The sequence below is a fragment of the Homalodisca vitripennis genome, chromosome X (genome assembly GCF_021130785.1).
Source record: "Homalodisca vitripennis isolate AUS2020 chromosome X, UT_GWSS_2.1, whole genome shotgun sequence".
Classification (NCBI taxonomy): Eukaryota; Metazoa; Arthropoda; class Insecta; order Hemiptera; family Cicadellidae; genus Homalodisca; species Homalodisca vitripennis.
Window position 1 is genome coordinate 13905392 of NC_060215.1, and position 72089 is coordinate 13977480.

General features: G+C 34.2%; 4 protein-coding genes across 4 annotated transcripts in view; 3 read left to right on the plus strand and 1 right to left on the minus strand.

Moving 5' to 3' along the window:
- Positions 1–12520: 12520 nt before the first annotated feature.
- Positions 12521–23218, plus strand: LOC124369374 (coronin-1B-like). The gene is made up of 4 exons (XM_046827375.1): positions 12521–12624; positions 20028–20225; positions 21890–22044; positions 23161–23218. Exons 2-4 carry the CDS (start codon positions 20028–20030, stop codon positions 23216–23218), a joined length of 411 nt encoding a protein of 136 aa, XP_046683331.1. The 5' UTR covers positions 12521–12624.
- Positions 23219–28917: 5699 nt separating this feature from the next.
- LOC124368704 (G patch domain-containing protein 4) lies at positions 28918–32676 on the plus strand. Its single transcript, XM_046826006.1, has 3 exons — positions 28918–29102; positions 30739–30848; positions 32322–32676. Exons 1-3 carry the CDS (start codon positions 29016–29018, stop codon positions 32611–32613), a joined length of 489 nt encoding a protein of 162 aa, XP_046681962.1. The 5' UTR covers positions 28918–29015; the 3' UTR covers positions 32614–32676.
- An 8024-nt stretch (positions 32677–40700) lies between these two features.
- LOC124368705 (heme transporter hrg1-B-like) lies at positions 40701–58137 on the plus strand. Its single transcript, XM_046826007.1, has 4 exons — positions 40701–40782; positions 50726–50856; positions 54426–54599; positions 56057–58137. Exons 2-4 carry the CDS (start codon positions 50733–50735, stop codon positions 56239–56241), a joined length of 483 nt encoding a protein of 160 aa, XP_046681963.1. The 5' UTR covers positions 40701–40782; positions 50726–50732; the 3' UTR covers positions 56242–58137.
- Positions 58138–65603: 7466 nt separating this feature from the next.
- LOC124368706 (AP-3 complex subunit sigma-2) overlaps positions 65604–72089 on the minus strand; it is an 11549-nt gene continuing 5063 nt past the window's right edge. The window contains exons 3-5 of the mRNA XM_046826008.1: positions 69689–69872; positions 66867–66974; positions 65604–66145 (exon numbers count right to left, since the gene is read on the minus strand). Of these exons, the coding sequence (XP_046681964.1) occupies positions 66029–66145; positions 66867–66974; positions 69689–69872 (409 nt within the window). The 3' untranslated portion in view covers positions 65604–66028. The remainder of the gene's footprint in view (positions 66146–66866; positions 66975–69688; positions 69873–72089) is intronic.

A 72089-nucleotide genomic window follows, 5' to 3' on the forward strand; every position in this document is an offset into this window, starting at 1 on the left:
TAAAATAAATGCTTAAAAATTAACCAAAATATATACATACTATTTAATAATTAAAAATAAAATTTATCAGCTTAATATGTAGAAAAATTCAAACAAAGTTAAATTAAAACTTAAATTAACAGATTATTTTTTTAAAGAATTTCTCGTTATTATTATTATATAATATATAAGAGCCATGCTTCTTGCAGGGAAAGCAATTATGGTTAATCTTTGCATGGAACCAACCAATCCAACACATTAAGTTCATTACATCATCGTATTGATAAGTTACTAAAAAAGTCATTTTATTGACCTTTACAATACACAATAAGCTTATTCAGTGTTTGCCTCGTTGCTAACATAGTTGGCCATAAAACCAAAGTAACCAGACTGACTTTAAGATAGACATATATCAAGCCTCTCAATGGATCAGTGTTTACAGTTTTTCAATAGCGATGTGGTAGTTTTAGGTAGGGAGAGTTTTAAGTTGTCAGACAAATAAAAATATGGCTTATTTACTAAAACACAGTGGTCTACAGTGTTAAAGGCCTTGGACATATCAAAAGATCTAAAAACTACTTTTTCATGACGTTCCAAGCCTTTGTAACAATCACTAATCAAAGACGAGACTGCATTAACTCTGCTGTGTTTTGGTCGAAAACCAAGTTGACTTTTAGACAAGAGTCCATTTAATTCAAGGTAATCAGTTAATTGTATATGAATCAGGCGTTCAAAGACCTTTCACACTATAGGAATAATTGAAATAGGCCTATAATTAGCACAAATGTGTTTTGGACCTCTCTTATGAACAGGCACAACCATACTAATTTTTAAAATATCAGGAAATACCACTTGAGCAACACACATATTTAAAAGACAAGTTAAAACCTCACAAATATACACAGAACAAAGTTTTAAAATCATAGAATTTAAACCATAAAAATCAAGAGATGAACTACTGCTCAAATTGTTAATAGCTTTATACACTTCTTCTACTGAGAATTTTCTAATGGTAAAATTAGGCTTAGACAAAAAATAATTTATCTCACTTTTTAAGTTTAATCTATTTAAGTAAAACTTATAGTCGTTAGTACTTACAGTAACATTATTGCTCATCTCCTGCACAGATTCAATAAAATAATTATTAAAGTGTCAGGAGGATATTATGCTTGGCAGAGAAAGAGGCCTACTAATTGACCCTTTATTTTCATTTATAATTGACCAAGCAGCTTTGGTTTTATTATTTGAACTATTTACAAATTCATTGTTGAAAGTCAGCTTGGCTCTTTTAATTTCTAACCTGTACTGTTTTAGATGACTTATACAATTCTCTAATCATTCCATTTGGATCATTAGAGTTGTTAAGTAGATAAGAAAATTTATCAAGATCACATTTCATAGAGACCAGACCATCATGATACCATTTTGAATTAGGATTTCGTTGTTTTATACAGCTATGTTTAGGGGGATTGAACAAACTACAACCCACAACAAGTAATCAAAAAAAGCTTAAACTTATCATTAATACCTCAATTAGAATCATAAATTTCAATCCAGTTTATTTTGTGCAGATAGTAATGCAATCTTTTTGAGGTAGATTTAATTAAAGTACTGCTTAAATTACTTAATCTATTGGCCTAGGTTCTTTAGTAGTTAAAAGCTGAACATTAACTTTAAAAAGAATGGGATTATGATCTGATACTCCAGTATGTTGTACAGAAGCAGTCCATCTGTTTTGATGAAAATAGGTAACTACATTGTCTATACATATTCCACTAACACCCGTGCCAAGGTTAGGCCTTGTAACATCAAAAACTGTGGGCTGCAAGCCAAAACTAGAGAACAAGTTTATTAGTTCAGAAAGATTGTTAGTGGTTGATAAAAAAATCAATGTTGAAGTCTCCCGCAATAATGATATTTAAACTTACGCTCACTTCATATAGACTACAGCACACATCATGCAGTTTATCAAAGAAGGAGGATAGGTTACCTGAAGGTGCACGGTAAACAGAAACGATCACTGTCTTGTAGTCATGAAGAAAACTCGTGGACAGTTCCAATACCTGGTTCTCACTTACTACTAGTAATTTTTCATAGGCAATTTACTTTAAGCCTGCTTTTACAAGAATTATGGTTCCACCACGCTGTAATGTGGATCTGCAAAAGTGGGATGCGATCTCATAGCCCGGTATAGCTAAATTAATCACATCAACATCAGTTAACCAATGTTCACATATGGACATAACATCGCACTGATTTTGAACTGCAATAAATCTAAGAAATCAAATCAAATCAAATCACGTTTATTTCCACACACAAAAAGAAATGAAATACAAAAATAAACCTTTACATTGAAATGATAACAAATGTAGCATTTGTATATTATCTAATTCATTAAACATACAGAAGTATTTCTAGTAATACAATTAAAAAACTAAAATTAAATAATTAACGTTAAATAATATAAAAAAGACTTGTGTTACATAAATAAATCAATAATAATGAATAAAGAGATGATATAATAAAGATATATATATATATATATATATATATATATACATATACATGTACATACACATACATACATATCCACATACATACACGCATACCTAGTAAAAACAGCATTAAATTTGCTACATAATTTCTGGATAAATTCAAATAATGGGAAAAAGAGCCTACATGGGCCTCAATGGCCTGTGCGTAGACTCGAGTTGAAATTGTTACGATTCGAATTTTATCTCGAGCAGAGTGTAGATTAATTTTATAAAATTTGATAATTGAAAGAAGACATCTAAAGCAGAATAAACTACGGATATGACTAGAATTCCGATAATCAGCAATATAGAGGAGAAAGTAGACAAACAAATAAAAATATTGAGTGAACAAAAATTACAAAAAATAGGCTAATTACTTAAGTGATTGGATTTATTATATATAGTTTGAAGAGGAGAGGAGAGAGGACAGTGCCGTCAGTCAGTGTTAGACAGTCTAGGTCCGTCTGTAGTCAACAGAGATAAGTAACTGGGCACTCTCACTGCTTATGAGAATCAAAAAAACTCCTTGACATGTTTCTTAAAAACCTCAAGAGAGGGAGAGTCGAACAGCTTGAAATTTCTAAAACTATTAGAATAATTCCGATATAAAATGTGTGCTAGATAAAAAACTGTTTGTTGTCGCAAATGATTTTGTGTTGGTGAATAGTGTTAATTCCGACTATATTTGCATATCTTGTGTTATAAAAATGTGGGATTGTAGAAAAAAATTGAAACCGAAATGTTTGTAAATATGAATAAAATAAGACTTTAATAAAAATTTTTTTAATTGGCAGAATTCCTGTTTCTTGAAACAATAAATCAGAGGGGATATCGTCCACACTTCGCAAAACCGGCTTTCAGAATAGATTTCTGAACTATATCTAAACTTTTGATATGTGAAGGAAAAGCACCCCCCAAGCTAGAATGCCATACGAAAAAAGGGATTGCACATAAGCAAAATAAACGATTTTTAGTTTCATCAAAACTCAAAATGCTATTTAACTGCCTAAAAGCAAATATATACTTTCTTGCTTTATTTTTTTAAGAAATTAAATGTGATCTATCCATTTCATTCGAGAATCAAACAACACACCCAAATATTTGTATGACGACACTTTCTCGATTTTATTACATCCACAGGCATTGTTATAGTGATTATTACAATTATGAATAATTAAATCGTTGTAAGTTGTAATCTGAATTTGATGTAAGAGAAAGGGGCATAAATTTAGTTTTTTGAGATGTTAAGTGATAAAACATTTTGGTCCATCCATTTTTTAATTGTCATGAGGTCATTTAAAGATTTATTTTTGAACATCTGCCAAGATTTACCTTTGATAATAATTAGCGTGTCGTCAGCAAAAGAAATAGTTTACCATGAATCTGCAGTTTTGAAATGTTGTTAATGTATATCAAAAAATAATATAGGGCCCAGAGTGCTTCCTTGAACTACACCATAATCCCACAGGAAGCTCATCACCATTCACACCGCAGACAGACACATAACTGCCGTCTGGCCGCAAGGTAGCTCCTAAAAACCATGCGAGAGCATTACCCGTTACACCTATAGCTGATAATTTGTAAATTAATTTGTTTCTATCTACACTATCAAATGCTTTCTTTAGGTCAAGGAAAATTAAAAAGCTCCTCATACCATCTGACAAAGTATGATAAATTTCTTTGTTTACATCAAAGAGAACGTCTGAAATGTTTTTATCAGCCCTAAACCCGTATTGACACTCCGCTAAAATATGGTTGTGTTGAAGGTAATTTACAAACTGCTCTTTGACGATTCTCTCCAGCACCTTAGAGAACACACTTAACAAAGAAATGGGACGATAGTTATTTTTCTCCGTAAATGTGCTAGCCTTGTGAAGTGGGATTTACTTTAGCTAACTTTAAAACTATCAGGAAATATACCGTACGCCAAGCTAAGATTTAAAATATGTAGAAAAGGTTTAGAGAAAATATGAATATTATCTTTGAGTGCAGAAGCTGTGACGCCGTCATAACCAGGAGCGGACCCGCCACGTAGTGCAGTAATGTGTCTGAATAGGTCCAGTTCAGTGACAGTCCGAAGCGTGAACAGTGAGTCTCGCCCGTAATCTGCATCATCGATAATTAATGCACCCCCGGTGTTAATTGAACTTGCCAAGTTATGTCCAACGCTAAGCAAAAAACATGTTGAAATCGTTTAGCGACTTCTTTACATACACCGTGAGTAACACTTGGTACATTTGGCAGATACCTTTCTACCGGAAATAAACCCTTATTATTTTTTTTACCTGCCAATTCGTTAATTACAGTCCAAAACAATTTTGGATTATTTTGATATTCGTTTAATTTAGCCCTGTAGTAAATACGCTTAGACGTTTTGATAGAATTGGCAATAAATTGCCTTAATGTTCGATAATTATTTTTAAGAATTATATTAAAAGGCTGTTTTTTATTTTTTTTTGCTCAATTTATCTCTATCGCGAATTAATTTGATCAGATCATTTGTAATCCAAGGCTTTAAGCTCTTGAATCTAGATGACTTTTTAATTGGTTTTCTAGAATTATCGATCGCTTGGCCTACCATTTTACAAAATTCGTATGTAGAAACCGTTTACATTTTCGTTCTGAAAAATCGTCTTCCAGTCATATGAGCAAGATTACGGGACAAGAGTGCAGAGTCTATAATCGTCTGTGAAGCTGTATTTGTCATAACCGATGGTGCTGTAACGGGAAAAGTAATTGTAAGACCAGTGCTATAGTGATCAGTAATCTCAGTCTGTAACACAGCTGCCTGTACGTTGTTCATGTCGTTATATCGTATAATAAAGTGATCCAGGCATGACTTTCTAGATTTTGTTACCCTTGTTGGTTTATCTATACAATGAATGAGGACCAGCACCTACTATACAGTTCAAGTATCTGTCAGTATAAGGGAGTTTGTTTCAAGTAAGTCAAAGTTGAAATCTCCAGCTAAGATAATTATTTCGTCCTTATTCAAACTGTCAAGATAATGTTCTAAAGAATCCAAAAAAAGTTGAATGTCGCAGTCAAACGTACGGTAGTAGAGAGCCACGAGACAAAAAAGTTTTATGACAAAAATTAAAGTAGAGTTTTATGCCGTACGTGTCACCTATAGAAATCTGTGATGCAGCAACTGACAACCGGTTATTGAAGTAAACAACTACACCATCAGCCTTGTTACGCTGCTTTATCAGTAAGTACAAAGTCAAACCCGTCAATGGTCCACCCCTCCTCACCCCCCCTCAACCAACACTCTGTCAATATTATTTATATCTAGCGAAGGAAGATCATTTAAATAAATCAAAAGTTCGTCAAAGTTTTTTTGAAATACTTCTTATATTGCAATGGAATATTTTAAGTTTATCAACAGAATTACTACTAAAAAAAATCTTTGTATTCAAAATATGATTCCAGTTCTAAACAATCGTTGTGGAAAAACAAAGAGTTGTCATCATTCTCACCCATTTATGCCGTTCAAGCCCAATCACCCGCCCGGCCGGTCTAAATATTTGAAAGTAATAAAAGTATATTTTATAAAATGCGTATACGTACCCTGGCATACACAAAAGTTTAATTAGCACTTAAATATTGCATATAATATGTTACTTATTTTTACTTCAGTAAGTTGCATTTATATAAATCCATATTATTACAATGTAATTACATTAAAATGGCCAATTTCAGTAGACGATTAAAAAGATTGCATAATTATTACATTTTAAAGTCTTTCAAATTTAAAGATTGCAGTCTTACATAGACAAATTTAGAAGTTTGTGAATTCTGAACATTAAGTTTTATCATAAAATAGTTTCTGGTTAAATAATAAAGACATTAAATAGTGGAAAGACAGACTAAATAAAGACATCTGTGTACATAAATTTAAATAGTACTAAATGTATTTAACTATATAATATTAATCTTAATTTCTTACACCTAGGCCTATGATGCGTATACCATAATAAACATAATAAGTATAATAAAACAAGCGTATGCTTGTATAAGTTGTGACAATTTAATTACCAAAAACAGACAATGCAAATATAACAATACTAAAATAATTGAATTTATTTTTTCAATGTTTTACTCACTTAAAGAAAAAAAATATTGCAAATATGTAATTTAGAAAATATTTAATTGATTAGTAATAAATAGTTTAGTTATATTCTGAATTTATAATCCGAAAAATACTGATATTAAATTTTACATGAAAAGAAAATTGTATATAAAATTGGAGCCTCTCTTGCCTATTAGTAACTTGACTTTCTCATAGAAATTAAATACAAAACCATTACACCAAACTAATAATAACTAATTACATCAATCTCATTGTCATACTTAATTTATCATTTCCTGGTACAATAACCTATCGAGAAAAAAATGAAATATTATTTTCTCTAATAAAGAAAGTGTATTGTAAAATTATAAATGTAGTTTTAGATTATATAAATACCAATACAAATGAAAATTAAAAGTATCTTCTTTATGACATAAAAAGTGAATAAAACAAAAAGAAAAAGCCTGATTAATACTAACGAAAGAAAAACAATTTTACAGACGTATAAACTTACTTATGTAATGCGGGACCACAGAGGAAAGTTATCTCTTGTCAAACCTGTCGAGATCCTCCATCATGGTGACGCGAACAGCCTCAGCACCCTCAGCAGCCTTGATGACGACCTTTCCGTTGAAAAATCCGGCTAGGACGATCTTCCCCTCCGCTTAAGCCGGCGAGCCTTCCCCAGAAGCGCTTTATTGTGAGGTGTCAGGTGGTCGTTCACGTATACATTACTCCGTGTGAGAGATGGGTGGATGTCCGCGGCGTTTAAATTCTTCTTCGTCCTCGCTGCCCTCAGCCAGTCCTCCTTGACGCGTCTGGAGACGAACTGCACAATAATCGGCGGATGTACATGCCTTCTCGTGGAGTAAGCTCGCAGCCGATGAGCGATCGATATGTCCTCCATCCTGAAACTCAAGTCCCAAGCGACCCGGCAATGTGCTGGAGACAGTCGACAATATTTTCATTGTCAGTCTTTGGCAGACCGACTATCTCCACATTAGCAGATCGAGAGTGCTGCTCGGTATCGTGCAGTCGCTGTTGCAAGTCCCTCACCTCGCCAGCCAACGCGTCATTAGCATGCTCCAGCCTGCTGCAGCGCTCCTGTAGTTTTTCCTGTTCACCCTCCAGCTTAATCACACAATCGCGCATACCTTTTATTTCGTCTTGCACAGCACTAACTGATGACAACACTACATTAAATTTGCCTTCTATATCGATTTTTAGGGCCCGAATAGCTTCTAAAATAGAATTTTTGTCTTCGAGGTCCTCACTACTGCGAACTGAAAGCATTCGATTTAGATTCCTCAACACATGAATCACACTTCAAGGTTTTTATTTTTAGATTTAGTGAAACTTTGGGTCGATCCTGCACGCGTGCACGTGGCATGAAAACTATGCCTACAGTCGACGCACTTGGCTATACTATATCACTCTCGACAAAGACTTTGTTACACTTTTTACACTTTTTACAGTTATCGGCCATGATAACAAACTATTAAAATTAAAAAATATATATTTAAAATGTTGATATAATACAATAATAACTGTAACAGACAGGCCGTACAGTCAGACCGTACGGACAGGTAACGACAAGGTTCAGGCAATCAGCGGTCGGAGAGATAAGGACAACGACTGCTCTCATCGACGATCTGATAACAACTGAATATCAGTTTGTTGACTAAACCTTTCATATTCCATTGTAAAAGTGGCAATTTCTTGAATTTCGCATTAGGCTCATTAAAATTCTGAGAACCGGCATATCAACATAGGTTAGGATAGGCTTTGGATTCTTCTTCAACAAGTCAACGTACTTACCTAAGTACTCAGTTGCACATTGTGACTTTTTTCTAAAAAAGAACTATTCTCCTCACTAAGTTGTTTTCGTGAGAACCAGAATCGATTTACATACGTGGATTCACAACAAGGTCAGACAATAAAAATTGAATAAAAATATAAATAGATAAGGAGAAACAACATATAATTTTATTTATAAATCGATCTAGCAGTCATAGTGTGCGATCTGAGACATATGGACAACCTTAGTGCAAAAAAGTAATGTATCAATCTCCTGGGTGCTAACTTTCGATGCCTACCTTTTCAAAATGTTTATTTGTTACGAATGCCTGTTTGGGCCCAGGCGAGAAGGTATCCAAATTCCACATCTTTATTTCCATTCCTGAAGCTAATATTTTTTTAACTTTTCCTAAATCAACATTTTCTAACAACATTATAAAACATATATGTAATCTATAACACCTAAATAACATATCATGCCTGTTGAATGTTAACCTTGAAGAATTGCAAGACTCAGGATCGGCAACTACAATCTAAATAAATATTTAAACTATATATTTCAGTGTCATTAGAATACCGAAAGTGTATGACGTGGCTACATGGTTATCCCAAACCCAAAAAGATAAACGTATAAGTATCGACTGTACTGCTAGTTAAGTTCCTGTCCACCAGGTTACGGGCTGAATTAGTTTAAACTTGATCTGTTGGGGAGCGCTTGATTGTTGTTGGGTGTTTCTTCTGTAGATAATAATTATTGGTATTTAATTAAAATTATAAAATGTTTTTAAAATAAATCAAACGTGATTATACTTAAAAGTTTTTTTATGTTACATTGGAGTAATGGACTTGATTCTTCAGTAATACTATTATTTGGTAGCTGCAATCAGTCATTCTTACCTGAATGTTGATATGCAGCTCATTTGCTAATCTAGAATAATATTAAGTATACTTCTTTAAGGACTGTATAATATTTTGAGTAGGTAAAGGTTATTTATAGACACAGACGCAACAATATAAATAAATATTTAAACTGTATAATTCAGTGTTATTAGAATACCGTAATCACGTAGTAAAAATGTATATGTACGTTTTTCAATTAATCACAAAGACAAAAAAATAACAGTAGAGTTACACGGTATTCACCATAACAAAAGCTTTTAGGATTCCTATATACTCAAAGCTATAAGCAACATTAAACCTCGTATAAGCTAAAATAGCTCTCGAAATGATTTGAACCTAAGGAATTATGAATTGGCAGACCAACTTATATTGAAATCAAAACAACTATATGGACTTAACATTCGCTATATTATTGTTTTCACATGAATCCATAGATTCTGATGTGCAAATTTACCTAAATCCAAAATTATAATATGTTACATTATTTTTAAATCGACAACTAATCAAAACTTCTTTTAATGTCTAAATTGTTATTTCCATTAGGAAAGTGTTCTATCAGGTGTTTCTTCTTTTGTTTAGTTATTTTATTCAGTGCACGTTTATACATTGTACTTGAGAAAGTTACAATTACAACGAAATATTGTACAGTCAATATTTGCAGTTTTCTTTTGAAACCGCTCTAAGTGAACATATACGTACATACAAAGGGCTTGAGGGCTATGGTGTCTTGGGAACTATGCAGGCATGGTTCCGTAGCTATCTTACCGACCGCAAGCTGGTGGTTTGCTTTGCAAATCAGACTTCTGACGCCCTTTGTCCCATCTTCTGGTGTGCCCCTCAGGGCTCCCACCTTGGCCCGCTTTTATTTTCCATATTTATTAATGACATCAAGGAGGTCACCAAAGTTCCTTTCTTACTGTTTGCTGACGACATAAAACTTTTTCTTGAAGTATCCTCCAGCGGAGACTGCGAACATCTTCAGCAAGCTCTTAACTGTATATCGAAATGGTGTCAGCGCAACGGGATGTCCATTAATGCCAGCAAGACCAAGCTTATGACATTCAAGAGAACCACCTCCTCAATTGATTTCAACTACTCCCTTGATGACAAGCTTCTTGATCATTGTACATCCATCAAAGATCTTGGAATAGTTCTCGACTCCTCTTTTGGCTACGGTCTCCATGTTGACCAATTATGCTGCCGAGCGTCTGGTATGATAGGGCTGATTATGAGGACTGCTAGGCATGGCCTCGGCTCTAATGCTCTTGTACTCCTCTACAAGTCCCTTGTCCTCCAGCTGCTCGAGTACGCTTCAGTTGTTTGGTCTCCTTACCAAGTGGGCCTCATTGACAGACTGCAGTCCGTGCAAAATAAATTTTATTAAGGTATTTGCACTGGAGAGAGCCTGATAGGCCTCTGAACTTGCTTCGGCTACATCCACTGGTCGTTAGAAGGGAGGTTGCAGATGTTGTCTTTCTTTATAAGATTCTCAACTTTGTGGTAGTCTGCCCCCCTCTTTTGGAGCGAATTGCTTTTCGTCTCCCTTCTGGCACAAGATCGCACCGCCTCTTCGAGCTGAGCCACTTAAAACCGCAACTATCTCCAGTTCAGCTCTGTCCCAAGAATACTTCGGCTTGGCAACGAGGTGTGCAGTGAGGTAGACTTTTTCTGCAATCGACTGGGAGCTTTGAGACGTGCTGTGTTGACAGTGAGGCTGGAGACATTTGAGTCAGAGTGAGCTTGCCGAGTCCTGCACAGTATTACAGTATTACAATAGTTACTCCATTGTTATCTTTGCCGATTTAGTCTATTACTGTTATCATTATTGTTATTGTTGTATTATTATTATTTTTTATTACTTGTTATATCACTACTTGTTATTGTTATTGCAACTATTGTTATTGGTACCACTTTCGTTATGTTTCACATTGTATTAGTTTTATCTTGTTATATCTATTTATTTCACTATGTCGTAGGCATGGTCAATTGCTGAAATTGCTGAACTTGATTTTTTCAAACTATATACTTTTTTATGAGAATTTATTACTGTTATTACTAGTCATCTTAAGTATTGTAATTTTGCAAAATGGTTATACCGTGGGAATGTAAATAAATAAATACAAAATGATGGAAATAAAGATTTTTTCTTTCAACATAACCTAACTCTTTCACATATAAAGTCCTTTCTTCATTTTGGAAGCTGCAGTCAATCATTCTTACCCGATTGTTGATATGCAGCTCATATAAAATTATATATATATATATATATATATATATATATATATATATATATATATATATATATATATATATATATATATACATTCCTTCTTTAACTACTGTATAATATGTTGAGTACGTAAAGGGTATTTATAGACTATTGCACATCTAGCAATTGAATAAAATATTTTAAATTTATTAAAATTGTCAAAAGGTCGATATTTTACAATTAAACTTACCGTACTAGCAACAAATTTTCGCTATGAATTTTTTACCGCACAATATTATTATGTTGTTTATTCTAAAAACACAAGCCTTTATTAGCTTCGCTTTCACTATAAACCTTTGACGAAGATTTAAAAAGCTTGCACAAGTAGCCTAATTATGTAGTAGTAGATCTAGTTCGTTTATTAGCTCCGTTTACCGAACAGTAATGACATTTATTTACCATGTTTCGTTTACAATCATTTACACTGGATAGTACTGTCTCATCACTTACAGAGTTTTAAACACACTACTTCGTCTAGTAGGATTTGTTGGTCCTCCTCCCTAGACTATTGGATATAGTTTCGTTTCTCTAACTGAGATATCACAGATTCAAATTCAAGAAGATCCCAACCCCTTCCCCTAAACACGTGATGTACAATATACTTCGAAACCTACATAGTTGAGAACTTAGGATATGTAGTCACAAGATTTTACTATGGATAAAGATGTTACTTAGATATTTTTAAGACCAGACACGTCGAGCCTCATATTTCGAGGGCATACGTCGATTTTATTTATTGATGGCTAAGGTGACGTACAAACCTATGGAAAACTGTGTTTATTAGAAACGATTTTCTTCAGAGCAATGGACGAGTTTTTTTTTTTAAGAATTAAGATATATGCTCTAATATAAATAATGTCTTCTTTAGTGTCTTATGCACTCTTTAATATATGCATTCCTTTTTTGAAATGTATAGAATTTGTGGTGTGAGAATTCTAATTTGAGACGTTGGTACTCTATGCAATTCATTTTTATCATGCTTTTGCTAGCATTAGCAAAAGCCAAGTACAGTAATTTTAATCCATCAATTTCATTTGTATTTATTATATAGACTAAAATACGCTTTCTCGAATGTAAGGGTTTACAACGTACCATGCTATTAGATCTTAGATTGCTAAAATAACGCTTGAAAATTAGATTAAACCTAACACATGATATTTCCATAACATTACCAAATATGGGTGTATGAATTTTGAGGCGTTGGAACTTAACACCACCCATTTGTGCTAGGCGTGATTAAAATATTAAACTAGAACTATTAAATTTTAACAATTTCTTTTCATGTTTGTCTTACCGCAATATGTGATAAAGTGCTAAAAATATTGTTTGCCTTAAAATTCAGTGCCATTACATCCAACTTTTGTAGTTAGGTTATGTTGGTGTGTGGTCTTGAAAGTAACCGTCATTGTCATTCTTAATTGAATTGAAGGTAAGCATTTTGTATGTATGACAGTAGTGGTTTTATGCATTTATTAAAAACCTTTAACCTGAACGTTTATTTCAGCTGTCCCATTGTGATAGCAGCTTCTCTAGTGTTGCTAGGCCTGCTGATGTAGTTTTAAAGTTCATAGAACTAAGCTGAAGAGTACTTTACTGTATTTGGTAGTGTTTACTTAAGCACAAAACACACCAATATCAATATGACGATAGTGGATAGAAATTTTAAACATGCTTTATGGGGTTATTTTTAGGTTACAACATGACAATATTAACTTATTGCAGATGAGGTGATTATGAACTATTACTCTATCAATGTTAATTTTTTGCATACTTTGGTATGTTATGGAGGGAGGAAACCCTTGATTATGAAGCAGTAGCTGATAGAAGGTCAAAAGTCCAGCTAGTTTATAGTGGCTTATGCATGCCGATATAAAAGTAACTGTCTAATCTGTGGCTTGCTGTGCGGTCGGTATTCGGTTTCTTTATAATCCATCTCAAAATACAGTTATTGTAATTGTTGACTATGAAAAATCATAAATTGTCAAAGCTAAATTAAACCTAGTTCCATTTCCGACATTTGATTTATGTGATTTCCTCTTTTTACAACTTTAGTTTGGAACATATTGGAGTACTAGGAGAATTATGTTTTATATAGTGATTGTAAAGAATTACAGCCAATGACATTTATTGACATTGAAGTAGTGATCGTTGATTCCTAGTTATCCCCCTAGTCTAGTAACTGAAATTCTTAGATGACTTGTTATTTTTTCCGCATTTATTGGAGGAGAAATGCTAAGAAGTATAGCCTACAATTTTCATCACATTTTTGCACTATTTTTCAGAATCCATTCCCAGTAATAATTAATATAGGCACTGATGATATTACTAGAAACTGGAATGTATTAATTCATTACACTGAGTCAAAACACACAATGCGAGATATTCACTGACACACATTTTTCTGTTGTTGGTAATTCTAAGCAATATATGGGTCAACCTCGATTTTTCTCATATTACAATATAATGTTCCAATAGTCAATTAGAAAAGGAAATGACTAGAATTTCTTGCTGGAAAGCAGTTATAGGGAGCAGGCAACTGCAAGAATTACCTATTAGTGATCAGGGGCACTGACGTGATCTGGGCTTCAAATTTGGAACTACTGGAGTTAATTTTTTTTTCTAAAAGAGCAAGCAGCGCGAAGCGCTGCGCAGCGGGCAAGCATCGTGCGTGATCTTCGTCTATACTGAATTGATTCAGGCCAAAGGAATGACACAGATTACTTACGGAGATTTTGTATTGGGCGGATTATATTGGTTTACTTTGCTTTCCAGCATGTAATTATGTGTTTAAAATTGTTTTACATACATTACCTACATTATATTGTAATATGTAATAACAATTTATCAAAAATTTTTAATAAAAAAAAAAGGATCACGCACGATGCCCTGCCCGCTGCGCAGCGCTTCGCGCTGCTTGCTCTTTTAGAAAAAAAATTATCTCGAGTAGTTCCAAAATTTGAAGCCCAGATCACGTCAGTGCCCCATGATCACTAATAGGTAACTCTAAGCAATATATGACCGTCTGGCAGTTGCCTGCTCCCTATAACTGCTTTCCGGCAAGAAATTCTAGTCATTTCCTTCTCTAATTGACTATTGGAACAATATATTGTAATATGAGAAAAATCGAGGTTGACCCATATATTGCTTAGAATTACCCTGTTGTTAAATTATTTTTCTAGTTCATCCTCACGTTATACAAATTTATCAATTTTATAATAAACTTATAACAGAAAAACTTCCATGGGTTGTTATCACAGAGAGAAATATTTTGGTCCAAGGAATGTTGGAAAAAACTTTTAGTACATAAACTAGGCTAGCTGAGCTAAAAATCTACTACATTTTTGTTTAGTAAATTTTGGGCCATTAGGTCACAAAAACCGTCAATTCAGTAATGTTGAAAAAATTACAAAAATAAATAATATTACAATTACTCTAATGAATTGAAATTAGTGGTACTTTGAAAATATTAGAGGATTTATTAATCAATTGTTTTGTACTGAACCCTTAGTAAAATTAAGAAGTAATAGCTAGTTGTCTAATGAATTCAAACTCTCCTATCCTGAGTGAGCCATCAATTATTTTAAACTAAAAATATATTTATAGTGTAAAATAAATCTATTTTAATAAACTCTTACTTTAATGTTCTTATTTATTTAATACATCAAAGCAAATGAATATCAATTTTATCAGCAGACTGAAATAATGTAGCCGCGCCTGAGTTGGTGCTGTCAATCCTAAATTGAAGTGATTTTGACCAAAACGATGCAATAGTCTCAGAACTTACCTGCATTGACCATGTTTTATATATATTTAAGAACCTATTTTATTTATATTCAATTATAATAGAGAAAACAATAATTTATAAGAAATTTTAGAATTAACTGGTTATTTAAACAAATTTAAGCATAGTTTTCGCGTGAAAAATGAGAATAGTATTGTCTAAATGAACGTGTACTGAAAGATCCAATATCAGTAGAAGTGTAAGTTCAAATATTCAAATTATAGTTATAAAAATTCTTAAGCATCTGAAAAACACGTTATTTAATGATCATATCCCATTAAGGTGCACAGAATAGATGGTATATTTTAAACAACTGTAAAATAATAACATTATTGAATGAAATGGAATTAGTATATTTAACACCAACTTCAAATAATACTACTTTATAACACATTTCATTTTAAGATTATTGTTGCAATGAACAAAATTTAACTGCATATTTACCTTTTAACATGTATGACACACACAAAAATAGTCATAAATTGACACAATAAGCAGTGACACTAAGTTTCAGCTTTTTGTTTGTGTGCCATTAAAAATAAAGGTGCACTTACGGTTGTGCACTAATATATTTAATATGATCATTAAAATAAGTAAAATCATGAATAAAATAAAATTAACTTGCCACGTTATACTCAGTTACATTAGTAATTCACCAAGTGCAGGCAGGTATTTCCTCACACCTTTAATATTTTTCAACTTCAGAATTTCCATCTGCGATTTGGTTCTTTAATTCTATAATTAAATGTCTAATACGAGTTTCTTCTCTTTCTAATTTCATTTTAACTTCAAAATACAAAGCTTTGGAAATCAATAAAACAATGTAAATGTTTACAAAGAAGAAAGATGCACCACAATACGTACGGGTGGAAGAACGCTGATTAACAACAATTGAACGTCCATTTGTTGACCCTAAATGCGCAAGGTCAACTGAAATTCGAACAGTGATGAGCGTGAGGGGTAAAGGAGTGCTGCACTATCCAATTAAGTACCTATTCTGACACACTACTTGAATTAAAATCAAATCAAAATCATTTTTATTTGTACAAAATATATGATTGAACATACAGAAGTAAATAACTTACATAACAAGAAAAACTTAAGCATTTGGATATAAAATTGTGGTATAATAATTATGAACAATTAAAATGAAAAAAACTGAATTATTAACTTAACTATTAATGAAAAAAACAAACAAAACACATTTTTTTTTTTCTGGAAATCAGTTTGGATTTAGGTCAGGTTTAAGTACAGAGCTCGCTTTATACAATTTTATGGATTCAATCAATGAAGGTATAAATAAAGGAAATTGTGTGAGAGAACTTTTTCTAGATATAAAAAAAGCCTTCAATACGGTAAATCATGATTTACTACTTAGAAATTATATAATTATGGTATTAGAGGTGTAGCTTATAGTTGATTTAAAAGCTACTTGAATGGTTTAAAGTAAATGGTAAGATAAGTCAAATGGGTGAAATATGCTGTAGAGTCCCACAGGGATCAGTCCTTGGAGCAGTCCTGTTTATAATATTTATTAATGATTTATGTAATGGCAAATTTAAGGGTAAAGTAACAGCATTTGCTGATGACACTGCTGTTTGCTATGTTGAGGGGTCTTGGGACTCAATTAATTATAATATGAATAAGGATTTTAATTCATTAAACTGCTGGTTTTTAAATAACAAGTTAGTATTAAATACTGAAAACACTATGTACATAAATTTTTCATTAACAAAGAACGTCCAACTGCAACAATATTAATGTTTCAAGTGTATTGATTGTTTACGAAATTTAAAAATCCTGTATTCAATGTTCAAAAATTAACAAAACTTCAAATATGAAGTACAGGGGAATTATTTTTGACAGTGAGTTGAATTGGAAAACTCAAATAGGTAGATTAAAAAGCAAAGTAATTACCAGTGTACGTTTGTTTTATTTTTTGAAAGATATTTGTCAATTGACTGTTTTAAGATCACTATATTTTGCTTTGATTAATAGTAGGTTAGAGTACGGAATAATGTACTGGGGAAGAACTTATTTTACGAGCTTAAAAACCACTTGTTACATTGCAAAAACTATTTGTGAGATTGATTTTAAAGGACAAGTTTGATTCATATTTTCCATGTTTTCAACAGTTAAAGATTTTACCACTAAGATTTCTATTTCTATATAAAGTACTAAAATGTTTTTTATTAGTGGCAAATTCTTAGTTGAGGAAAATATTTACACAGTAAGATTAAGAAATGCAAATCAATTTCAAGTACTGAACCCTAATTCAACATTTTATACTAGAACGTTTAATTTTATAGTCTCTAGATTGTATAGCAAATTGCCAAACAACATAAGCAATAAGACAAATTGGGCAAAGTTTTTAAATTGCTGTTGAATTAAGACGTATTAAAGGAAAAAGAGTCTCCATGGGCCTTAATGGTCTGTGTTTAGATTGTTTTACATTTTTATACACTTAAATTTTATATATATATATATATATATATATATATATATATATATATATATATATATAATGTCATCCATCAAAATAAATGTTAATTTTAAACCGAAAGATTCCACATGCAAACTTGTTACTCTCGGTTTCCAAAGCATAATGTTTAACTTACTTGGTGATAATTTGAAGTAGGGCATATAATATATGTAATGTATAATATACAGTGCCTACAAAAAGTCTGAGAACAGCATATTACTTTTTGAACTATTGCATATAAAGCAAAGAAACTTTACACAGTTGCTAAAATAGTACTATAACTGAAAATCTGCTGTTTTAAGCAAATATAAATTTGTTCCCTCATAATTGAGATAGTTTATTAGGAGTCAGAAGAAAATCTTAAATGAGAGAGAATAGGTTGATTTGTATATTAAATGTCTCCATTAGGAGAACACAATGCCGCAAACCTGATGTCAAAAGGTTCACCTTAGCCAAAATGATGGCGGCTTAAAGTTACAAACTGTAGCTTGTTGAAAAAGCTTAGTTGTCATTAATTGTGTTACATAAAGTAATAAAACCCCAAAAAACTCACAGCATACGATAAACAATTTTTCTGAATTGTGAATGACTACACCACATTCAGAAACGGTCTTGGAGGAGGCCTTGTCACAAAATAATCAGCCTGTCACAAAATAATAAAACTTTCAGTAGTTTCAGATGAGGGTTCCAGATGATGTTATTGTTATAGTTTACCTTTTTTTTAAATACATGCTTAAATTGTTTTCCTTTGGCAGTTTGACAGTGAACAAGGCGGTTGTAGAAGGCATCCATAACATTTCGTAGCACAAACATGAGACTGGCACATTACCTATTTATGGGTGTCTCTGATTTCGAAATGATGTAAAGGTTATTTTGAGCTACTTCGACTTTCTTTGGATCTCTTCAGACGGACATGACTCCAGATTCGAGGAGTCAAGTATGAGACAGCTTCAGTTATAGACAATGCAATAAAAGGAAGGTGAACTGATCCTAAACTCAACATTCAAAATAAACACTATGTTTTGCGTAGTTCCATTTTCAATAAATATATTTATACATAATTGTTGGGCAAGTGAGACATCCTGGTTTGAGATATATATATACAGGGTGATTTCGGTTAGTGTTACCGGCACTTTCTGAGCTGATTTTACTATAAAAAATAAAGAAAAAAGTTCATATAAACATGGGTCCGGAAATGCTTCCTTACTGGGTTATGGCCAATTGAAGATTTCACCAAAAATTGTGTGCAGGAGGTCAAATGATGATTTGCCGCGTGTTTATGAAGAGATATTTATAGGCGAATGCAACTTTTTTCTAACGGATTTTTAGATGAGAAATTGAATAAAGTTCATCTCATAGCTGTATCTCATTTAGTTTTTTTTTGTTATACTACAAAAAACAGAAATAAAATAATTTTGAAAACACTTTTTTAAGGTTTAACGGACAATTATTTTGTTAAATAGGCATTGAAGACCCACATTTTTACAAAGAAACTTGCAGAAAATTTAATTCTGAATAAAATTATGTGCCACAACCGATATATATATATATATATATATGTATGAATATTAGAATTTGTGAGACAGGTATTTGTTTTTCTAATCACTTGTTTGATTATTTAAACACATGTGACAGAAACATCCAAATACAAAATAATTAAAGTAAGGGCCCTGGTAGCGTTCTTATGTAGCAAGTAAGAGTTTGGGTTTAAGTCACAGAAGAGAGAGAATCTTTTGTTCATCAACGTCTTTATCAACCATTAATTAACCATTAATATGGTTATTGGTTACAAATATGATTAATATATTGAGAATAAGATAAATATATTGAGATATTGGATTGATATTTGGGATGTCCAATCTTGATTTTGTAATATGATTTCGGACATTTGTCATTGTAATAAAAAATGTTTAACACAATGTTTCAATACACATAAAAAGGTAGAAAAGAAAAGGGGTTAAACAGTCCTTGAAACCCGTTATAAATTTTGTAACATATAACGATGGCAAATGTCCGAAATCGTATTAGCCTCTCAAACCTTCTACAGTCAATAAAAAACTTAAAAGAAAGATTGAATATATTGTTTTTATTTACTGGTATGTATATTTGTAAATAGCTAATCAGGTTATTGCTTATGTAATGATTGTTTAACCTGTTACTTAACAGGAGTTTTCTGTCTTAAAAAAATTATATGAATATTTATTTTATTTCAGATGTCTTTCAGGGTAGTTAGATCAAGCAAATTTCGTCACGTGTATGGAACAGCATTAAAAAGAGAACAGTGCTATGATAATATTCGAGTATCGAAGTCTTCATGGGACTCTACGTTTTGTGCAGTCAATCCGAAATTCCTGGCCATCATAGTGGAATCGGCAGGAGGAGGCGCTTTCATTGTCCTGCCTCACAATAAGGTAGTGTAGATATGATGATTGAAAATTCACAATTAGACATTTAGTGAAAGAAAAGTACAAATTTTAAACAAAGTCTTGTTACATAGTTCAATTAGTAGAGGTAAACAGTGTAATTTGTGTACTTATTCATTTTTTTAATAAATTTAATATTACAATTTGTTATCAAGACAAAATCAATGTATATTTTATGTTACAGTGTTACAGTGTTGTAAATAGTAAAGCTTAAACTGTTGACACAATCACTGGTAATCCAAACTCTTGGTAATTAGAATATTGAGTGGTATCAGAAATCTACTGATATTAAGGGAACCCTTTAAAATTTGTAAGAGTCACCTTTGGTCATCTAAATTTAAGACATAATTTCAAAAACTAGTAGTTTTAGTTAAAAAGAACTCGAAAACAGTACAAATATTTATTTAGGCTTGATATATTTGCATTAGTTACCTCCATCCAACTTTAAGATTGGCACAACTCCCTGACAGGTTTGGTGGAGAGGAGGTGGATGAGCTCATGTCGAATTTTGACATTTTTTTTCTTTTTTAAAAAAGAAGAAGCTGATCCCCTTTTATGCCTTATTCTGCCCGTCCTTATGGGCCACTGGCCTGTGCGAGGATCTTATCAAACAGAATAGGGAGAGAGTCAATACAGTGCAAGGTCGATGGTACTGATAAAAAGTGCAAGGGTCACAGACAGGATTCAAACCTTACACTAACACAACTCATTCAAACTATATCTAACACAGACTCAAAGTCCAACATCTTAGACCGCTCGGGCCATCGCATATTTATAAGTTATATCAGGGTGGTCTTGTTTAGAACCTCCCTTTCTTTTTATCATAAACATGTCTACAAACATAGAAATCTGTAGAAATAAAATTAGACATCAGTTTAAATCTGGAACTAGTGATTCATTGATTTAAATTTGAATTCGTTGATTCTTTGCATGCTTCATTGATATACCTTGCATGCTCAAAGTTTTTTATAAAGTCTTGGCCCTGGTTCAGAGAAATCACCAGAGGGAATCATTACTCATTAAGTAAATATTTCCCACACATTATCGTTAGTTCACATTATCCATCACAATTTACTTAAAATAAAATAAACTTGCTTTTTGAAATTTTGCTCAAAATTTTCTGAACGTTCTGTATATTTAACCACATGATATGAAAAAAGTGCTAAAATTTATTTAACCCCTCCCCCCACAGAAATATGTGTTGTTTATTCTGGAACCCCCAAAAGTCAAATTCTGGTTACACCTCTGAGACTGTTCTGTCAATCACCATCCTTACTCATGCTGCAAAGGAATTTTTACTACCTGATCAGAGGTGAAACTAGGACTAAGGCGATAAATCTGATTCAAGAGCACACCACATTGGGGGTATGAAATAGATCTAAATTTAAATAAATTAGATAGGCCTAATTCAAAATAAAATGTTTTACTGCTGTATTCCAAACAAGTTGGATTGCTGTCGTATGTATATCAATAAAAAATATGGAGCTTTTGGAGAGGGTGTGATCCCTATAGTTAAGCCACTGCACCCAACCGAGTTGTTAGGTGCTGTGTAATTATATTTCCATGAGTATAGATTGTTAAATCTCTGATTACTATTATTGTGATTATGACAGTAGCAGTAAGTTACAGCTGCCATTACTGAACTGATACAGGTGGGGAGAATAGCCGCAGACCACCCCCTGGTAGGTGGTCACAAGGGCCCAGTCCTAGACATCGCCTGGTGTCCTCACAACGACAACATCATAGCTTCAGGCTCCGAGGATTGTGTGGTTAAAGTTTGGCAGATCCCCGACAGCGGCATTTCTAGGTAAACATCAGGTCTTCATAAATAATGACTACATAAGTTGAAATGAAGTCTCAGGGTATCTTTGTAGTTTTCCTTCTAGTATTTTAAACTAAAGTCACACCCTGAAAATCGTCATAGAATCATATTAGTAACCACATTTTTATGTATCAATGATTTCATATGCTCTGAAGGGATAGTGTAAAAAACTTTTAAACTTGTGAAATAAAAAATGAGGTACAATTTTGAATAATTCTAGACCTAATAAGAATGTAGATAAATTAAATTGAACATGGTGGCGTCAGTGGCCGTTCGTTTTCTCCAAATAATATATACTAAATAAGATAACAGTTGGAATAGATTTAACACCTTGGCTACAGAGAGTTGAATATTTGATGCTCAAGGTCAGCTCCTACAGACTATTAGATCAAATATACGACATTACATTCAGTTAGGGCATAGTTCATAATTAGTGTGATGTTCACCACAGACCATGAAAATAATTTTATTTAGTTACGTTAACATGTAATTTATATATACAAGAGCAGTATTTTCAACCTCCGATCTCACGCCATGTAGTCGATCGCTCGTATTCTCAGCTATAACATTTGTCTATACATTTGTACTTCAACTGTCAAGTTGAAGTACATGAACATGACCGCCTCTACTGATTCTCTCGCCAAATGTGAATTGAGAAGTGTTATTCATTTCCTGCAAGCAGAAGGGAATAGTACAGTAGAAATCCATTGCAAAATGTGTCGTGTTTACGTAGAAAACATAATTAATGATGGTGTTGTACGTGAGTGGTGTAGAAAGCCAAAGATGTTTGACTGACACCCACAAAAATCTCCGAATGGTTTCAGCTTTGACATTTCTCGAATTGATCCTTGAATTTGACATTCGGCCATCTTTGAACTTTTGACACAATTCACGCACATCATACAATTCATAATGTTTTCTCTGTAAACACGGCACATTCTTCAATAAATTTCTGCTGCACTATTCCTTTCTGCTTGCAGGAAACGAATAACACTCCTCAATTTATATTTGGCAGGAGAATCAATGGAAGGGGCCATGTTTATGCGACTGCAGTTCAGCGCAAAGTCACTTCTTGAAACTCTACAGTAACAAATGTTGTAGCACAATCGACTACTGCACACACCGTGGACCTGCCACGTGTCTGGCCATCATGGCGTGAGATCGGAGGTTGAAAAAAAACTACCCTCATACTTGTTTTTCTTACGTTTTGTGCTTTGTTTTAAAATCACACACATTTGTGGCATTGAAAGTTTTTCATTTATGGTTTTTAAGGCAAATGTAATAAAAAGCAGTTTCAGTTTATAAATGTAAATTACATGTCAGCTGTAATTAATGTTAGCATGTGTAAAGCCAGTACAGCTACTAACACAGAAATTAAGACTAAACAAGAGTTTTTACGAACTGTGTTGTGACGTTATTAATAGTCAGATCCATAGACGAGGAGCTCACAGGCAGACAGCCCTATAGTATACAGTGTTTCGATGTTAACACTTTGAATCCCAAGCCCGAGCTCAGGCCGGGCTGTGTCAATATCGTCAATGACCCAAGCCCGAGCTCTGGCCGGGCAGTCTATTTTTAGTTCGTGGAGACTGGCAATTCGCATTACTGACGTTTTTAGAGGTTATGTTATGTTTAGCAAGTCATATTAGACTAATTTTATTAGTCTTTGGTTATTTTATAAACGGTTACAAGCAAAAAAAATATTATAACAGAAATTGTGTAACAAACAGCTGATACGACGCCGAGTCACCAACTACGCAGTTGTCAGCTGGTGCCGTGACGTCTGCACTGTTTTTACACTAGCTTTGTGTTTTACAGTGAATTATAAGTTATTTTTAGCTACAGTTGTTTACAAAATTAGTATTTGGATTGCTCAGTTATAGTTTTTATTATGTTATTTATCTTACATTAAGTCAAGAACTACGTATTTGTCTGCTAGTGCCGTGCCGTGGCGACTGTACTCTTTTGTACGTCTACTCGCTTTGTGTTTTACAGTGAAATAAAAGTTGTTTTAGTTATAGTTTATTTATACAATTAGGATTTTTGTGTTGCTCCAGTGTTGTTTTATTATGTTATTCAACTCACACGCCGTAAAATGAGTGAATTTTTGGATCCCAAAACAACGAAGCTTATCGTTGATACATTGTATCATACAGATTCTGACTTTTCTGACAGGCAGACATTTTCCCGAAAGAATTCCTCCGACTGGTAAGAAGGTCCATCCAACAAGAGTGGTTGTAAAGTTTGTTCAGAAGAAAATAAACAAACCACAAGCAAATCTGGAAGAAAAGAAAACTGTGTGGTTTTGCCCAGAGTGTGACACTGCCCTCTGCCTTCCTGAATATTTCAAATTATTTCAAACTAAAGCTAACTACTTGTAAATAGGACTACATTCTCTCTATTCAACTTTTCATCTGTGTTATTTACCTTGAATATAAATAAATATATTTGAAACCACAAACTTCTTGGCTTTATTTTGATGTGTAATATGTTTATGGTTAACTGAAAAGAATCATGAAGAAAAATGTATAAACAAACTTATGCTTTATGTTCCAATTTTTATTCTTCAATATTTTACAACACTTTTTTATGGACTCAACATTTTCATTGATTTAAAAAAAGTTGATATATTTACCTGGATATATATACATATATATTTGGACTACAACTTCTTGGCTTTATTTTGATGTGTAATCCCACCCCCCCCCCCCCCCACCCCCCCCCCCCCCCACCCCCCCCCCCCCCCACCCCCCCCCCCCCCCACCCCCCCCCCCCCCCACCCCCCCCCCCCCCCATCCCAGGGTTCAACTGTAAGACATCAACAAAACAATTCTAACGCACTATGAGAGATCAAGAAAAAATCATTAACCCAAATGCGTTTGCTCATTACCTCCCCTTCCAACCATCACTATTTGTTATTTTGCTCTGTCTCTGATCTTCTGTGGTTTGTGTAACAATTCACCAGTACAGTGCTATGGTTTGTTGTCATTCTGAGTGTACAGGTGGTACATACTAGGTATTTGTTACATACACTTTGGAGAGTTTCATCGCTATATTTTTCTTTAGTTTTGAATTTTGTTGTGCTAATTTTACCTTTTGTCTTAAGGTTTTTTGACACCTAAAGAAGAAAGGTAGTTATCAAATCCTTGAAACATAGAATTAGCGGTGTTTAGAGTGTACACTGCATATTTCTGTGGAATGGAACACTAACTGAGAGAGAGAGAGAGCTTTATTTCAAAATCACAAAGACCTGAAATGGCGTTACAAATTAATACAATTAATTACAACAATTTTCTTGCTTCACAAATCAATTTCGGTTTTTGAATCCATGATTAGTGATGAAGGTGTTGCCAGTTTCAAAAACTCAATTCACACTGTAGAAAGGGTTTTCAAGAAGCCACCTGGTGAGATGAAGCTTTAGCGTTCTGGGGTTCTCACTCCTTGATGACTTGAGGCAGGATGTTGTAGAATTTTGCCCCTGCATATGATGGTTTTTTTTTTCAAAAAGTGTCCGATGATGAGCAGGAAGGCTAAAGTTTTGGGCATTTCTGGTATTATACCCATGCAGGTCTTGCTGTCGAGTCTGCTGATTTGAGGTCGCCAGGAACGATGACTTCGTAGATGTAGAAACCCACAACTGTCATCAACTTCAGCTCCTTGAAATGTCCTCTGCAGCTGTCTCTCCATCCCAGCCCAGATAACAGCCTCACTGCTTTCCTTCTGAAGAACGAGCACACGTTCTAAGTTGTGTTGGGAAGACGCACCCCACGCCATTATACCATACCCTCATATTGCTCTCAAAAAGGGCATGGTAGGCAGTTAAAACTGCTTCAGGCGTGCTAACTGCTTGCGTTCTTCTGAGGGCGAATAGGGCACTGCTGAGTTTCCTGCAGAGAGAATCTATGTGGTCCTGCCAGTTCAGCGAGTCATCAATGATTACTCCCAAGATGTTTTGTCGCTCTTACCGGCCTGGAAGTCAGGCAAAGCTTGAGACATCTTGTTGTTTCTTGCTTCCAAAGATTGATTTGGGTAGTTCTTTGATTCATTGAAGACTAAGTCATTGCTCTGGCAGTATTCAATGGCAAGGTTTACAGCTATAAAAGAATTTACTTCAAGGGTTTTCTAAAGATTTGTTGCGCTGTTAACAAAACCGAATCGTCAGCATACATAACTGTGTGGCTTAAAGGCTCAACCGTAACTGAGGCAGGTCATTCGTATATAAAATGAAAAGAATCGGGCCAAGGACCGACCCTTGTGGAACACCTCTTTTCACTGGTAGGAGGCTAGACCTAATCTTAGTCTCAAGACCATTCACCATCTGTCTGATCTCCACAAGCTGCTCACGATCACAGGTAAACTCTTAAACCACCTCATTGGATCATCCCGAAATCCAAGAAATCTCAGTTTTATCAAGTATTAGGTCATGGCCGAGGACAATCAAAGGCCTTACTCAAGTCCATAAACATACCAATGACATTTTTGCCTTCATCCATGCTATCCACTATGTGTTCTACCATGTCAACAAGAGCTGTCTGAGTTGATTTTCTTGTGAAGGAAGCCATGTTGACTCGTTGTCAAGATATTGTTTGTTGTTAAGGTGCTCAAAGATTCTTATCAGGACAATTTTTTCTATAATCTTTTGAAAATGTTGAACATGAGCGATATCGGCCTATAATTTTCAACACTGTGTTTGCTTCCGTTCTTATGCAGTGGAATGACTTTGGCGAATTTCATTTTCTTGGGAAACTCTCCACTTTGTAGGGACAGATTGGTAACATGTACTAGTGGGAGAAGCAACTCACTTTTACAGACCTTTACAATGCTTGATGATATCTCATCTAAACCAGCAGATGGTTTTACTTTCAGGCTATTTAGGACATCGCTTAGTTCTTTTGGAGAAGTCGGCTTGAGTACTAAAAGTGGAGATTGGATGTAAAGAGGTGTGTTTTGAGTTGCGGGTGGATGGACCTCCAGGGGATCTCGAAGGACCTTTATTTAGTGTTTTTTCTGCTATGGTGGCAAAATGCTCATTAAAATAGTTAGATATTAAAGTCGGGTCTTCTACAATATTTCCAGAAATTTTTGAGATGATCCAGATTTCCTGCTGATTTTGTCTTTTTCAGGTGTCCTCTCATTGTTGATAGTGTTCCAAATGGCTTTGGATTTGTTTGTGGAGTTATTAATATGCTGAGCACTGAAGTTGCGTCTGATAGATTTCAGTTTGTTATCGTAGGTTCTTTTGTGCTGGGCAGCAGTTTGTTTGTCTTCTTCTTTTCCACTCATGATAAATTTTTCTTCAGCCTCAAGAAACTGTTGTTTGAGTGCTCTTGCTTCTGCATCACAGAGTGGTATAGTCTTAAAGTTGTTGTTTAATTCTCGATTTTTTTAGGGGACAAACCTTATCTAGAGCTGCTGTAATAATCGAAAGAAAATTATTGTAAGCTTCGTTGGCATCTTCTGTTTTGAATACAGTTGTCCCAATTTTCTTCCGCCAGGCAGTGTTTTAGGTTTGTTTGAGGCTACGATTATTGAGATGTTGTCTGACTGACGATGATGAAGTTTTCTTTCTAACTGGAAGGTTTAGTTTGCATAATTTGCCAGTATGGTCAGAAATGCCAGTGTTGAGAATCTCCACATCCATGTTCTGAATATTTCCACTGTCAACACATACGGCGTCAATTGAAGAGCGTGTATTCTGCGTGACTCTTGTTGGTGGTAGGGGTAACCTTTCCATGTTTGTATGAAAGTAAAAGCTCATTCAGCAGACTGCCTTCAGGAGTTTGCTTCAACAAGTCGATGTTAATATCACCAATCATCACCTTTATGCAGTTTTGAGATGGGAGTGTATCTAGCACATTCGTGATGACTTGAAGGGCTTGCGTGATAGCTTGGTTGCTGTTGGTGGGGGGTCTATATATTCCCAGTATGAATACACTGAATTTTTTTAGTAAGTTGGACTGTAACTGCAGACATTTCACATACCAAAGGGATGCTGTGATGTTCAATGTTTATTCCATGTATTTCGCTATCCAATATATATATATCGTATGGGGGACAAAGGCAGCCTTACAATTATTAAAAAGTACGTAAGAACAAAGTTCTTGAGTCATAAATTAAAAATAATATTAAAATCTCCCGTCACAAAGCTAAATCCAAATTACTGAGCCAGTTTAGAGGACCCATCCTCTAAACCACTCAGACCAGCCAGACCACCAGAAAACAATCGCAAAGGGCAGTTGTTTTTACAATGTGCTCAATTGTCCTGAGAGTTTGCGCCACAATCACACGCTATCCAATGTTTTGTGCTTAAAGATGGCTACTCAACCCTTTATATTGTCCTCCCTGCAAAAAGAAGAAACCAACTCATAGTTGATTAAACGAGTGTTACACATTTTGGTCAAAGTTTTGGCCGTGCTCTGTAATTACAACTACATGGGGATTCAGAGAATAGAGAAGGTGATTGAAGCGGTCTATTTTGTTACTTATTCGGTCAGCATTTTGGTGGAAGATGACCAAGGATTTTGTGGTTTGGGAGTCTGATCTGATCCCAACCTCACAGTTGTTATGATGATCCATTGTCCACTTGTTCTGCCCATTTCCGGAGTAGAAGACTTTGGTTGTTGGAATATCCCTGGAAGGATATGTCACTTTCTTCCGCCCCTTCTTCTTGTAACTCATTTCTAAAAAAGAAGTTTGGTCTGAACACCTGACTGCCTCCTCCCGTTGTTCTCGGCTGCAATTCAATTGTCCTTTGGCTAGTTTCCCCCTGTCCGATGGTCAAAACTGAATGGTCCCCTGTCATCTAACTGTCAAAAAGATGTAATTTAGATGGTCCTACTCAAGGAACAATATATTATGTTTAAAACTTTAAATTCATTTTAGGTGCGGGTCTTGGAAAAACTCAAAATGGTATTAAGAGTGCAATAAAACCAAAATTGAAGTTTGATAAGGCTGGAATGGGATATGACCACAGCATGGAATTTACTGATCATTGGTGGGAAAATATATACAACAATGCTTTGAGTGCCACAACCATACAAGACGTAAGTGTAATATCGCTCAGTAGTTGTAAGCTGTAAAGCTAGAACCAGTAATTGACTTTCTTGGGAGCTGCGAGTGTGGGGAGTGCCTGCATGTGTCAATCCCTACGCTTTTTGACAGCACCGACCACCCCTCAAGAGCCCCTAGAGTCTATAATAACATTAATTGACTAGCCATTTATTAAGTTTAGTTTTAAAACTGGTTGTATTGCCTAAGTTATTCAGGGACTGAGAGATCTTTTCAAAAAAACTTCCTATATATATATATACTGTATATATAAAACTTGTTTGGTTTCGTACAATTTTTTACAGAAAACGTATTTCTTTACTGAATGCTATAATTAATTATGTTGCGTGATATTTGATTCTAATAGACTATTGTTGAGATTATAAAAAATGGTTTTTTGATATATAAAATGATGGAACATGGAGGAGTTTGTTTAATCATAAAGCATTTCTGCATGATTCTCTATGCTTTAAATGTTCAATATACCTACTTGCTCTTTTTTGTGAAATGAGGATTCTTTGTAAATTTTTTTGAAGAGGAACCTCATAGTATGATTGAATATATAATGTGTGAATAGAAGAAAGCGTAATAACAATGTAATTTTTTGATAATTTTGTTGAAATTATCAACCTGTTTCTTCCAGTTCAGAAGAGAATCTACTTTAATACCCAGAAATGTAGTATCATTTACTTTTTCTTTTTCAGTATCACCCAGAATTATATTAAGTAAGAGATTTGTTTTTTTAACTTAAAATTTATATATTTGGTCTTTGAAGGATTTACTATCATATTAATATTTTAGAAATAACTAAAAATCTAATTGACCAAGATATATAGATATATATATATATATATATATATATATATATATATATATATATATGTATATCTCAATTTCTAACAATGAGGGAGACCTATTAATATTTATTATAGTTGTAGCATGTTTAGTAATGTCGTTAACAAAGACAAGGAACAAGAGAGGGCCCAGGAAGGAACCCTAAGGGACTCCAGCCTTTATATTGTCGATATCGGAATAAAACTCTGAGGTAACTTTTGTGATTTATCTGTACAAACTGACATCTGTTATGTGCATAATTTGCAAACCAATCCAAACACCATCTGTGTATACCAATTTTGAAAAGTTTTCTTTTTAAAATATCAAAATTAACAAGATTAAATGCTTTGCTAAGATAAAGAAACACGCAACAACTTTCTCTTAAAGTCTTAAGCATCAATTATATTTTCAACAAATTATATTAATGCTGATTAGTTGATTTATTAGGGCTGAAGCCAAATTGTTTGGGATTTAATTTTTTTAGTTTCTGAAATGTTTAAAGTTTGGTTGTAGACTACTCTTTCTATAATTTTTTAAAAAGAAGGCAAAATAGATATTGGGTGATATAGCTATCCATAAATATTTGCTTCCTGTAGGGAGCGGTTGGCAATGTGAGTAATAGGCTTTACAATTTCATCTGCACACTCCTTAACCACTAAAAGTAATTTTTTATTTGTCTACTTTTATGCACGCTGAACTTTAAGTTAGATTTGTACATAAAGAACAGATCACCAAGAGTGTGTCTTAATATTTTTGTTAGGCTACACTAATGATAGAAAATGTATACAAATCTTTCAGGGTGAAGAACAAAACTCTCCAGGAATACATCAGAGAAAGAAAACAGAAAAAAAGAAGAGGATTGGTTCAGACAACTTGTACGAGGCTTGTGAAGGCCGAACTGCTCACAAGTAAGCATAAATTTTTTGTGCTTTGTTACAAAACTTTTCAAGGTGTTTGTAAATATTATTATGCCCTTAAGTACATGTTTTTCAGTTAAAAGTATAGATAGCATATGTAACATACACAATGGAGTTGGATTTATACAAATGTTTATGCAACCAGCTCAAATATGGCTTCAATTATAGCATAAAAATAAGACCAAAACATTAGATGTACCCCTTTAGCTGGTCTGATCTGTGGCCAAGAAGTGATAGCAAAAAATATCAAACATTCTTACCACAGTTATCAACATTTGTGTTTAATGGCAAAATAGCTTTCATGTCTAATATATACAGGATTGGTTGAAAAAACTCCCTATTATTATTTGGTAATAAGTTTTTATTTTTTACATTTATCAGTCAAAAAAATATTTTTAATTATAGTATAAGTATTTTATAGTTTGACAGTTCACCAGTTTGTTTTACACTTATCGTAAACCTGTCAAAAGTTTGTGTAATAAAGATCATTTATCTGCAAAGTATTTATTGATAATTAACAATGAGAAGTTTCAGATAAATGAACAATCTCAAAATTCAATATTTAAGCGTTGTATTTTGTTACCAGTTTTACAAACTTCTTTAATATTTGCTATAAACTTCTACAAAGAGTCTTAACCTTTTGGCCATTGTAGACGAGTATACTCGCAAGCAGAGCACGTGCCTTCATCGCTGTCAAGTGTTCTCGCACCACGCTATTGGCGCTCTGGTGAAGTCACATGAGCTATTCACGCCAATCAGCTGTCTGGTGTGTGTTCTAATTGGCCAAGAGTCGGAGCGAGATCTTGTGTGGCGTGGATGGGGATTGGTGGTGGGGGGGTTAAGCGGGAAAAAATGAGACACGAATCCTGCTACATGTGTGAGAATAGCAACGTCGCTTTATATGGTGTTCCATGTATTTCAGAACACCGCGAACTAAAAATCTTCTGGTATTGTATTCTAAAATTGTCCTATAGTAAAACAACTGTGGGATAAACTGTTTTATTTGTATCCTAATCAAAATTAGCCGATACACTTTCAAAGTTTCTTTTTAAGAATGAAATCTAAATACACTGGAAAATAATTAACATAAGCAAGAAATAGTTTTCTACAACATGTACGGTTACCAAAGGTGAATGAAACGACTGCGGTGCCCTGGCTGACACCACACCGTCTAAGTTTAGTTGAGAAAAACTCAGCACAGCTGGCTCGCCCGGCTGTACAATCTACAGCGGTAAAAGGGTTAAGGTACATTCGACAATGTCTGGAAGTTTTTTGTGTAAATCAACATAGTTTTAAATAACCAATGAAAAAATGTATATATGTATGTTAGGTATTAATATTTTATGTACAATTTTACATAAAGCAAGCATACATAAAATAAACTTTTTAACATTACAGATTAAGCTATCTTTTCAATCTCAACCTTGGAATTTGCAAGAATTGATAATTCTTGGTGTTTTACAGGGGTGCGAGGCATGGTCTACAGCTTAGTGCCAAACTGCACAGGCTAGAACAACAAGAGAAAATGCTGCTTCAGAGAAATAACAATAGTTTTATGGAAGATTCTGCTTGTCAGGTTGTAGATAAATCTGAAGCTGAGAAAAGTGAAAAAGAATCGCATCTCTCTGAACAAAGTTTAAGTGAAGGCCATCTTTCTTCAGATAGAGGATATGACTATTCAAATGATGTTAAAACTAGAAAATCTGAACAGAAAACTAAAAAATGCAAAAAGAAGCGTTTCAAAGATTCTAAATGACATAGAATATCTTTACAATAAATTTGTATATACCGAAAATACAATAAATTGCATCAATATTAATACAGATTATCAATTATTTTTTGACCCAATTGCATAAGATGATCTAATTAAACACAAATGAATACAATACTTTCTGGATTCAAAATATTTCTTTTTAAATACGATATATCAGATTGGACCTCTTTTTTCATCCAACGATGCAATTTCTTGCAGAATTTCAGTCCAATAAATGAGTCTTTGGTTAAAGAATGAAAAATTTGTATGATTGCTGTCGTAGTGTAAAATATTCAACAGATTCTATGCTGTTTGTACATTCAGCACCAGTTGAGTACTAATTGTAAAGGATGGCCTGTGCAAGGAACAAAGTGAGCAAGTAAGCTATTAGTTCTGTCTTATAGCAACCTGACATGTTAACAGCATTATCATACTTTGTCCTCCACAGTCAATAATGTTTCAATCTAAAGTTACAAGAGTGGAAACCGCAACCTTTTCCATATCCTTGGTACCCACATTTTGTAATGTGTTTGTTAAGTGATCCATCAAACTCACCTATACAATAATAAATATCAATTAATCCACACTGTATACATGGGGAGTTGAGGAAACAATAATGGACAAATATTCTGTCACCTTATGTGCCACAATTTTAGTTTTTACATGATAGTTATAAAATGAAAATAAAATATTGCGGAAGCTATATAGAAGACACTGCTATACTTTTTTTTTTCCAAAGCGAACTACATGGTCAGCCATAAACAGATAATATTTACCCAAAAGCTTCATTCAACAACATAACTTTCCACAAAAAAAAGGGAGGTCCTAGAGAGGTTAAATTTAATAATTTTTGTGATAAAAATATTTGTTCCGTAACAAACACGACACCTATCTTCCTAACAGCTGTAAATAGTTTTAGTACAAGTACTTGATATGAGTGAAAAGTAGGGTGGGAGTTGTAACATGTACAATTACACAGCAGGGTCTGTGTTTGCAGCCAACTCACATATTTTACAAGGAGGAAGTAGATTATGGATTTTTAACTTTATGTGTTAAAGGTACAGAATGTTTAAAAAATGTGGACCAACATTTTTAGAAGTATGTAAAAAGATTTTATTAGCCAGAAACAAAACCTTGTACTTCAACCTTCAACCAAAAACATGTACTCATCACCTACTTAGTAAAGTGCATGAAACTATGTTCCTATCCAATTTAGCGATGTATGATGTATAATAATTCCCCTAATTTTATATCAGTGACAGTCAGCTGGGGAATACTTCCGAATCAGATCCTAGCTATAATAAGATTTCTAGGCTTAATACATTGTTATACCAACCAATCATGCAATGAATAGTTGCTATAAATAATAATTCTAGAAATTTCTTTGATACTCATAAACTTACATTATGGTACGACACACGAACTTCCATAACGTTGTGGCAATGGTGTCACTTAAGTGGCCAGATTTATGTTTGTTCATAGGATTTGAGGAAGTAGTTTACACAAACATATCACTCCCAGGTCAGAGGATTGTATTATTTTTTCACACAGTTTCAGAAGGGAGGTGTCTTGAGCTCATTGAATACACCAACTTCAATTACACAGCAAAACATAGTTTGATGTTAATTGTCTGGTTTAGGATTTACTCAACTTCGAAACTGCGGGAAGGGACTGAAACTGTCACGCAGAATCACCAGTTGAAACTAATTTCCAATTCTCAGAAGAACATGAGAGAAGTAATGCTTGTAAAGCAGGGGCTTTTCTAAATCCATTAGATTAGTCATATTATTGAATGGTATCAACTCTCCTTATAGATATGATTGTAAAGTTATCGAGTTTTACAGAGTAGCCTATATTTCAATATTTCTTTTAATTTGGCGCCCTTCCTTAAATGATGGGCTATCCAGGGGAATGGGTTTAAAACCCACTGTTGAAACATTAATTCATTTTAAATCAATTCTCTGTGCTCAAAATTATTTATGGTTATTAATAATATGAGAATTATTTCAATCATTCTCAAGGATTTTATTGGTGAAGATAGACAGGAGAATACTTTCTTTCGCTATATTAAATATTGTTTATTAAACCATAATTCATTTAAACTACAAAGCATTCTAAATTGGCATTCAATAAAATAATTGTCCAATATTCCACATATTCAATCCTTCAATTGGTTACAGGACCACTTATCTTCCAAAAGATTTCTCAAGAAAGGTCTTCAAATAAATTAAATTAAAATTCAATTCTTCTTGATTGGAAATTAACTTTCTTATAAAATTCAAATAAAATAAAACATTTCTAAATTTAATTCAAAATAAATCAACTTATTCTCTATTATAATGAAACTAAATCAATATTAAATTAAAACTTAATTCAAAAATTCTTCATGCCACGTATTCTACTTCCTGTTACAGTTGGCACAGATTCCAAGTTAAACTAATCATTCTATATTTTTCAAAAATTATTTACTTCAAATCTTGAAATTGTAATGAATTATAATCTTGGAATTATTCTGACAGTTGTATTAAAAGTATTATAGTATTAGTAATAGTATTAAAATTGTAAATTATACTTCAACAAAATCTTGCTTTAACTTGTAATACCTTGCAATCTTCGTTAATAATTCAGTTAAGTTCCAAATTTCTGTTATCTAATTGTATTAAAGAAATACTATATTCCCTGTAAAAAAAACCTAATTAATTGACAATAATTTCCCCTCAAAAATTTCTAGTTACGCAAAATTCCATACAGAACGGTTTTTGGACACATGAAAATGAAATGCAAACAAATACCACGCTAAAGATTGAAAATGCGCAAAAATCGTGAGTCAGAGCTTTAAACCCTTCACTAGCCTAAATGACCTCATAACCGAAGCTCCTCATTGGCCTCTGACCATCCAATCATAACGATGAAAAAATTGTCAACTGTTCTACCCTATTGTAATCAGTTATCATAGTCGACTTACAGAGAATCAGCTGCCTTTCTGTACCATTACCTACCTTCACGGATCCTTTCTTGAGAAATTTCATTTTTAATTTACCTATGCATTATAACAATTCTACTTATATTAAAAAAAATTTAACATATTTCCTCCTGGAATTATTTTTTAATTTTTTTAATGTAGCAAATGCTACAATCTTGTTTTTGCTTTTTGAATTTGGTCCTTTTTCCACTTGAAAATTGTCTACATAGATTATAATTAGACCTTTGCCCTGTAAAGGCTTAATTCCTTCTAAATAAGCAATTCTTTTATCATGTATTTCTTGTTTTTATATTAAAATGTTTTCTTTTTTTCTTCATTTAAATCCAAGATTTCTTTTTCCTCCAAAGTTCATTTAAAAGTAGATTAACTGTTGGTATGCAGTGTTTCTCTAAATTAAAATTATAAACAGTCCTTTTTATGACACTTTTGTCCAATCTGGTTATAAGCTTTCCCACAAAGTTCCTTTTATTCGAGGTTGAAGATTGTTTATATCACTATTACTCTTTATTTAATTCTCTGTAGATTTTTGTGACAACGTTTTTGCATACACCAAAGGCTGCTACAATTCTTTTGCGTACTTCCGATATAGGAAGAATCACTTTATCAACAGCTTCGCGCTTCATAAATCAGTACAATACATTTGAAATAATTTCATGATTCCGGCTATGAATAACGTGTCCATTTAATATTGACTGAAGTCTGTTTTCCATTGTTGAAGCCTAGCAAACTAAAAGTAATGTACACCTATACTACTACACTAATACTATCACCGATGGGAAGGATGAATCGACTGGATGAATAAAAATTGGAAGTTATTGTTAGTAAACTGTTTGATAAGTTGAAACACAGAAATAAACAAGCTAAATTTTAATATAACTACCGTTATTGTAGTTGTAATAGTGGTCAACTTTCAAACTTGGATATCTGTTCTTTTTGATTCGAGAATAGATATCAAGATTTAGCTTTGTTCTTGATTTTTGGTTGAAATTTAATTCAGAAGATTTCAATTATCCCTGAGTAAGCTTTCCCTGGCGATTGGTAGTAGAGTTGTTTTACTGTGAATGTTATAAACTCTGACCCTTTGCCCTCTTTTTATTAGTTCATAAGTATTATATTTAACTATTTTAAGACCTAGTACTTCAAAATCTTTCCCTGGAAACCCTCCCCTGCTAGTATGGGAGGGTTCCATGCCCTCGAATATCTGGTGTTTTGGACTCCCCCAGAGAGATTTCTGTGTGTGCCACTGACTATCACAATGTAACCAACATAAATCCAATACTATATCACTCAACGAGTAAACCATGACTGCACATCATTGACTGACCGATGTCTATGAGACAACTGAATATATCAGTTCTTGTCCCTTGGGTCACGGGAAATACCGAAGGGATAAACTCCAAGGGAAAACCCAGCATTCTTTAACATAGGCCTCTCTTTCAATGCTGCCTGGTTATCTGTGAAAATTTTAATCGCCCTTCTCCTGTACCGCAGACGCAAATTCTCACGAACACACCCCGTATTGGCTGTGACTTCTGCCTGAAAGACTGGGATAAGGAACCACCATCCCTACACGGTCTCCTCCCACTATTCCGGCGTCTGTGCCACTTTTTTAGAGCCGTTTGTAAACCATTGCAGCTCCTCTTCCCTCCGATGAAGCATCCGTAGTAGGTATAACAATCATGAACCTTTCCAGTAAACCCCCACAGTTGGGGACCTTATCAAGGATTACGCCCAGGTACTTGACCACGGACTTTTACTGAATGGAAGAGCCTCTCAATAAGAATGGACCAATACCCTCCAACTGATGCATTCTTGTAGAGGCAACCACGGCAGCTTTGGTGGAGTTGACCCTAAGGCTTATACCATCACAACAGTTCCCCACCATTTTATGAACAGCATTAGTCAGTTCCATTACAGTTGTGTTGAACTACCGCTCACAAGAATCACAATGTCATCGGCGTATCCCTGTGAAAAGACACCACTGCTGTTCAAAGACACGAGCAGATTGTCTGCAACTAGGTTCTACAGAAGGTCCTTGCACTAATGCTTGCTTCCATAAGAGTGCTGGTAACCACCTAGTGTGTGAGCAAGGCCCTTATCCAGTTACATATTTGACCAACAATACCACGTCTCGAAACTACATTGACAATCGCCTGAATGCTTGTATTGTCAAAAGCTCCTTCGATGTCCAGAAAGACATTTAAGGCTACTTCTTTCGCCACTTGCGCCTTCTCAATCCTGCATACAAAATGATGCAGGGTTGAGTCGCATGGTCTTCTTGGAGTGTAAGCATGCTGATTTGGATGTAGAGGGCACTCCAAGATAGATACATCTGAAACAAACCTATCAATCATCTTCTGGGTTTTAAGAAGGAAAAAGGACAGACATATTGGTCTAAAGCATTTAGGTCCATCCAGGCTAGACCTCCCCTGCTTCAAGAGTATAAACATTCCCCCAGATACCGACAGGACAGAGGAATATACCTGAGGGCCTGAACAGCCTGCATAGCAGAGGAAGGACAATTTCCTACCCCCGCTACAAGCAAACCGATCTCACGCCGTCTCCCTCAGGAGCTTTATATGGAGTAAACAAATAAATCGCCTACTCAATCCTTTTGAAGTTAGATTGTCGTCTGATTTCTTCAGCTGCACTGTATTGTGAATCCGATTCCTGATATACCATCATATTCTAATTGTACCCTTAGGTTTCCTTGTATGCCACCCAGTCTATGTTTCCCGGATTCCTATACTGAACTTTTTCAAATTCCAGATCTTCGATGTTAAAGCCGATGTGAGCATGATTAAAATAGTGAGGGCTCGTCAGACACTTGCCAGTTAGGTATCCGATTAATGATACCTCCCGTCATCAATGTCATATATATCACCTCTCTTCGCGTTCGCGTGATAAACGTACGAACATTACCTACATTTAAAATCTAGACTGCAGGGATATATATATATATATATATATATATATATATATATATCCAGAAGCGACTTACCTCTGCTGTTTGCGTTTGGTGTTGTTCCACGCCTCATTATGGGATACAGTCATTCACCAACTCCACGCCGCTCCTCTCAACATGAACTACTAAGGCTGCCATATCTCTGGATGGCGTTGAATCCACATCATCGTACGTGAGATTTGATTATGTAATCAACATGGCTTGTCCCGTACCAGCCCTAATCAGCCTGACTGGGAAGAGATCCCTGAAACAAACTTCCAGAACAGGAATGCTACTCACCTTGTTGCTTACAACAATACAAGCTCTGACATTATTAACATGGGCGCTAACAATTTTTACCCCTGTCATGAAAGCCCTGATATTCTACTCTTAAAAATCTTGAGTTTCTCTATCAGGAACGTGAAATTCTTCCGCCAAAAAGCGTCTGAAGAACACAGCTGTAGTAGCTTTACTGTGCTGCAGATTGATCACAAGTACCTGGATTCCCATGATCAGTTACCACATCTCGCGTCCTCATCTGGTCTGTTTGACCTCTACATCAACACCACCAACTGCTGAAACTTCGTCGATTGTAATTAAGCGTGATGAACAGGCATAGACACCCAAAGCCAAACTGCCTGCTGTAACCTACCCATATTTGTGGGGTGTTTTATTTCATGATCCACAACAGGTCCCACGAGTACCGAGGAAGTAAAAGGTCCGCCCAGTGAGAGCCCCACATGACCAGGTAAGGCTATTTACGCTTGGGGGCGCCCAGCCTTCAAGGGCTCCGTTCACGAAACACTACCCCTGCGCCAAACATCCATGCAGGTCGCACAACTAGCGTTTATCCGTGCCCAATCATTGGTTGGATTCGATTCTTCCATCGATCTTGAGTGTCACCCCTGTAGAGGTACTTTCTCAGTTCATTCGGGATCACCTGAACTAAGGCTAGCCCATCCCCTGTACCCCAACTAGTTATGTTAATAAAATATTGTATTATATTTGTACTATAATGAAAAATAATAAGTTATATAATAACTGATGATGAAGAAGCTATAGTTAGAAACTACGGTAATCCATAAACTAAGGACGTAAGAACAACAGAAGAATGATATGGCAAGTAAACCACTTTATTAATACTGTCTCGAAAGACTCCTTCAATATTTACACCGAGGGTTCCAAAAACAAAGGATTTGGCCCACTCTTCTGTAGTCGTTAGTTGATGCCAAATATTACATATAAGTTGTCCGTTGGATTAAGTATCTTCAAAAAATGCTGTTGAGTTATAAGCAATATAAAGCCGTAAATCATATTTATAGCTCAAATCACTCAGATATATTAATATACACACCGATTCCCGATCTGGTTCAAGTGCAATGAAATAACTGAAACGCAGAAATAAATACAGTAATTTATGTTTTATTAAAAATATTTCTAGAAATAATTTTTTGAGATAAAATCATTATTCAACAATGGATAACTGGTCATTTTGGAATAACAGGTGATGAAAGAGCAAATAAGGAGGGCTTTCTTTGAATGGCGATGTTATGATTGGGTTTCTGTATTCCCTTAATGATTGAAAAAGCCATATTTTTATTTTATTTTTTCAAACAAATCCATATTTTTAATTTAATAATATAGTTCACAGCTCCAATAAATCCTAGTGATAAAAAGCTAACGAGGCAAAATACTCCCTGTGTTATACTTTGGAAACTCTAATCTCAACTTTGTAATAACTATATATTGAACAAGATTGGCCATACCATATTTAATTAGTATAAGTATTGTTATCATAACAATTATATATTTGACTGAGGTATGTAATAAATGTGGATTAAGACAGTAGGCGACAACAGGAAATGTGATGTGCTGACGTAAACATGAATACTTCAGAAACAAACGTGTAAGAATAACACTGAAAAGTTGAATATTTAATTAAATCAGTAGCTATTTTTAGATGAATTAACAGAGTAATCTAATAAAAAACATACTCACAGGCATATTAGTAGCTATCTTGTCTCTAAATAATGTATTCTTCTAATAAGGATATATTTTAATAATCTGAGCGAAATCACAAACCAGTGCACATAACAAGGTTGTTTGGGAATGATCAAAATGTAGCCTGCCGTGAATTGGTGAAAAACCTGAGAAGAAGAATAACGTAGGTCGTAGACAGCAAACACAAACAAGTTGATCAGTTGTTCGTTTCGTTGTAATTTGTGGGAGCTGTTTACTGATTAAGGTAAGGAATCGTAAATTTTGATTTAACATTTAAGTCAGTGACAAATTGAAGGTAATTTATTAATTATTTGTAGGGTTTAAATGTGTGTGTGTGTCATATCGTAGTATATCGTCATACATAATGTAGCGATATCCCTTAATAGCCTTCCTTTAAACAAATATCTTGTTTTTCGCAGACCACATTAGTGTTGTTATGAATACTATTATTTATCTATTATACCACTATATGCTTTATCCCTTGCAATTTTGCTTCTTTTCTTTTAAAATTTTCATTATTACTGCATTCGATATAATGTAAGATCGAGTAACTTATTTCAGGTCTGTTTATCATAATTATTGGGCATGGGAGATTTTCCAGAGCAAATTGTTTTGATAATAAATTATCAAGAATAGTAACTGATATTATCAATAGGAAATTGAGTTACAAATCCTGCAATTGATACTCAAACTGTCTGTAGTGCACAATGTTATAGGATCATTTGTCTATTGTTTAAAAGCTTATTGTAACTACAACCAATGCTTCCAATGTAATATGCCAGGGTAGGCTATTTATATAGGCTAGTATATGCCTACTTTTAAATGAGCACATAGGTTATTTTTCAAATTTATTCTTACTGGAAGTTACCTAATTAGGTACTTTATCATCAGGTGGAGGTCACTCTGTCCCTATCTACTAGTTATTATGGTAAATATTCACTTTAGCCACTTCCCACTATTTGTCAAAATGTCAACTAAATTCAAGAAAATAAGTGTACAGGATAGTATTACAATAGATATAAAAGGGAGGAAAGCCTAAATATTAACTGAAATTATGTCGGAAACGCCCCTGGCCATTAGCATTGGCTCCGATGGTGCAGCCAATGCCACCCCGCCTTTATGGCAAAATAAAAGGAAAACAGCCTCTAGATAGTACTTAAATTCAAGCTCAGATCATATGAGAAAGTCTAAACCAAAATTCCCCTGGCTATCAGTTCGGGATTCAGTGCTGCCAAAGGTGTTTAAAACTCTATGTTGGACAAAAAAAAAGGACACAATATCTGTATTTTAAAGCAGAACATCCACTGCACATATTAATCACAGGTTGTACCTTGTATCTACTTGTTTTATTTATTTTATTTCAATGGACATACTTCTCCATTTTAAATTTAAGATTCATATAATTAACTTATAAACAACTTAACCTAAACAAGAATTTCTACAAACAAAACATGTGGATGGCTGAAAGTAATACTAACATAATAAACTATGGCAGGGCATAATATATAACAAGAGTATACCGTAAACCGGGGCTACTTTGCACCTTGTGAGGTTACTTTGCACCAAAGTTGAAAAAAGATTCAACTCTATCTGTAGGAGAAACTATTAATCATTTCGACCTAGTTTCACAATTCTCCACTAGGCTGCACCATCTTCTACATGATTTGTGTGAACAGACACTTTATCCCGCCATTTTGGATATTTGTGGGACGAGTTTTCTTTGTATCTTCAGTTTTGTTTGAATTGTTACGTCAAAAAAGTGCCGTTTTTACGATATTAGACAACGTCAGAGAAAGGCAAGTGTGGTATATTTATGTGTAGAATTTTATTATCTTACAAATAAACAACAGTAACTGAGAGTTTATATCAATACTCATTAAATTATCATCCATTTTAAGTTTAAGGTTACTTTTAAGAGAAAGACGGGGTTACTTTGCACCAGCATAAGTAGAGCCTTAAGCTGTTTGTTCTGCTTTCCTCGTTGCCCTGCAGTCAACACGGGAGGCCTGCAGCACAAAGCCACAAATAACAAGAAAAAAGAAACTTGCGATGCCAGCAGGAAAAAGTTTATCTCACGAAGAAACGATTTCCATGCAATCACTTGTAACTAGCGATAATGCTAGTGTTAAACACCCACAATCTATGACTGATGACCAAACACCAAGCACGAGTAAGGCAACCACAAAGACTTGTTTAACTAAAGGAAAAAAGTCGTGTCAGCCTAAATTTCAACGGGATAGTAGTGATGAGTCCATAGATGACCCATCAAAAATGTGTATTGATGAAAGTTCCTCCGACGATGACTGGAAGTCCTATAGGAAAAAGAAATTAGAGGAGATAAATGAAGCAGCAAAAGAAGAGGCTTTTCTAACTATAAAATCAGGACTGAGACCCATTAACAAGTCTGATCTACAAGTAGATTCATTTGTTGTTGTTAACTACGAAAACGAATATTACCCAGGTACCACTGTAAACGTTGATGAAAATGGAGCTTTTGTAAGTGCAATGATGAAGTCCCTAGGCAACTGGAAGTGGCCTGTTAATAAGGATGTTTTATTTTTATGAGTGGAATAAAATTGCTGGATCTATAAATCCACCCAAAATTTTGAGCAAAAGAGGAATATTTGCAGTTCCAGAGCTTCAAGACAATTTTGGAAAAATGGACTAATTTTTTTTTAAGAATATGCATTATTAAGTGTGTATTATATGTTATAATGTTTTTGAACATAGACCTGCAAGTATTTATTAGGTTTTAAGCTTCAGAATCTCTAAGTTTGTCATTTTGTCACTGTCAATTTTCCCATGTTAAATACACTTTGTGACGTATCATGAGTTTTTGTTGTTTTCCCCCTTTCAGGTGAAAAAAATTAAATCATATAAGTATTCAGTGGTTCCAACAGATGTTTAAGGGATTCTGAATAGGTCTTACTTACTTTGCACCAACAAAGTTTTTCAGAAAAAGATAAATAATTTTTCAGGTGGTGCAAAGTAACCCGCTCCTATGGTATACTTTGCACCAAATTAAAAAAATACATAAAAAATATTTAAATATATAATACAGAAATTTATGAGTGTGGAATGGTTTTCCTGGATGTATAAGAATTAATAAAAACCAGTAGTTTGTTAATTTGTTGAAATGCTTTATTTTTTATGAGATAATATTTTGTTTTAAACTCCTAAAAGTGGTGCAAAGTAGCCCCGGTTTACGGTATATAAATGTTTTAAGACAGTAACAATACAAACAGGAAAACAGTAACGGTAATTCTAAGCAATATATGGGTCAACCTCGATTTTTCTCATATTACAATATAATGTTCCAATAGTCAATTAGGAAAGGAAATGACTAGAATTTCTTGCCGGGAAGCAGTTATAGGGAGCAGGCAACCCCAAACCATAGAACGTTTGGGGCGGGAAGTTAGAGGCAATATCCCAAGGTACGGCAACAGAAAACATCATCTTGTTGGACATTTAGCTGAGTTTATGTTTAAAAGAAAATATTCAGATTATAAAACTAGAGTACACAACATCTTTCGGGCAATTTAACATGTCTAAAAACGGTGTGTCACAGCATACGGTGACCGCTGTGAACAACAACCCATTGAGCCAGACTCCAACTCCGACGTTGACGACTATTAAGGTTAGTTGTTGGTTTTTGGTTGGTTTTACTTTGCTTTCCGGCATGTAATTATGTGTTTAAAATTGTTTTACCTACATTATATTGTAATATGTAATAACAATTTATCAGTAATTTTTAATAAAAAAAAGGATCACACACGATGCCTGCCCGCTGCGCAGCGCTTTGCGCTGCTTGCTCTTTTAGAAATAAAATTAACTCGAGTAGTTCCAAATTTGAAGCCCAGATCACGTCAGTGCCCCTGATCACTAATAGGTAATTCTAAGCAATATATGACCGTCTGCCGGTTGCCTGCTCCCTATAACTGCTTTCCGGCAAGAAATTCTAGTCATTTCCTTTTCTAATTGACTATTGAAACATTATATTGTAATATGAGAAAAATCGAGGTTGACCCATATATTGCTTAGAATTAGCACAGTAACAATAAATAAACTATAACAATAGAAACAACATTATAAACTATAGCATAATATAACAAGAATATATATGTATCAATGTTTCAAAACAGTAACTTATAACAGTAAAGCAGTAACTATAACAATAATAACATGATAAACTATGGCATAAAAAAAAGAATATAAATATTATATATAGATAGCAAATTAGCAGCAAAGATAGCAAAAACTGATGGTGGTATAATACGTGAGAAATAGAGTGGTAGCATTTAAGTTGGTAGCACTGCACGTTTCACTTTCCACTTCAATGTTCTCACACTATCGTGGGACATGTCGACAGTCGAAGGCAGGTTGTTGCCGGCTTTCTGTAGGCGTGCCACCATGCTGTTTGCTGCATAGTTTGTCCCATAGTGTTGCCTGATGAAGAGGTCATTGGAACGAGTACTGGATGGTGTCTTGAAATGGAGGAGTTGAAGGATGTCTGGGCAAATCATTTTACCATTTACCAACTTGTGAAGAACTACTAAGTCAGTTATAGTCCTGCGAGTTCAAGATGTTCTAGTTCAAGTTTGGAGTACAGATCATCAATTGGTACTTGTTGATACTGGTATCCATTTCTGACACCCACCAATCGAATGAAACAACGCTGGATTCGTTCAAGATTGTCACAAAGGTATTTTTGGTGTGGGTTCCAAACAGTCGATCCATATTCCAGAATCTGGTGTACAAGGACACAGTATATAGTAGAAAAACGGCAGATAAAGCCAGGCATTCTATTAGCCCTTGAGCAGATTTTATGAACGTGAGCCTCAGGGCTAAAATTCTATGTCAGAATAATTCCAAGATCTCTCACCTCACTCACTCTGGCGATGGTTACTCCTTGTAACAAATAATTGTATATTATAGGCGAAGTCCAACGGTAAAATGATATGGCTTGACATTTCTTGGCGTTTAGTGACATTTTGTTTGTTAAGCACCATTCATATACACTATGAAGACTATTTTGAAGTGATTCACAGTCCACAACATAAGTAATTTGTGAGAATAACTTGACATCATCCGCAAACAATAGGCAGTCACTGTTGATATTCAGAGGAAGATCGTTTTTGAAGAGTGCGAAAAGATAAGGTCCAATGATAGAGCCCTGGGGAACACCTGAAAGTGAGAAGAACTCAGAGGATAGTGAGCCAGTAAAGTTCACAACAAGCCAGCCAACGAATTGAAGTGTTATCGAAGTCAACTGTTGAAGGTAACTCCATCGTTCTACTTAAAATCTTCTGAGAATACAAAATGGCTAATGGAAACGCCAAAACACCATGTCTTTATTTAGAAATTTACAACGCAGAAAAGTCTTGACATCAGAAAAAAATGCGCATTGGTAGAAAATGTTGCAAAAATGTCGAGAAAGAGAAACAAGACCTAGAACACAGCGGAAAAAGTGTCAACGTAGAGATAGAATCTGATGAATCAGTTAATCTTTACCATAGAGGTAGCACCTGTTGCAAAAATGCTCGGACCACTAAAATTCATTGTACTTTGTTAGCTTGAATGTTGGTATCTCGTTTATCCCCTCCACCAATGCCTACCCCTCCTTAGCTAGGGTTTCAATGCTGCCTTTCCAATGGCTTAGTGTGGCAGGTACAACGGTTATCGCTTCAACCAAAGGCCAGCGTGGCTGCCGCTTGGATGGGTGACCCCTGAGCAATCCTGTCCTTGCAAGCAGTCCGTCTGCCCGGCCATTGGTGGTGTTCGGAAGTCACCTTAAAGCCGTAGATAGGGTAACAAGTAGTAGATAGGGGCAGAGTTGCCTCCGAATAATAACAAAGTACCCCTAATTATTTTACCTACTTACCTAAAATGGCTATTAACATTTTATTTTTAACAATATGTTTCTTTTGATAAATGTGAAATTATTAACCCATTTCTCTCATCTTCGGAACAAAACAATATAAGGTTTCAAGGGGTGCAAATGTCAAATAATGAAGTTATAAAACTCTAAAAGTGTACTTTTCTCATTCTGAGTAATATTCCTTACTCTACATCTGCGCTTTGTATCATATGGTCTTGTCATCGTGAGTCAACCTCATATTGGTTGCTACTGACGTCAGCCGTTATGCCATCTTTGGACACACAAAATAATACTGAAATTAGGGGTATGTTGACTGAAATAAAGCTTTAGATAATCAAAACGAAGGAATGGACACCCAAGAATAATACTTGAGGCCTCTGCCCCTTCCCCGTTCAGTGATCCACAAAAAAAACCTCACAACGCAGCCCCTGCTAGTCCCCCTGGCCACTCACAGTTTTCATACTGATATATATATATTAATCACAAAGAGTCTACAGAAAAATTTGAGTTAAAAGTTGGGAAGTTAAGATATTTTTAGATCATTGATGATAAAAATCCTTATCACCAGATCAAGTCTGCCACAGAGCCAGTCGCGACAACCAGTTTGCACGCATTGTAATTGTAACTCATGGCATTTAAATCAGTTATGAGAGTTTGAATTGTTTATTAGCTCTCAAGCATTCGTGATCAGATCCTCTAGAATGTTGATGTTTTACTGATAGGTATGCCCGTAAGTACATCACAAGGAAAGTTTTTTGTTTGTCGCCATCACTGCACAGTGTTATCCATTGGTTGCATTGATTGCAGAGGTATTACTATCAGCTCATTCGACTAATAGTTCCTTTTATAAAAGGAAATTGAGAAAGAGTATAGGCTAAAATAAAATACAGGATAATTAAGTTTTGGAAAAGGAATTAGTGGTAAACATCTCTCGAGATAATGCATATCAGGAAAACAGAAAAATTCAAAACGATCACGAACCGGTATGTCAGAGAGCTAAATAATAAAATGATTCAAACTCACATAACCACTGCCCTATGTACTAACACTCCAATTGTGCAGACCTCAGTAGGACAAGAGAAGAACACTAATTAATTTATAATAATATTTGTATTTTTCATCGTCGTACCGACTTTATTTAATCTATTTTATTATTCAGAATGATTAACAACATAGATATCTCAGAATGAAAACCTTTGTGGGTGTTAATTGAATTGCATACAATTACTGTACCCAGTGTGAGAAATAGAACAAGTGGCAATGCTACTGACATCCGATAGACTGCTGTTGAGTGATATTGTGACTTTGCTTAAATCGTTGTTCTGTGTATTCGCAGTCAATTATCATGTTTTAAACCAACTAAGATCGGTTTTGTGAGAAAAAAAGACATTACGTGTTTGTACTTGAATAATATTTGGAAAAATTATCCGTATTAGGGTTAAGTGTAATTTTTTTTTTACCGTCTACCCTAAGACAGTATGCTAAGAAAATACCTTTTAAGTATTACGTGTTTGGCAGTGCTTGTATGTCACAAATGGCATCTGCTAGTTGGCTGTTTTACAATATATTATTGTTTAGGGTGTTTACATTGAAAGATCATATCTCAAAATTATTAAAAAGACACTTGAACAAATCATTTACAATCATTGTCTTTGTTAACATTTTTGTTATCAATTTAGCACTTTATATTTTTATTTGAGCTATTATTTATTCATATTTCAGTAAATTTTTTAAAAAATTGTTCAAATAACTTGCAGTCGAGTTAACACTAACCCATTATTCTAGTCATTCTATCTCTAACCCATGAATAATGTATGTATGTATTTGCACTGAAACATTTTAAAATATTTTCTACACTTTTGTAAAACAGAATGAATTTTGTAATGAATTTTTTAATGGTTGGAGAATCATTTATTCATTGAAATTGTATCAATTAGAATATTATTTTCTGGATAATATTCTTTCTCTTTTAGGATATTTTTTAACTTGATAGATAATTTTTCTAGAGGCAGAGAGGATAGAGATATTGGAATGTCATTGTAGAATTTTAATGTTTTTAATAAGAGGACATTTCAGATAATTTAGTTCTGTGGATTTGGTATGTAAGTCTTTCTCTCCATAGTGTAATTATCATGATCCTTAGTGATATTATTAAGAAAGTTTTAAAGTTACATTAATTTATGTATTTTTATTATTATTAATCCCAAGGATTGGCAATTCTGTCTACCAGGAAATTAACTTATTGCATATGGAATCACGCTCAAGCAAAACGCTGGATTTCCTCCAAACCTCATTTGGACTAAAACGCTTCCAAAGTTGAATTAAAATAAACTTGTTATTTTAACTTAGTTAAAATACTCAATTCTCAAAACTTTTTTTAAAATTTAAAAATATAAATTGCTTTGGAGGAAGAGCCCTATGCCAAATTTTATGTGAGGAAAAGAATTAACCATTATACATTGTCATCATTATTTAAAAACTTACAATATTTTGAAAAAAATGGCAAAACATGCAGAATATGGGTTACTTATCAGTTTTTTAGTATGATATTTTTAGTATGATATTTCCAATTAATGTTTTCATCAATGTATGATAATAACACCTTTATTGTATTAAAAGCATCCACCAATTTATCATAAAAGTTCACAGTCTGAAAAATATGTTTATTTTCGTGTGTTTTAAAATGTACGAGTTCAGTATTCTTCTGTTTGAAAATATACCATCAGAATGAACCAATCATTTAATTTAGAGATATGTTAAGAGATTTTACAAAGCAAATTTACAGTTTTTAGGTCTTTTACAATTGCTGTTGTATCGTCAGCATACAATATTAAACCTTTTTACGTTACTTCCTTAGATCATTTATTTAAATTAGAAATAATGTTGGGCCTAAAATGGATCCCTGAGGTAATCCCTTGCATACAGACTTCCATTCAGATTTGTATTTTAGACTTTCAATTTTAAGCAGTTAAGTTTTTGTTTCCTTAAATAGCTGGCGTGAAAAGAATTTTCGTCACCAAAATGTTGTCTGATTTGGCAATGAATATTCGACGATAACCTAAAAAAAATCAAACACTAAATTCGGTATTTATTTACAATACCGTGACCATGAAAAATGGACTTTTTTTCATGGGTTGGGCATTTATAGCCAAGTATTATTATCACAGGTGCATATAAACTGGGGGGAAAGTATATCATTGTATTATATTGATGCCTTTCGGCCATTATTGCATTAAGGATGGAAAATAACCGACAAAATTTTGTCGAACAACACTTGGAGGGTTAAGGATCAGGGGCATCACGTGATCTGGGATTCGACTTTTGCAAGCTCGAGTTAATTTTTTTTTTCTAAAAGAGCAAGCAGTGCGCAGCACTGCGCAGCGGGCAGGCATCGTTGACAGGATTAACGTCATCATTTCAGTAAAATTGCCAGAGGTACTGTCAAAAACAGAGTTTTCAGAGGATTTCAAAAAATCGTAACTCCTTTGATTTTTGTTGCCGACGAATTTTTTCTTCACTATTGTTTTCAGGAAAAATTGTAGTTTTCAGGAAAAAAAAATTAACATACCTTTCCATGGTCACGATTTTGTAAATTGATACCCTAAATTCAAATAATTACATTTCTGACATAAAATTGTGTTAAGGTAATCACTTGAGCTTATGGTGTACATCTGTAAGTGTACTTTATAAATAAAACTGTGTTTACCTTAACAAAATATTAGTTTAAAAAAATAGCCTTTTCAAAGTACGAGGTCTCAAAACTTAAGAAAAATTAACTCCTATGGGATGACAAACAATATGGATGAAGTTTCCTTTTGCATGTTTACAAATAAAATTGCAAAAGAATTTTCTTTTTTCTCCTACCTGATTACTTTTCTTACTACAAACTCAGACATTTAATTTTTTGTATGAGGTAGTTTGTCTTAAAACGTTGTCCAGTCAACATTATCACCATTATTTTGATAGTTCCTCGGTCTTCCACTTCCAGGTGGAGTTTATATTACAGGTCTACAGGGCTATCCACTCTTAGGAATGCTCTAATAAGTTGTAATTGCACTATATCAAGTTATTTCTGTAATAATTTATCCTTCTAATAACAAACTTGAAAAGTTAAAAAAATTCATACACAAAAATTTGAGACTGCCTCCCAAATTTTTTTTTATTTATTTGAGACAGCTTCCTAGTTGTATGTTAGCTTTTGTCTCACCTTTCTGCCGTGAGCTCGTAGTCGGACATTAGGATTCAAAGGGTTAATAACAACATGTAGATTATTATTAGTGAAAACTCACTTGTGATTTTTGTTGTTTAGCTAAAGAATGGCCAGCTGGAAAACAGTGCTTGGACTTATACTTAGTGGCTTTGGTGTAGCAGCCAGCTTGTCTTCATTTGTCTTCTTATTTTTTGGAAACTATCATGCTGCCATTTGGGCGCTCATTTCAGGTAAGGTTTTAGTAGGGGTACTGAATTTCAGTTTAACCCTAGATTACTTAAGCCTTTTTATTGTTACATTATTACTTAAGTGTCGTAATTTTGACGACTCACATATATTTTTTTTTATATAAGGCCTTAAACATGTTTTTTTAATTATATAAATATTCTTGTGTTGGTTTACAACTCTTAAAGCTTTGGTGAAAAAATTTTGAAAGGTTTAATCATTGCCACAATCCTGTGAAAAAAAATTCATTTCGTACCTAGATTTGACAAACATTTTCAAAATACAGGGTTTGAAAAAAAAATGTTGTATACAAGAAAATTGTTATATTGAATTAAACACACATTTATATCAAAATATACAAGTTGGAGACTACTTTATTGGTATTGGAAAAATTTTTACATTTGTATTTATTGTTTAGGTAGATTGATAAAACATTTAGGTTTTCAGTTCATTGGGTTACTTATTTGTCACAGTCTAAGCAGGCATACGCGGGCCGGTGCTGTCCACATATTGGATGGCCGCAGTGAACACAATATGTAGTAGTCATTCTTCTGAGGGCAGCTGGACAGTAAAAACATGTTTTTCTGGCTCCTTGAGCTCTTGGGGCTTGTGGTGCTACTGCAATTCCAAGCAGCTCACAAATTTCAGTTCGAGTGTTCCTCCTCAGTTGAGGTATTTGAAGGCGCGATCTCATATGTGGTTCTGTTAGCTCCTTACACAAACTGCTTCAATGTAAGCTTTTCTTTGGAGTGGTTTTGTTTCCCAGCCGAAGATTGTTCATGCAGTAAATCACATATGAGTTCACAAAGGCAATGTTCAATATGCCATAAAAAATGCAGAGGGGCCATCGACGGGTTTTTCTACTGCATGACATGTCTCCACACATTTTGTCTAGCGTATCAACTGCTCCTTTTGTTGAGTTGTATGTGTGGATAATTTCAGGTTTCTTTGTGTTGGAATTAAGTGTCGGACCACTGTGCATGGTAGATAAGAGTACTACTACCTTGTTTCGTTTTAGGTTTGTAAGAAACCAAAGTTGTCTCTCGGTCAAAGAGAAACATCGATGACTCTACACAGGCTTTTCTTTTTCGATTTCCAAGCTCACTTGGGACACCTTTTCTTTTTAGACGGATTGTCCAACAGTTGTCAATTTGAAGGGATCCTGCAACAAGTCCTCTGCCAGCTTTGATGTTCGTGAACCAGTTGTCAGTGGTTACACTTCTGTTAGAGCCCTGGATGCTTGTTGTCAACTTTTTTCACAAAGTAATTAGCTGCCAGCTGGTTTCCTGTGAGAGTTTTCTTTCCCAAATATGGTTCACTATCAATCATGTAGTATGTTGTGTTGTCACAGCAACATACAAGTTTGATCCCATATTTGGCGGGCTTGTTAGGAATGTACATCCTAAAAGGACATTTCCACGAAACGCAAGGAGCTGCTCATCAATCGTTACGTAGCTGCCTGGCTTATACTTTGTTCGGCAGTTCAAAATAAATGCTTCCCACACATCTCGTATTGGAGCAAAAGGGTCAGTGCATTTGCGCTCATTGCGCGTTGCTTTGTCGTCAAATCTAAGACAAAGTAATTAGAAACTGAAAAACGATCGCAAGTCATTACACACTTGTACCTGGAGCCACTCCATTCACTGTCGAACATCTCTCTTGCAGCAAGATGGTTGTCTTTGCTCCATGCAGAGTTTTACAAGGAGTCCGACAAAGCTTTCATTTCATCTAAGTTAGTAGGTTGAATGGTATTTATTGTAGGGTCATTGTAGTTGTTACTCACCCGCTCAATTTCTTCGTTGGTATATCTGACAACTGTATTGAACATATGTTCATCAAAAATTTCCATAAAAACAAGACAAGGGTAAAATAGAGTTACGGGCATTACCAACAACCTCTCGTCTTGAGAAAACGAGAGGTTTCTCATTGGTGTTCGAGTATTGTTAGGCTGAGGTCGAGTGTTCCACACATGGCCATTCTTAGCTCGGATAAGTCTGGCATTGGGGATGAACAGATGTGGATCAGGCGTTAGGTTGATCAGAAATTGGTTGATCAGGCATAAGTTGACCAGGCGTAGGTTGTTGGTCAGGTGTAGGTCGTTCAGGCTAGGCAACGTTTCGGAGTTTTTTATTATGTGTGTTTGGTATAAAGCCTAAGTAAGTCATCATTAGGAGGAACATCAGGAGAAGCTGAGCTACCTGCAGTAGCTGGAGAGTCAGTATTAGGTAGGTCTAGTGAATTAGTTTTAGGTACTGGGCCGTTATCAGATGATTGACGTAAAGGCAAACTTTTAGGCCTACGTCGTTTTTTACTTCTAACCGACTGAACCTCAATGTCACTATCAGACGATTCACTCACGTAAACTCGCTTCCGGTCCCGTAGTGGAGGTTGGTAAGTTTCATCAGCATCCCGTGTCGTCTGCGTCAGTGCTTTCACGTCATCAGTCTCTAAAATATCTTCTTGTTCACTGCCACCATTTTCACTGTCAGGATCACTATCCTCTTCTAAATATTTCCTTATTTGTGCACTCACACGGTCATTTTCATCACCCATGGTGTATGAAAAACTGATATTTACAACTTGGAAAAACTAACTACTAAAATTAACTACAAATAATTACTGCTAAAACGCGTATACTATGAAATAAAACCAATCTAACAGGATAAAAACAATCAACAACTTTCAGGGAAAAAAGTTACGTTACTACTTAAGTGTCGTCAAATTGACGAGACAGATATAAATGCGTAATGATAGAACTGACCGTTTGGCGTGCCACTCCGCGACTGGTGTTGTCTACTGGCGGGAGGAAGGTACTAGGAGTGGGGGGGGCGCGCTATTTGTCTAGATACAGCATTTTTGGAAACGGGCGAGTCGTAATTTTTACGACACATAAGTAATCTAGGGTTAAAACCTTGTAGTGTTTACCTATAAAGTTTGACAATGTAATGAATCATCATACTTTAGTTGTGGTCAGTAACAAATGAATTGTGTTTTTTTGTGATACAATACATTTAGTTAAAAATTTAACAAGTGGTGCAATTTGCAATCTTAAATTTAGATTCATCTTAGAACTATACTGTGTACCAGTTACATAAGCAACATGGCAGCATCAGTGTTTGATGGCAGCATCATGCCAATGTATTGAAAGAATATTTTTAATGAGAGTTCTTTTTCGATAATTCAACCAATGTAATATAATGGATTTGGCGGGAATCGTATCTCGTTCTTTAACATTTGAAAAATCAGAACTTTTTGCTGGTTAATGGGTTTCTATAAAGAAATATATTAAGGTTCCTGGCATTATTTCCTCCTTCATATAGCTTGGCGTTAATGCTTCGTAGTGCCTTGGTAGCAAAATAATCCTTGAATAGACTAGGATAATATCCTGAACCACCAAGGCCACCAAATACCTGGTCTCCCTGCTGCTTCATTTATCGTACTCTCATTTTTAAGCTGCTTCTTCAATAATCTGTAATAACCCTTATTTGTACATCTACAATACCACACACATGTTGTAATTAGTTATATTAATGACGCATATGTTTTAAAATTGATTTATTAATATATTTTTTAGGTCTGCTTGCTGCAGTGGATTTCCATCTGTACTACTTGCATTGGAGAAACAATTTAGTTGCCTGGCACACCCCTAACACATTGAAAGACTTTCAGATCTTGGCAATAGTCGGCATGGTGTTTGGAATTGCTGCGAGTAGTTGGTACATCTTCTACTTCATTTACTACAATCTCCGTAAGTATTTATTACACATTTTAAATTACATATTCTTGTACTTTAACGTAGAATACAAAAGAGTTGAAAATTTAGTATAAATGATAATAGTTATTAAGACCTTGTGTTGTCATTACCATTATACATAATGTGTATTACTATTAATACATGCTTCCAATAAGGAATTAAACAGTCTGACTGCCAAGGTGCACTGTGGGCAGGGCTTCACTCTCAATACTCTGTGCATTCGATATACGTCTGTGTAATCAACATGTTACAGACATACAACTGACAACGTAAATGTCAGTGACAACACATGTCACACGTCTTTACTTACATGTTAGTGACAACTTGATGCATAAACTGGATCGCACTGAAATTTCTCTCTGTTTTATTGCTTCTGAAATAAATTTATTGACAAATCAATAAAATTGTTTGGTAGAGAAACAAAATGCCCATTAAAGTTATGATTCGTTATCACCTGTACAGTCACAGTTGCGCACAAGATGGTATAACATTTTTTCAAGTTAAATAGTTTGATTTTTACCTGGACCATTGTATATTATTCTAAACATAAGTTTTTTGTAGACTGTGACTGTTTATTAATTTTGAATTTAAAGTTTTATTTACTTTTAGGTAAAGTACTCTCATATGTTAAATACTAGGTAACAGGTTTAACTGTCAGTGAGCATAGACGTAACAACATTGAGTATAGAGTGACAAGGTGCTGGTTGAATTAAATGTTACAAATATCTTATCATCAAGTTTACTTGAAAGTTTGGTAAAGAACAATTTCTAACCTTGTAATTTTGTAGTTCAACATGGCAAAGGAATTGCGGTAAAAAAATGTATCAGACCTTTTCAAATACGTTAATGGTTGTACATTGGTTTTAATCCTTACTCTAATTCCACTGTAGAAAATATGTGTAAAAATTGAGAAGCTATTATTGCCAGTATTACTGTTTCTTTCTATTCTACGTGATGTGATCAAAAATAAGGTGAATAATTTTTTATTTCAAAAAGTAATGAACTTACATTGAATGTTATTGAACCTCCTTCCACATTACTGTTCTTGGCTTGCAATGCATTTATTCCAGATAAGATACAAATAAGACACTGGCAAAGTCAAGAATATTATTATTGATATTGATAATATAATAAAATACAATATCTTCATCTCTAAAAAAAAATGTTCAGAGATTAAATAAAATCCATATTAGTTGTAAAATCTGGCCTCAAACACATTGTGTGAATAAAAAGATTATAAACAGTTAAAATAATATGATTACAAAATAAAGGTTTACAGTGCCCTAGGGGAGTTTGTGGGCCATTCAAACATTTTTTTTATTAAAAGAATTGTAAGAGTTTTTTTCAATGGCGTTGTAACAGATTTGACCATATCTTATAACTGATGTTCAAGATTAAGCGTGAATATTCTCAAAATATTAAGTACAGTAATATGTTCGATTGTGTTGCAGCTATCCTACCTGTGCCTGACAGTTACCAGATTGCAGCAGTTTGGTCCTTCATGACAGCCAAGTGGGGACTGGGTCTCTATCTGACATCTCGCCACCTGATATCTGAACTGGAGCACGAATATCCACAATTGCTACCCTCACCCTCCTACTCTCGCAATGTGGATTACGTCATCAGAGTTCTTTAAATAGATCTATCTGTCTATACTCACACCAGTACTTTATTGTTAAGTTCTAGTCGAATGAACTTCAGTTCGATAAGACTGTTCTTTATTTTATGCTTGTTGTAACTATGTTTCATGTATCGAGTGATGAATAGAATGTAAGACTTGTTGTAACATTAGCGCTGATTCGCCCACATTACTCTGGTTTTAGCCTGTCCACTAATTGAGCTTTGGTTGTTAAACCAGAAAACGAAACCAGTTAATTATGATTTTATTCAATTAATCCAATAAAATTCGGACTGTTCAAGTCTGTGATTATTTGATTAAATTAGTTTAACATTTAATTTGAAAAGTTAAAACAAGAGATTATTTGATTCAAGTAGTTTAACTTTAAATTTGAAAGCTAAAAGTTAAACATTTTAAAGTGTTATATTTCGTAATAATTTTAAATAATTGGCAGTAACAAAGAATTGATATGATGTTATTTTTACTTATCGTTACAACAAGTCGATACATAAATTTTAGTTCTTATTTTATGTTCCGTCTTGTCCGTTCTGAACTTCATGACAATATTTGTTTGTTCTGTTTTGATTTTTTTTTTGTAATTTCACAATCTTTTGTACCACATATTTGTTAAATTAATTCATAAGCATACAATATGTTTCTCTTACTATTGAAATTAGACATGTAGTAACCCTTTACACTGGATACTCTTATGCACTGATTTTCACATTTTAATATTATGTAATATTGTATTTTAGAACAATCAAACTTATTTGGAGGTAAACAAGATATAAGGTAATAACATTTCATTAGTCATGACTTTACTGTCTCAAAACTTTGCTCATTGGTGTAGTAGTATTTCAAATTATACTCCACAGAAATTATTTAAAGGTGAAGTACTAAATTTAAATTACATATTTTTTTCTTATATTGCTCTACTAAATACTTGCAGAATAAAGAAAAAGGATCTTTTGAAATATTATGGGTTATTATATGGTATTTTCTATAGTAAGAGCTAACTGTAATACACTATTAGAGCCTAGCTTCAGAAAATAATATTTCCTTCAATTAATCACTGTTTCTAAGTCTTGTTGATACAATTTACTCGTTAGGTTATTTCTATTATCTTATATTACTTGTTGTGAGGGTTATATTAACTTGCTTGCGAGTTTGGCCCACAAGTGGTGCTTCTAAGTTGCACTACGATATATTTAATGTAACTAAGTTACCTTGTTGAAGAAACATATTCTGTGATAAGTGGACTTATTGTTGAGGACGAGACCACAAATCTGACCGCTTAATTATTATTAGTTGTATGGTGAGTCTTGCCGTTTTCTCGTTTACATTCCCAGATTGTGCCATAAAAGTCTTACCACATAGCTAGCTAGCACACTGCAGTGTCTGGTACAGAATCTCAAGTAGTAATTGAGAAAGTATTCATTTAAAACTCCTATCTTTTGATTCATTCTCCATGTTTTTTTCATTTAATTTAAAGAAAATTAAAAGGACAGTTTTAAATATGTTGAGAAAAAATAAACAACATCCAATTTTAAATATAACTGTTAGTAAAGTTCAGTATACTTCACATATGAAATATTTAATGTGACAAAGTTAACATTTAAAACTAGAATTTCAATATGTAGCAAACATTTAAAGGTATTTTGACATGATCTTTGATTGTCAATGGTTAGAATGTACTTTTAGTTGTTAGAAGACCATACCATACACATTCTATTGTGATACATGTAATTCAAAAAAGGTAGGTCAGCAATATTACAAGCACTGATCTTTATAGTTAAATATTCCACATATTTAGTCCATGTGTGAAATAGGTTAAGAATAAGAGCGGTCACATTTTGTAATTTTATATTAAAACCTCAAGTATTTTAATGGATTAAATATATTTTTCATACTGTGTCTGGTTTATATTCATTTATCATGATGGTTTATAATCTCTCCAGTGAGTCATGTGATCTCTGAGGAATAGGGACCCTTATCACCTTCCTATTGTGAGTCATCACCATGGTGTACTGGCTAAAGTTGATGACTCAGAGTAAAAGTTACTTACACAGGTTTAAATGAGTTGATTTATAAAACAGTTTTGTAAATCGAAATCCACTTACAAACAAAGAACTTATTTATTAACTCAAGAGCTGGAAGCTACGGTAGTTTCTAGTGCCAGGTAAATTTTCAGCATTTTGTAGAGTTGCACTTTTACATTTATAAAAAAAACCCAAGACTGGCGTTTATTAGGTAGTATTGCGTATAATTCTCTTCAGTGAAACTTGTAGAAGAGGATTAAGTAATATCAGTGATAAAGTTTATTTTTGTAACTTTGGAATTCACAAGACAAAAATACACAATTAAAAAAAAAAATATGGGGAGACCATGCCCAAAAAACTTGTTAAATTAAAAACTAGTAAAATTTTATAATAGCTACAATTTGCTAAATTTGACCTACTTTGTGAAAATATATACTTGATAAAGCTTTTTAGTAAAATAACTCATCTACAACAATAAACATAATCTACATCACTATCTTCCAAGCCTGATTGATCAGAAACAGCCTCCAAGCCTATCAATTCCTTCAAATCTGACAATTCATCTTAAAAGTTACTTTCTAAGAAAGAACCATAGCCTGAGTTCCACAATACTATACCATTCAACAGAATTTTACGAAAATAGCATAAAAGTTATGTTTATTTTCACTCTTAAGTCAAAATCTTGATAATCTGATAATATAAATATTTCAATCACCAGTTATAATAAATTTCACACAAATGTAACATATTGTGATTCTTGTGAGTGGCAAGTTCAACACAACAGTCACGGAACTGGTGTGATGGGGTAGGCCTTACTGTCAACCCCACCAAGGCTGCTGTGGGTTGCCTACCAGGAGACTTGGAGGGTATTGGTCCATTTCTACTCAGAGGTTCTTCCATTGAGTTGAAATCCGAGGTCAAATACCTGGCTGGCCTTGATAGGGTCCTAAACTGGGGACCACATCAGAAAGGGTTATCGCCAGGGGGAAATGGTCTATAATTCAGTGCAGACGCGTGATAGGTGGTGCGTCTTGGGGACAAGCCAAGGCTTTACTACTGGCTTTGTGTATCCGTAGTCAGACCTGCACTAATGTATGGGGCTGTTGTCTGGTGGAAAAAAAACGGAGGCCAAGACGGCGGTAGCTTGTCTGGCTGGCATCCAGAGGATGGCTTGCGTTGCTATCACTGGGGCTTTTCCTAGTGCGCCAGGTGCAGCTGTAGATTGTTGCCTCAACCTCGCCCCCCTGGAAGGACATTGTCATTCGGGCTATGGCCAGGAGGAGTGCCTACTGTCTTCAGCAAGCGGGACTCTGGTCGGGCTGCAGCGGTGGGCACTATAAAATTAGCATCCTGATTCAGGGGAATGCTCTGCACATGATCTCTGATCAGATGCTACAAAAATTTTCCTTTGACAAACCCTTGTGATACCTCCTAGGGACGATTGGTTGGAGGGAAGGAAACCTCTTCCACCAGCCAGCGGAGCTTGAATGGTTTACAGACGGCTCTAAAACAAAAAGCGGCACAGGCGCTGGAATTATGGGGGTGAGACCATGCAGGGAGCTGGTGGTCCCTACGGGTCCTTATCCTACAGTTTTTCAGGCGGAGGTTGCATCCAGGTATAAGAATGGTAGGCCTACTACAGTCCCCTTCCTCCAGAGTGGCGTCTGACCTCTCACTAAGTAGATCAATGTCTTCTCTGGTTATAGGTCTGATTGCAGGACATGGTCACCTGAGGAAGTATCTTCACAGAGTCGGCATCCTTCAGGAAGATCCGCTCTGTAGAATGTGTGATGAGCAGGAGGAAATTGCCGAACACTTTCTCTTTGATTGTCCTACAATAGCAAGTTAGCGGTATACCATCTTTGGTAGTTTTGACAAGGTTGGTGAGTTTCCCCAGGAGGACCTGATAGGTTGTTTGTGGAACTACTAAAATCATAGACCGGTAGGCCTCATGGGGTGCACAAAAGGCCTTTGAGGCTTAAGTGCATGGCAATAGGTCGCCCCTTAGAAGAAGAATAAGCAATGCTGAAAAACCAGATGACAGCCATTACTTGCCGCTATGTCATCAAACAAAAACCAGCCGATTTCAAATATCAATCGTAGGAAAACAGTTTGTGTGATTAAAACTACTGATTAGTGGTTAAATAGGCTTTTGAATTATGTGTAAAATATTACTGGCAAACATGATTTTATACGATATAAAAAACTGCATAATGCATAAATGGATGTTTGCCATTACAATAGCATCATGAACTCAAAAATCAATGTTTGCCTGTATTGGAGTTAAAATAATAAAAGTTAATAATTTGTTTGGAAAACCTCCAAATATCATTCAAAAATGTTTTACGCTATAAATGTTAAGAACATTAAGGAAAATCCTCTTGGGATTAAATTTTCTCCCCACTCCAGACTGTCATGATATTTTAGGCACCCTTGTTGAAGTTCTATACACGCTTATATAAGTCATAGAGTTAACGAAAATGTCCACCTTGACTATGAAAAGTATCTAAAAAAGGGAGGAGTGGATATTCTAACACGTCATGAGCACAAGCCTATACTAAGAAAATGTGAGTGTCAAGGCCACTTACTAACCAGTAGAGGTGTGCCAGGCCTTTCTGGAACTGGAAACGTTCCATGCTCTGAACTAGTTCTAGTTCTAGGTGTTTCTGTTCTGACAGGTTCTTGCCTACATTATTCCTGGCTAATTTCGTTCCGAAATGATGTAGTAAATGCTACAATTCAAAACCACTGAATATTATATTTTAAATGCAAGATATTCCACTGAACAAATGCCTTAATGTTTATACATTATAACACAATATCTCTCTGCTCAACTAGTTTTTGTCCAATCTAGATAGATATCTTACAATACGATAACAGCAATTACAATTTTAAATCTCATGAAGTTACTGACAGTATTGGTGATCAAAGCAAACTAAAGAATTTAAACAAAAATACTACATCACAAGTATGGTAAGTAGTATTTTCTGAAATATTTTAAATTTCCATATACAATACACACACTTCATGATCAATGTCAATCATGTTTTAAATCAATGTGTTTTAATTTTAAAATATATGTTTATTTAACAACTGTAAGGTAAATGTTTTTGAGTCTCTTAAATCTGTTTTGTGGTTTTCAATGATGTTTCTATATTAGTACGTTTTATATAAAAGTGTATTGACAATGCCTATTTCATTGTATATATGATCAACGGCAATAAATATCTTATGTCTTAATCAAAGTTACAGTAGCTCTACAATCCCTCTAAATAATCCAGTAGAGCGGTTGCCATGTGAAATGTTGCCATTACCCGTAAACTAGCTTGGAAACTGGAACATTTAGTAGCCTAGTCATTTTGCTTTAACAGAGCAAGTTTTTCCAGATTTGGAATGCCCAAAACTCCTTGGTACATTTAGTTAACCGTTCCGATGGAACATGGAGTTTCCGAAGAAGTAAACTGTTCCAGGTCTGTTGTGGTTCCTGAACATTTGGCTACTAACCAGTTACAATTGCTGCCAACTATCACAGCAACCGATATTATGAATCATGTGAATATTTACACTGCTATAGGATTCATAAGATTGTCCTATTGTCTTTCACATCAAACAGTGAAGAAAATTTATTGTTTTACACCATACTGAACCGGAGGTAAGTCATTTTTATTATAAAACTAGTATCCCCACTGACTCATAACTGTTGAAAAGTCACTAACATATTCAACAGTATGATCAAAAAGTGTCTTTTTATTAGAAAAGATTTTACGAAACTTTCCACCTACATCGTCTAATGGCTTTCATGAACTCAAGATACACTTGCCATAAACAAAGTTTATGGTATAGTTTTCCTATAAGGCTCTAACCAGGATATTACCTCTTACACAATTATTAGGCTTCTAAGTTGGTTTCTTATTCAAATAAGTTCAATCGTATTACTGAGCAGTATTTTTACTGAAATCGATGCCAATAATTTTCAGACTGTATTCAAGAGATCAAAATAAGACTTTTCCCTCGTATCAACATGTGCCTGGAAATGTAACCTCAACGACCTACAGCTCTCTAAATTTGGGCAAAATATACAATATATGGAGAAGAAAATTGAGAAAATGTATCTCTTGAGAAGTTTTGCTACAATGCACCTGTAGCAATATATCATGTACGAGGGCTATTCTGAAAGTAGATTACGTTTTTGCTCTGTAACCACAAGAGACTATCACTGCTATTGTGATATCAGGGTGTTTCTCCGTTAAATGGCTATCCAACCGTGCTAGTGAGAGGTTCTGTTGCTCCTTGCTATTTAAAATGTGTGATGCAATTGAAAATCCCGCGAATTGTGAAGTGCGGTCTGGCAAACGGTTTTTGTTGACTACGCATAATAAACCAATTGAGGTTTATCGTGAAGTTTGTTGGGAACAACGTGATTACTAAAGGTGGAGTGTATCAATGGTGCATTAGGTTAAAAAATGGCTGAACTAATGTGCATGATGACAAACGAAGTGGATTTCCAAGCATTGTGATCAATGAAATTATCTCGATCAGAAGATTGATGAAGACAGTAACTGAGCTCTCATTTACTTTTACTCAAATTTCAAGGAAATTGATACACACAGAAGTTAAGTTACCATAAAATTTTGAGCAAGATGTGCACGACAATGCCTGACCACACATGGCAAATCGGACTCGAGAAGTCCTGGCTGCTTTTAAGAGGAAGGTGTTTCCATTCCACATCCGCCTTACAATCTGGACCTTGCACCCAGCAACTTCCAATGAAGACCTGGCTTGCGAAGCAGCGCTTTGATGATGCCATGGAACTGTGGGAGGGTGTGACTACCTGGTTGTAGTCTCAGGTGGCAGAATTTTATAACACTTGAACTTTAAAATTTAGTTCACCACTATGATAAGTGCCTAAATATGGTGACTATGTTAAAAAATAATTTAACCCAGCAGGGATCACTTCTGGCTGGTTTATACCTTCCAGTTGAACCTACCACTAGGCACAGCAAAAACCGATGTGTCACTTAAATCTGAGCAACGTTATGGATGTTCAGGAGCGGCACATCACTAACCGCAAATGTTGAGATTCTGGGGTGCAAGGGTAATTCGATAGGTCTAGTCTACTGCGGGAGATGACTGTTGGAGTTGTTGGGTGTTCGTTCCTTAAGTACCAGAAGTTCTTGCTAGCCTCAACAAGGGTGTGCCACCCCGCTGCCTGCTTTGACTGGAGAGGCTGGTTCAGAGCTGGCCCCTCCTTCTTCTTGGGGACATAACTATGAGATTAGTGCCCTAATTCTTCTCCATGGATCTCGATAGGAGGGGAGACCTTACCTATCCCAAATATCCTGTCCGGAAGATTTAAGCAGCGCTAAGGTCCTTATAGGACTAAGTGAAATTTATAAGCTTCTTGTCCTAAGAGAACATGTTAAAAAGTAGTATTTAAGAGTCACTTTCAAACGTATATAATACAATGTTTTTTCTTGTACTTTGTTTTTTATTTATATAAAAATGTAATCTATTTTCTGGATATCGTATTATTGTTTGTATAATATCACAATTGCTGAATAAAATCAAATTGTACAAACAAATTGTACTGTACATAAAAGTCCAATAACACTAATAAACCATTAGTGCCGATGACAATCAGTTCATACAACTTGTCAGTAAGTTAGCTTTACTGTATTATCGAGATAAATAAATGCATCAACTTGGTAATTTCCAACTCAATATCGAGCAGAAAATCTATAAAACCGGTGAAAATCTGAGTCAGCTGATTTATATGATACTCAAGCCAGAAACAACTTATAAAAACAAAAGTCTTAACTAGCGAACACCACCGCAAAAACAAAAACATCTACATGATGTCAACATGGCATTGTCAGTAGAAGCTCACAGAATACTTTAATTAAGGGCTCTGTTGGACATAAGAATTCTACGAAGGATAGCCTTTGAGTGCAAACAAATGAGTCAACTTGCTTTATAGTAAACTGTTTATAATACTTGATTACCAGAATACATCAATAAAAAATACTGTATAACTTTACAAGGTAGGGATTACTATTATTAAACAATATATGATATATTAAATATGATAATAATATAACTAAATGTAAACCAATCACAGTAATATGACAATAATATCAATTTACAATAATGATTGTACACATTTTGAAACCACATCATATATACGTATAACGTTATAAATGTAAATAATTCATAATAAAGAAAAACTTTGGTTTAAATGGATGACAATACAAGGTTGTAAAATAAAACACTATGAAAACCTAACAAAGATCATAAATAAATAATATAACCATCATCATAAACGTAACAAATGAATATTGGTATAAACTGAAAATAATTGTAATGAAGTAAATTGATCTTATTTCGTGGATAACAAGGACATTTCAGCCTGTTAAATTGCGTTTGTATTTTCTTAATTGCAATAATAAGTATTCCAATTTGTCAGCCACTACAGCTCTTGCATGTTTGCCAGTGTATATAAACACAATTAAATGCTCACGAACGAAAATAAGTAAGTGTATATTCCTTCATCATAAACTAATTTGTCTTTGTACAAAATAGCCAACTTAAAAAAAATAGTGGTTGACAAAATTGTAGTTTTCAGTTGTGAAATTAAATCAGTCAAACATAATATTTTCGGGAGGATACAAAAAAAATACAACTGTTGATTTTCATATCATAAAGTAGCCTTACTCGTTGATATATTTCCTTTATAAACATTTTCAGTAATTAACTTAAATAAAATAATTTATTCTTATTCACTTCCAATATTCACGATTCCCACATTGTTCCCTATAACCACTGTACGACAAGACAATTGACCAAATGTATTTCAGAATGGATAGTACATACATGCTGAGAGTGATGGAACTGTGTTGCCTTGACTGGCATGCATGTTAACTATCTCGTACTTTAGCGTCTCTAAGACGTCACAGCTATTACAACTACGTTTTGTAGCTATACACTCTGGCCACCACTCTGCTCCAAATCTTAGTCATTTAAAACCATTTCACAAAAAGTAAATTTAGATAAGATTTTACAATTAACTATAAAAAATGACATACAGTTTCATGCTTCATTATTTACTGAATGAAATGCTACCAGCCACATTGATAAAATTATAATAATATTTAATATTGATCAAATATTTGTGTAGATTTCCCTATTGCAACACATAGACTGTCTAGCACCTTAAATAGAAAAAATAAAATGGAAGTTTGAGTAAAATAGATTAAAACATAATTCAGTTGTCTTAGTTACAATACTTGTGTTGTTGTGTTGTGAACAGGTGTTGATTATGTAGGAATATTCATATTTTAAGTAAAAACATAATTTTTGAACATATTTATGGAATTAAGGATTCAAATCTGAATAATATTCACTCAAGTTCAGTAATACACAAAGTTTGTGAAATGAAAAAATGTATCTGGTTGGCTTTGTTTTTTTACAAAAGTTTCATTGATTATAAATTAAATTAACCTCTTAAAAAAGCAAACTGGGATTTCTCCAAACTTTTGCCCGACCTTTACCATCTATCGACGATGTTAACAATGCAATCATATTAAATCTTTATACAACTTTAAACACTAATATAAAAATTAAGTAAATATAAAAAATTGATATGGAATTAAGTGTAACGCAAAACGAAGGCCGGATGTTTGGGATGTTGCTGAGCATGTTCACGTGTATCTCGCCCATGGGCTGCCTTTTTCACTACACAGCATCCTCCTGTTTTCCGATGACGAGCGTCAAAACTTGAGATCCTTGATCGCTTGCGGTAGATCTGGTAACTTCATGTCTTTCAGTTGCTGGGACAGGTTGATACTCTTTACTGCAGACACAGCCCTTGCCGCTGCCAACCCTGACTGCAATGTCAACCAGTATGTTAGGCCATTTTTACAACTGTAATGTAGTCTACAGTAGTGTTAGATTTAACTGTGGGTTTAAATAATCAATTTTGGGGGAGCAGATCAATCAAAGTGACCAGGAGGGTTAGTCAAGTAAAGAAGTATGCTGCAAAGTGCACTTCAAGAGCTTCATTCATTACAAAATGGTGGCAGTTCAAATATTTTGAAAGTAAACTATATATAAACTTAGCAGAAAATTCAAATGTTGCTGTGAAGTTTTAATGTGGTGTAATCAAGTGTGAAGTTTTATAGCTTTAACTGATATGTAAGCCATTCTTTGAACATAAAATCAGTATTGAAACTTTCAAGTGACGCCATTTTGTTTAGGATTAACCTTTTGAGGTCTAATTTATGGCACTAATTAAGACCTTTAAAATGGTATGCACATTGACCTATGCTTACATTTAAGATTTTCCACAGACTCCATATGGGCTATCTCCCTGAGATAGTGAAGAGCTACCGATTGCATCAAAAAGTTCAATTTGAATCGCTATGTCACTGTACAAAGTTTTATGTTTGTACGTTTCCGAGTACAGAAGATATTAGACCAATATAAGACTTTCCAGCACCGCTGAACTGTTTCAGTTAGGGACAGATGCAGTAAAGAACAGTAACAGTTTTCGTGTTGATTTAATTTCTATTACTTTCCTAAATAGCACAAACTATATTTTATACTTACTTCTTGTTTTTCCATTTTATTTTGGTCTTCAATCCTGGACAATATTTCTGTCATGTTTGTTTCCAGGACCATTCCACCCATCACTAATTCATTTAGAATGTAGTGAACCTGATAAAAAGAATACATGAAATGAAAGTGGCAAAATTAAAACTCCATACACCCATGCTGAAATATTCGTGAATGGACATAACCACTCTTCATAAAATCTGTTGAAAACAATGTATGATGTTGCCACCAGTTATGTCATGCCCCCATAATACCATTCAGACCATGAATTTCACAAAGTTAAATCTGTTGCCTCAAGAAGTATCCCACAACATGTAAATAGCATTCAAAGCATGGTACTAACTAAAAAGAATATCGAACCTCTCTCTGTATTTTTGGAGGGTCTTTTTATTGGTCATCCTTGCTTAGTGAATATACTGAAAGAAATTCTGCAACACTATTTACTAAGATTAGTAAGGTTATTCTGAATAGTTTAAATCATTAAGTTGTTTCAAAGGTACATAAAAAAGAACAGAACACAAATGTTAAGCTGCCTGGGAGGTAATCAGATACAATACAGCAAATAAAGATCAAGATATTTATAACATTGAGCCTGATGCGTTTAATTCATTTGTCTTGAATTGGAAGAATAAATCAAAAATAAGGTTGTTAATCCCAGTTTTACTTTTTAGGATTTTATAGATTTAAGCTCTAATGATGGTTTAATTCTCTTTAAGTGGTCAACTACAACTACAAATGATGTTCTAAATGCTGTCAAGGGAATGAGTAGTTCTGATAGTGTGATAGTCTAGACATAAACTAACAATTTACTGAAAAGTAATATTGGTGGCGTGGTTGAACCACTGGCAATCTCCAAGAATCATATGCTTCATGACGGTACTTCCCCCTATCAACTTAAAATGTCAAGAGTACATCCAATTTTTAAAAGGGGCCCTAAGGACCAACCTCAAAGCCACCGCCCAATTTCTGTACTTCCTGTACTAGGTACATTAATTGAATTATTAGTTTGTAAGAAAATTACCTCTTTCTGGGAAAGTAATAACCTTTTAAATCCTTCACAATTTGGGTTTTATAAAGTATGAATCAGTGTTAAACGCATTAGATCAGCTGATTAGTCAAATTCACTCATCTTTTGAGGATAAAGGATTTGCTCAGGATACTTTCTGCTGATCTGAGAAGAGCCTCTTATTTTGTTGATAGTAAAATTCTTATTTCTAAATTAAAACATCATGGATTTTCTGGGCCTAATCTAAATTTCTTTGAATTGTATCTAAATAATCGTGAGAAATTGGTTCATAGTAATGGTCGGAAGAAGCGCTTGTGGAGTGGCGAGTTCCACAGAGCTTCAGCCTAGGTCCCCACTCTTTTTATAAACTCAAAAATCATATTATCAAATTCAAAGTATTTTATTGCACATTGACATTTTGAATAATTACATAAGTAATACAAACAGGTGCATGGTCAAATTTTTTTAAAAGCATAACTAAAATACAAGCGTTGCAGTATGTACTGCATGAATTGTCTATATAGTATTATGTCTATAAAGAATAATAAATCATCCTTATTTTACATAGACTGAAGTGATAATATGGTGTAATAATGAATAATTGAATGAGCTAGGATTTTAAAATTGATTAGTTATATTATTTGAAAAATCTTTCTGCATTTCATTTACACTGTAATAAGCCTTTTCCATGAGGATGTTTTTGATATTATTTTGAAAATTATTATTTTTAACCTCTTTTAGTGATAAAGGTAAACAATTATATAACCCAATTCTCATATATAGTGGACCTTTTTCAAATAAAGAAAATTTATGGATTAGAAAGACAAGAAGAATTTTGTGTCTAGCATCATGATTATGCTGATTTTTGTATTGGTCAAAGGTGTTTAGATTTTTATGGACTAAGTTCAACAATTCAAAAATATATAAACCTGGTAGTGTGAGTATTTTAGATTTGTTTAAATAGTGGTCAGCAGATCTCTCTCTAAAGTTTGCACCAACCATTGCTTTCGGAACAGCTTATTGGGCTATGAATACTTTTTCAAAATCAGGAGACGAACCCCAGATTACAATACCGTATTTCAGAATCGATTGTACATAGGCATAGTATGCAATTTTACAAGTAGAAAAATATACTGAATCTGCTAATATTTCATTGCAAAAGCGAAAAGAGCTTAGTTTGTTTACTAGATAATTAACATGAAATTTTCAGTTTAAATTTTTATCAACTTTCAGTCCTCAAAATGTATGTGAACCGACTAGGTTTAATCTGCTGCATCTGCTATTATATGCAGATGATACTACACTTTGTAATGTCAGTCAGAGTGTGCATGATCTGGAACTGTTAGCAAATGATACATTGGAAAATGCATCAATTTGGTTTTATGCAAATGGTTTTTTACTAAATAAGGATAAAAAAAGTTATTTACTCTTAGGTATAATCTTTGTTCATTGGATGAAGGCTTTTCATCCAATTTACATGAGTACCCTGACATCAGTAGGGCCCCATACACCCATGCTGAGCTGAGACGTCACTGAAAGCAACATAACTAATCACTAATTCATTCCGTATGTATTGAATCTGATGAAAACAACTTAGATTGCCATGAGTATGGATTGCTATAAGTTCTCACTTAATGCCTAAAGTAAATTCTCCTGTTATTAGAAGCTCCCCTAAACAAAACCTTTCTCCACACACACACTAGCCATACATTATTGCTGTAAGTTAGTGTCCAAAACTTAAGTAATCGTTTTTGTACAAGCGATACGTTTAAAAAAGAACAGTGACCAGTAATGTTTACTCAATATTTACCTTGTCCACGTGGAATATGAGATCTAGTTCACATACATTCTCAAAGCACTTGTCTAGTGTCTCGACAAATACTTGAATTAGATCAAGTATTCCAAGCTCAGATTCAGACGAATCCACGCAGAAAACAAAGTACAGTGTGGCATAGTGGCGGTAGATCAACTTGTAATCAGATCCCCCAATGAGGCTGAAACAGAGAATGTAATTCTGGAGGAATCATTTTTACTTAGGTAGTCATAGATGATATTATTCACATGTAGAAATAAATCCCTTTGCCGCAATACTCAAAACATTTTTGGTTTCACAACAATTTAAAAACTTTAAAAAAATTAAATACTAAACGTGTAAGAAGATGTATGCTTATTCTTCCTATACCTGGATGAGAGAACACTGAACTAAATAGCTGATAACTATTAATACCATATGTGCATTGTTTATATAGTACTATAATCGCTTAATATAATCGTATTTTATACATAAATTGATTTTACATTAAAAAAAAACCCATGATACCACAGTGGTGTCATCGATACACACAAACACACACCACAATGCAGTGCCAGACGATCTGTCATTAACAGTGTCAATCGATTTGTGTTGCTCTTTGGTGAATTAGCTTTATCATACTGTATTATCAAGATAAATAAATGCATTGTCCCAGTAATCCATCACTCAAAAATAAGTGAAACATCTGAGAAACCGGTGGTAATCCGAGTCAGCTGATTTGCGGCATCTATTCTTATCTGAAACTATAATTCTTTTAGTCTTAGAGTAATTTATATTAACCTGAATCAGTTTGATATTCTTGGATAACTAAATACACAGGTTTTGTAACAAAGAGTGGGCTATAATATTAAATAATTAAAATGTCTGCCACATACAAAAAGGGAATCATCATTACTAGGCATGCATCAAGTTCATAGCATCACTACGACATGACTAGGACTGAACATGGTAAAAACGTGTAGTATTATTATTAGTGCATTGGAACCAGATATTGACACTGTTACAATAATAGCCAAAAAGTAAATTATTGTCTAAAACTACATAAAGAATGGTCAGAATTGAGAAATCGAAATGTACTTTAAAACTACAACTGATGAGTGGGCCTACATGATTTTTTTTTGCTTACATAAATTGGAAAAAAAACCCAAAGATTCATCAACCACTGTCAAGCTTAATGTTATGAATGTTAAAATGAATTATTTTGTAAATTCTAACAATTTAACCACATATTCCACAAAAACAATAATTAAAATACCTCCGCATCATATGGTTGAATCATACAAATTATAGATAATGAGTGATTACATTGTCATAGGTAATCACTCATTCGTGTGTTCTCTTTTATAATTAATTCATATATAGCTGACCTCTATGTACCTGTCCACAAACACGCATGGGACTTTCACAAATCTGTTCAAATCTAAGTTACCATTGTTTACTTGTGGAGAGTGTTTTTGTGTCTGTAAGTTAACCTTATCGATTTAAAAAAATGGAAATTAGTGGGCAACGATCAAATATTAAATTTTGTGCTTTGCTTCAAAAGTCACCTAGTGTGGCTCCTGAGTTGTTAATTCTTGCTTATGGTGATCATGCAGAATACGGTCAAGGTTACGAATGGCACAAACATGTTTTTGTGAAGGTCGCATAGACATTGAAGATGACCCTCATAGTGGACAACCTTGAACTGCAACCAGTGATGAAAACATTGAGTGAATACGGCAAGTTGTAAGAGCAACAAGAGACTAATGATTGATGAAATTGTGTTTGAGGTAAATTTAGGACATGGTAATAATGTCCATAGCATCCTTCATGACATTAGAACTTGTATGTTTGTAAATGGTTCTAAAAATGCTGACTGATTCAAAGGAAATCGCATATGATTGGCTGGGGAGTTAATTGATATAGTAGATGCAGATCCGGATTTAAAAAAAGTAACTGGTAACAAAACATGGTATTTTTCTATGACCCTTTAACAAAACATCAGTTCTCTAAATGGAAAACAAAAACATCTCCAACAAAAGAAAAATTTAGCTTGGATAAAAGCAAGGGATAAGTTATGCTGGAAGTGATTTTTGACTACAAAGGTTTAATTCACTACAAGTTCATTCCAGAGGGACAAATAGTGACCATAGAACTTTATATGGAAATTCTTAAGCGCTTCAAAAATCCCAATACAAATTGGTTTACCACTCTAGAACATCCGCCCGACTCGCCTGACCTGAAGCCAGGTGATTTCTTCCTGTCCCCGTGTTTGAAAAAAACCGTTGAAGAGAAAACAATTTGCAGATGATGAGACTGTCAAGGAAATGGTGACAAAAACAGTTAAAGAACTTTCACATAATAATTTCCAAAAGTGTTTTGAACAGCTTTATAAATGTTGAGGAAAGTTTGTTGTTGT

Coding starts and splice junctions, on each gene's coding strand:
- LOC124368704 (XM_046826006.1), top strand. CDS start 29,016: ATGGGATATGACCACAGCATGGAATTTACTGATCATTGGTGGGAAAAT. Junction 29,103..30,738: donor GTGCCACAACCATACAAGAC/GTAAGTGTAATA, acceptor CAAATCTTTCAG/GGTGAAGAACAAAACTCTCC. Junction 30,849..32,321: donor GAAGGCCGAACTGCTCACAA/GTAAGCATAAAT, acceptor GGTGTTTTACAG/GGGTGCGAGGCATGGTCTAC.
- LOC124368705 (XM_046826007.1), top strand. CDS start 50,733: ATGGCCAGCTGGAAAACAGTGCTTGGACTTATACTTAGTGGCTTTGGT. Junction 50,857..54,425: donor CATTTGGGCGCTCATTTCAG/GTAAGGTTTTAG, acceptor TATATTTTTTAG/GTCTGCTTGCTGCAGTGGAT. Junction 54,600..56,056: donor CTTCATTTACTACAATCTCC/GTAAGTATTTAT, acceptor ATTGTGTTGCAG/CTATCCTACCTGTGCCTGAC.
- LOC124369374 (XM_046827375.1), top strand. CDS start 20,028: ATGTCTTTCAGGGTAGTTAGATCAAGCAAATTTCGTCACGTGTATGGA. Junction 20,226..21,889: donor TTGTCCTGCCTCACAATAAG/GTAGTGTAGATA, acceptor GAACTGATACAG/GTGGGGAGAATAGCCGCAGA. Junction 22,045..23,160: donor CCCGACAGCGGCATTTCTAG/GTAAACATCAGG, acceptor CAAATGTTGTAG/CACAATCGACTACTGCACAC.